Genomic DNA, 72089 nt, shown 5'->3' on the forward strand with positions numbered 1-72089 from the left:
GTTTATTTCAATTTTAACTTCCTAAATACCGAACAGCTAAACTGGTAGGAAACGGAGTCATAAGATAGTGACAGAGCCTGTTGATTAGCAAAACTTGGCTGTTTTATTACCAGTTGGACATAGACTATGGTTGGATCATAATTAAAAACAGCATCATGCATGAAAGCCCACTCATTAAAACGCTGAACATGATGCGCTCTATCTGCTTGCTGACTGGCCTGGGTTCAGGCAGGAGTCTCTGCCCTTCTGAGAGCCACCTGTCTCATCTGTTGCTGAGAGAGCCTGCGTTTGCTGAGGAGTTTCAGCAGCTCAAGCAGCAGTATAACGCATTTGATCAGCTTGCAGTTGGGCAAGAGGAGTCTCTGCAGCTAGTAATGCAGCTTTCCTTTCTGATTGGTTGCTATGGATAACCACTCCCCTGTACCTTCCCATCTAGCATTATCTTGTAAAGTGCACTACCTGCTACTGCCAGATAAATACATATTTACTATAAAAGCAAAGGTCTGTATTCGCTTTTATAGTATTGGATCGTGATCATGTGATAATGGCTGATAACCGCAAGGTTGGGACAACCTTCCTGAACACCCGATGTACCTGTGAGCCAAATTTGGGGTCAAACGGTTCAGGCATTTGGATGCCTATAGAGGACAGACAGACATTGACTTTTATCATGTAGAATAGCAGAGTTCCCCGGATTCACACTGGTCTATTTGTTCGTTTTTGTGTGTGTGATTAACCCCTTCAGAACTGAGCCTGGTTTGGCCTGGAGGACGAAGCCGATTCTTTCAAATCTGACATGTGTCAATTTATGTAGTAATAACTTGGGAATGCTTTTACCTATCCAAGTGATTCTGAAATTGTTTACTTGTGACATACTGTACTATGTTAGTGAAAAAATTTGGTCGATAAATCCAATTATTTGTGAAAAACACCAAAAGTTTTAGAAAATTTGCAAAAATTTGCATTTTTCCCAATTTAAATGTATCTGCTTATTAAACAGATAGTAATACCACACAAAATAATTACTATTTCACATATCCCATATGTCTACTTTAGGGTTGCATTGTTTTTTGAATGTCCTTTCATTTTTCTACGGCGTTAGACCTAGAACTGTTGCAGCAATTTCTCACGTTTTCAAGAAAATTTCAAAAGGCAATTTTTTCAGGGACCTGTTCAGTTCCGAGGTGGCTTTGAGGGCCTTATATATTAGAAAGTCCCCATAAATCACCCCATTTTGAAAACTGCACCCCTCAAAGTATTCAAAACAGCATTCAGAAACTTCAATATTTTTTTGCCAAAATTCATTTGTAATAAAAAAAATTCTGTAACACAGGTTTTCCTGAGAAATGCAACTCAATATTTATTGCCCAGATTCTGCAGTTTTTAGAAATATCATGTGGCCCTAGTGTGGTAATAGACTGAAACACAGGCCTCCGAAGCAAAGGAGCACCTACTGGATTTTGGGGGCCTCCTTTTTTTATATATATATATATATATATATATATATCAGGCACCATGTCAGGTTTGAAGAGATCTTGTGGTGACAAAACAGTGGAAAGCTCCCAAAAGTGACCCCATTTTGGAAACTACACCCCTCAAGGAATTTATTTATTTAGGGGTATAGTTAGCATTTTGACCCTACAGTTTATTTGCTGAATTCATTGGAATTAGTCTGTGAAGATGAAAATGTACTTTTCTTTCTGAAAAAAACATATACATTTTTAATTTTAACAAGGAATAAAGGAGAAAAAACAACCCAACATTTTAAAGCGATTTCTCCTGATTACCGCAATATCCCATATGTGGCAATAAACTACTATTTGGAACCACAGCAGGGCTCAGAAGAGAAGGAGCGTCATTTGGATTTTGTAGCGCTGATTTTGCTGGAATAGTTTTCAGTGCTATGTCACATTTGCAATGCACTGGAAGGACCAAAACAGTGGAAACCCCCCCAAAAGTGACCCCATTTTGGAAACTAAATCCCTCAAGGATGTTTTTTTAGGAATATAGTTAGCATTTTGACCCCACAGTTTTTTTGCTGAATTCATTGGAATTAGTTTGTGAAGATAAAAATCTACTTTTTTTTTCTGAAAAAGCACCCCAACATTTGTAAAGTAATTTCTCCCGATTACGGCAATATGCCATATGTGGTAATAAACTGCTGTTTGGACCCACAGCGGGGCTTACAAGGGAAGGAGCGCTATTTTGCTTTTGGACGGGTGTCATGTCGCATTTGCAAAGCCCCTGAGAGACCAAAACAGTGGAAACACCCCATAAGTCACCCCATTTCGGAAACTAAACCACTTAAGGAATCTATTTAGGGGTATAGTGAGCATTTAGAACCCACAGGTCTTTTGCAGAATTTATTAGAATAAGGCCTGATTCACACAAACTTATTAAACGTACGTGGGACGGTCGTTGAAACAGCAGCTGTCCCATGGACCTATGTAAGTTAATGTGGCCGTTCACACAGCCGTGCTTCAACAGACCGTGTGAAGGGTCCTATCTTTTTACGCATCTCACCATAGACTCAACTATAGGGGATGCGTGACATTGCGTCCCACAGCGCCGAGCATGGATGCACCTCGGACGTGAAAAATTGCGGTTTTTCACGTCCCAGATGTGCAGCACTCGTGTGAATCAGGCCTTAGGCCGAGAGAATGAATATAAACATTATTTCCACTAAAATGTTGAATTTTTTCATTTTCACAAGGGCTAAAGGAGAAAAAGCACCCCAACATTTGTTAAGGAATTTCTCCCGAGTACGGAAATACCCGACATTTGGTCATAAATGTTTTTTTATTAGAAATTAATTAGCCCTTTCCGGACTGATCCATTTTTTGCTTTTTCTTTTTTGTTTTTCCATCCCCGCTTTCCAAGAGCCATAACTTTTTTCTTTTTCCGTCACTAGAGTGGTGTGAGGGCTTATTTCTTGCAGGAGGAGTTGTAGTTTCTATTGACACCATTTAAAGTAACATTTAATGTACTGCGAAACTGAAAATAAAATTCTGAAATTGGAAAAAACTGCGATTCCTCCATTGTTTTTTGGGTTTCGTTTTTACGGCTTTCTCCATGCTTTAAAAGCAACAAGTTTTTTTTTTAAATATTTTACTCCTTTTACAAAGCAAAACTTATTTGTTGAAAAAAAATTGTTTTGTTTCACCATGCCTCCAAGAGGCATAACTTGTTTTATTTTTTGGTGGATTGAGTGGTGTTAGGGCTTATTTTTTGCGGGATGAACTGTAGTTTTTATTGGTACCATTGTTTGGTATACACAACTTTTTGAGCACTTTTTATGATTTTTTTTTCGAGAGCTAAGATGACCAAAAAAACAGCAATTTTGGCGTTCTAAATCCTTTATTTTTTTATGACGTTCACCGTGCGAGTTAAATAATGATATATTGTTATAGTTCGGACTTTTACGAAGGCAGCAATACCAATTTTGTGTATTTTTTTACATTACTTTAGAGAAAAAAAAATGGGAAAAGTTTTTTTTATATACATAATTCTGACAATATTTTTCATTTTTTTTACGGCATTCACCCTGGTCTATAAGTGACAATTTTACTTTATTCTGCCTGTCGATACGATTACGGCGATACCATACGTATATAGTTATTTTTATGTTTTGTAGCGTTTCTGCAGTAAAATCACTTTTTTCTTAAATCATTAATTTTTTTTGTGTCACCATATTCTGAAAGCCATAACTTTTATTTTTCAGTCAAAAAAAGCTGTGTAAGGGCTTGTTTTTTGCGGGACGAGTTGTAGTTTTTATTGGTACAATTTTGGGGTACATGCGACTTTTTGATCACATTTTAATCTTTATTTTGGCAGGCGAGGTGACCAAAAAAAAATTGTGATTCTGCCATTGTTTACTTATTTTTTTTTTGCGGTGTTGACCGTGCGGGAAAATTAATATTATAGTTTTATAGCTTGGGTCGTTATGAACGCGGTGATACCATATATGTGTACTTTTTTAAACGTTTTAATTTTTTCCCTATAATAAAAGACATATTATAGGAAAAAAAAAAGCAGTTCCTGTTTATGTAACTTATACGTTTTTTAAAATATTTTTATTACGTTTTTTTTGTCCCGAGGGGGGGGGGGGGGGAGAAAGACAGAGACAGAGACAGAGAGAGAGAGAGAGAGAATGCAGCACTGCGCGAAGAAATCTGAGAGGCCTCCCTAAGACTCTGCTTGGGCAAACACTCAGGTGTGAGAGCAGGGCACAATATAGCAGCAACATATTGTGTGTCAAGAACAAGAGAGAAGTCCTTGTAATAACAGTACATGGCCACACCAGTACCCATGTACCTGTACGAGGTACCAGTACAGAGACCCCTAAACCAGACTGCATCCTGGACTACAATAGGTACATGGGAGGGGTGGACTTGTCAGATCAAGTCCTGAAGCCCTACAGCGCCATGGGGTGTGGTATAAGAAGCTGGCCGTGCACATCATTATCAAGAACCTAATCTTTAGGGACCAAGAAGGGGGCACCCAGTACTTCTGGAAGCGAGGCCACACTTTCCAGAAGAAGTTCCCCAAACTGGCAAGAAGGGAAAAAGGTCAAAAGAGGTGCAAAGTCTGCTATAAGATGGGGATAAGGGAGGACACAATATATCAATGTGACACGTGTCCAAAAAAACCAGGGCTCTATATGAAAGAGTGTTTTAAAATTTATCATACATCCCTTAGATTTTTAATCTACCCTGACACACTCTGCACAGCTTATGCCCCTCATATTTCACTTCTGAGCCCTGCTGCGTGCCCAGGCAGCTGATAACAGCCACATGTAGGGTATTGCCGTACCTGGGAGAACCCACATTACAGTCTATGGGATGTAGATCTCCGGTGGCACATGCTGGGCACAATATATCGGACACTGACATGGCATATATATAGAAAAAAATTGCAAATCTCACTCTGCACCATCTGCTGCGCATTATCTTTTTTCCACAATACCTGTGGGGCCAAAATACTAACTACACCTCTAGATGAATGTCTTAAGGGGTATAGTTTTTAAAATGGGGTCACTTCTCAGGGGTTTCAACTGTACTGGTACCTCAGGGGCTTCTGCATACATGACTTAGCACCAGAAAATCCCCAGTAGGTCAAATGGCGGTCCTTTCCTTCGGAGTCCTCCCATGGGCCCAAACGGCAGTTTATCACAACAAATGGGGTATTGCCGCACTCAGGACAAATTGGGCAACAAAACGGGGTATTTTATATCTTGTGAAAATAAGATATTCTATCAAAAATTACATCTTATTGGAAAAAATGTCATTTTATAAAATTTCACAGCCCAATTCAAATATGTGCTGTGAAAAAACTGTGCAGTCAAAATGGTAACAACCACCATACATGAATTCCTTGAGGGGTGTAGTTTCCAAAATGGGGTCACTTTTGGGGGATTTCTACTGTTTTGGCACCTCAACACCTCTTCAAACCTGACATGCTGCCTAAAATATATTCTAATAAAAAAAAGAGGCCCCAAAATGCAATAGGTGCTTCTTTGCTTCTAGGGCTTGTGTTTTATTCCACGAGCGCACTAGAGCCACATGTGGGACATTTCTAAAAACTGCAGAATCTGGACAATACATAATTAGTAGTGTTTCTCTGGTAAAATCTTCTGTGTTACAGAAAAAAAAATGGAATAAAATTTTAATTCAGCAAGAAAAATTTAATTTGAAAATTTCACCTCCACTTTGCTTTAATTCCGGTGAAATGCCTAAAGTGTTAAAAAAAAACTTTCTAAATGCTGTTTTGAATACTTCAAAGCCACTTCAGAGTTGAACAGGTACCTTAAAAAAAAGGCTTTTGAAATTTTCTTAAAAATATGAGAAATTGCTGTTTATGTACTAAGCCTTGTAAGGTCCAAGAAAAGAAAAGAAAAAAAATGATGCCAATCTAAAGTAGACATACGGGAAATGTGAACTAGTAACTATTTTGGGGGGTATAACCATCTGTTTTACAAGCAGATGCATTTAAATTCAGAAAAATTTAATTTTTTCTAAATTTTGCAATTTTTAACAAATGTACACTGAATAAATCGAACAAATTTTACCACTAAAAGCCCGATATGTCACGAGAAAACAATTTCAGAGTCGCTTGGATAGATTTAAGCATTCCGACGTTATTACCACATAAAGTGAAATATGTCAGATTTCAAAAATAGGCTCTGAGCCTTAAAGAGGCTCTGTCACCACATTATAAGTGCCCTATATTGTACATGATGTGATTGGCGCTGTAATGTAGATTACAGTAGTGTTTTTTATTTAGAAAAACGATAATTTTTGACAGAGTTATGACCTATATTAGCTTTATGCTAATGAGTTTCTCAATGGACAACTGGGCGTTTTTACTATATGGCCAAGTGGGCGTTGTACAGAGGAGTGTATGACGCTGACCAATCAGCATCATACACTTCTCTCCATTCATTTACTCTGCAGATAGCGATATAGCTATATCGCTATGTGTATTGACATAAACACACTATGACGCTACTCATGTGTCATGACAATGAATATACATTACCTCGAGCCAGGACGTGATGTTTATTCAGAATCCTGACCACTTCTGTAGCGTCTCTGTCATTTACAGCACAGCAGGCGTAGTCTCGCGAGATTACGCTGTAAGCGGTCATTCACAGCGAGATCTCGCTGTGCTGTAAATCACACAGACGCTACAGAAGTGGTCAGGATTCTGAATACACATCACGTCCTGGCTGGAGGTAATGCATATTCATTGTCATGACACATGAGTAGTGTTATAGTGTGTGAATGAGGCTGCACATAGTGATATAGCTATATCGCTATCTGCAGTGTAAATGAATGGAGAGAAGTGTATGACGCTGATTGGTCAGCATCATACACTCCTCTGTACAAGCCCACTTGGTCATATAGTAAAACACGTCCAGTTGTCCATTGAGAAACTCATTAGAATAAATCTAATATAGGTCATAACTCCGTCAAAAATGATCGTTTTTCTAAATAAAAAAACACTGCTGTAATCTACATTACAGCGCCGATCACATCATGTACAATATAGGCCACGTATAATGTGGTGACAGAGACTCTTTAAGGCCAAAACAAGGCTGCATCCTTAAGGGGTTAAAGGACACAATTTGCCTTATAGAATGAATACTATCCAATGATGCTATCATACAGTGATGATGGTATAACATTACCCATCATCACTGCTGCAAGGAGTGTCAATATGAATTGCAAGGGAGTGGCAATGAATAAGCCCAGATATCACCTTGTCCTAAATACCTAAGATGGAGATTTGTTCAAAAGGAATATAAATACCTGTATTCTCATTCACATATTATGGGAAAATAATTGATGATTGCTCTGACGGCAGGCTAAGTGCTCCCTGGTATGAGAGCTATACCAGCGGCGTGGTCAGCTAGTAACCGCAAGGATGAATGGAAAAGGGTATTGCGCTTAGCTCTGTACCGCTTTATTTTGTTGCCGCATAGTAAGCACTGTGTTAGTGTTTATCGCCCACACCGCCGAGGGCAGAGGGAGCGACAGGCAAGACAGTGGAACTCCCAGGCTAACTGACTTCCGTAAGCCGCCGTCAGGACTCTGAACTGCTCGTGATGTTTGATTGAGTATCGTATGTCAGTGATGTGTAATCACCCGACAGTGTGTACTGATCTAGTTCCTCTAGAAGCCGGAAAGCAGGCGAAACGCGCGTCGGGTGCATAGCTTTTACGGTCCATCTCTCCATCTAATCTAACTGTCAATTCAGTGTTCAATCACAATACCTCCTCTAATCGTGACCTCTCGCCACTTCTTCCCCACTTTAGCGGGGTGAGCGAGAGGAACTAGATCAGTACACAACAGAGACAAACGGAAACCATTGGCACCGGATCAGTCACCATTGAAATCAATGGTGATGCAAACGGAAACCTACGTTTTCAGTTTGTGTCAGTCAGGGCTCCGTTCCGACGAAAAACTTCAACGAAAACGTTGTAATGGAGCACTGACGCAGATGTGAACAAAGCCTTAACTACATCTTATAAGCAGTGTTCCCTATAAGGTGCGCAGCTGCACGGCCATGCACCTTCCACGATCCGCCCGCTCACTAAACTTTAAAGCCCGAGCACAGGGGGCTCCGATACTAGCGACGGCCACATTCACTTGTATGTGCATCCTCAGGACGCACATACAAATGAATACTATAGGCTGCAGGTCACGTTAGGCCTGCAGCCTATAAGGCGCTAGGAGTCGCGCAGGCCGGGGTGATGACGTCACATCATTACGCCGGTCTGCGCATGCGTCCCGCCAGAGAGACAATGTAGCGCTTCGTCTGTCGCTGGAACGGGGCAAGGTGTGCACAATCTTATTTTATTTTTTTAAGGAACTCTGTGGCTGTATATGCAGGGAGAGAGGGGGCTGTGTAGCGCTACATACAATGGGAGAAGGGGGCTGTGTAGCGCTAAATACAAGAGGAGGGGTGGGGCTGTGTAGCGCTACATACAAGAGATGGGGGGGCGGTGTAGCGCTACATACAAGGGGAGGAGGGGGGGCTGTGTAGCGCTACATACAGGGGGGGATTGCTGTGCAGCGCTATATACAAGGGGAGGAGGGAGTCTGTGTGGCGCCATCTGCAGGAGGATGCGTGGGACGCCATCTACAGGGAGGGATGCGTGGGACGCCATCTACAGGGAGGGATGCGTGGGACGCCATCTACAGGGAGGGATGCGTGGGACGCCATCTAAAGGGAGGTATGCGTGTGACGCCATCTACAGGGAGGGATGCGTGTGACGCCATCTACAGGGAGGGATGCGTGTGACGCCATCTACAGGGAGGGATGCGTGTGACGCCATCTACAGGGAGGGATGCGTGTGACGCCATCTACAGGGAGGGATGCGTGTGACGCCATCTACAAGGACAGTGGTGTAATGAAGGATTCTTTCATTGAGGCCTATAATTGGTGTTAATAACTTTTACTACTGTACTTGTAAATTTGATACCATTTAAAAAAAGTTATTTAAAATAAGTTTTCTTATTCTCTTATTTAGTCACTATATTAGCGTTTACTGGGGGTATTACTTTTGGTCATCAGATCGCCCACCATTGATGGAGACTCGCCCTGCTCCCTAACTGCCCCGCTCAGGAGCTGCCAAAACTTAGAGGGAACTTGGCTTATAATATAAGATACATTTTAATATCGGGGCCCTTTAACAATCTACTGATTATATTCCGTGGCAGACAATTATTTTTCAGCAAAGAAGATGATCTATCGGGCTTAAAAATTGTCAAACAACCAGAGTTTGGGTATGTTCACACGAGGGCGTCCGTTACGGCTGAAATTACGGGGATGTTTCAGCCTGAAAACATCCCCGTAATTTCAGCCGTACCGGCATGTGCAGGCGCTTGAACGCCGCGTCCATTACGGCCGTAATTAGCGCTGCTATTCATTGGAGTCAATGAATAACGGCTCCAATTACGGCCAAAGAAGTGACAGGTCACTTCTTTGACGCAAGCGTCTATTTACGCGCCGTCATTTGACAGCGGCGCGTAAATATACGCCTCGTGTGAACAGACAAACGTCTGCCCATTGCTTTCAATGGGCAGACGTTTGTCAGCGCTATTTTCGGACGTAATTCGGGGCAAAAACGCCCGAATTACGTCCGTAAATAGGCCGTGTGAACATACCCTTTATCTCTTGACTGGGAAAGTTTTAATACAATAAGTTCACAATGTTTTGGTGGTGAAAAGCAAAATGTAATCAGTTTTTGCATTTTGCTGTGTGTCTGTCAGCAATATATTAAGAGAACAAATCTCGGAGTTTAAACTGGAACTATGTAGAAAATAAAATGTAATGCACGACAGATCTTTATGTTTGATTTACTAATGAAGGGATTTACTAAAAATAGGGAAATGTTTTAAGTTCTGTCTGAAAATCAACTTAAACGGTTATTCTCACTAAAGAGAATTATGGAATATCCACAGGCCAACTCGTCCAGGCAGATAATAAACGGACATGTGCGTGGCTCTCTCCATTCAGTTCTTGGGAGTTAAGGAAATATCCATAATTGTTTATAGTGGGAATATCCCTTTAAGTCTGGGTTCACAAGTCATGTTTCAGAAATTATATGGGAATAGACCCATGAGCAGGGAAGAGGAGAAAACAAAAACTGTATCCTTCAACCCTTCCTGGGATCAAAAAGGGAAGATAAACCGGCAACTAAAATGTGATGTGAGAACCTTCCCTAAGACGCAAAACAGGTGAATAGCCAGCAATATTGTATAGAAAACAAAGGCTTAAAGGGTTTTTCCACTCAGGAAACATTCATCGCATATCTAGATAGGTGGTAAATATTTGACCGGTGTAGGGCCAACTGCTGGGACTCCCTATGGGGACCGCTAGGCGTGTGATGTTTATCAATGGGAAAACCCCTATGTAATGCCTGTCACGCTTCTCCATTACTCTGTCACGTTTCCATCTTCGCCCCACACTTCGTTCCAGCGTGACCACACATTTTTCTGAAGTGATCTCATTGACGATCTCTTGCGTTATGATCTCGGATCTCATATTCTAGGAGAGAGTTTAAGGGTTCAGCTGTAGTACATCTTCAATTCGTTGCACTGTAAGGTAACGGCAGGCAGTTCTTGTGACTCTTCACAGGTTAAAGTGTTCTGCCCGAGGATTTTGAGGTTCACATTCTTGATCTTCCAGTTTTTGCCCACTGGACAGCGGACCAATCCAAAAATCTGTTCAAATATTCCCAGCCAGACGTTGTCTCTGTGGATGGTTCCGGCCACTGCCACCACCACGAGCCCGTGAGGAGAGGGCACACATTTTAAACCTCTGCTATCCACGTTGGGGTTAAATATGAGTCTCTCATCTCGTGTAAGTGCAAGAAGACGCAGACTTGACACCTGAGAGCCATTGTATTCCTCTGTGGCCTGCTCTGCTGCTCTGTAGGACAGCTTCAGCACTGCATTCTCCCAGAAGTGCTGAGGTCCCCAGTCATCCTTGCTTTGCCCCAGCGATGGATTCTGAGAGTTCAGCAGGGCGTAGAACCAATTGCAAAAGTGTTTTCCAAGCAACTCACAGTTCAGTGTCTCAGGTTCAGGTTCAGATTCAGGTTCTTTTTCAACCTAAAAACACAAAGAACATAAATCTATATATTTCTATAAAACTGCAGTTTGTTTCCTGATAATCACACACTTTACTTAAGGGGTAACTAAGCTTTCAGAAAACTTCTGACATGTCAGGAGTTTTGATCGGTGGGGGTCCAAGCAATGGGACCCCCACAGATCACTAAAACAAAGCGGCAGAAGTGCGCTCATGTGAGCCGCTTGGTTTCTGATCGGCTTTTCGCGGGAAGCCAAGCAGTTGGTGTACGGGCTCAATAGAAAGTCTAAGGGCCCGCACACCAACTGCTCGGTTTTCCGAGAAGAGCCCATCAGAAACCAAGCGGCTCAGCGCTCACCCGAGAACTCCTGCTGCTCCGTTTTAGCGATTGGTGGGGGTCTCAGTGCTCAGACCAGCAACACTCAAAACTCCTGACATGTCAGAGTTTTCTGAAAGTTTAGTTCCACTTTAAAGAAATTCTATTTATCTGAGAAGTTAAGGGGGATCCCATCTCATATTTACTGGTTACTGAAACTCCCGACCAGTACCTAGAATAAAGGGGCCGCGGCTCTTAGTAAAGTGCAGCAACCCCTTCAGCAGCTCTCCAAAATGGCTTGACAGCAGACTTAGAACTGAGCTTAAATTGCAACACAGCCCCTCTCATTTGAAAGGAGCAAGTAATTTCTGAGACACGGCCTGGTTAACCCCTTCCCCACATTTGACGTATCCATACGCCAAAGTCGGGTAGGGGAAGTATGGAGCGGGCTCACGCAGTGAATTCGCTCCATACGATGTGGGTGTCGGCTGTTTGTTACAGCCGACACTTCAGAGGAACTAGCGGCATCGCGCTCGAGCCCGCTAGTTTAACTCGTTAAATGCCGCGGTCAATACTGACCGCAGCATTTAAATCGTCAGAAAGAGGGGGGCGACCCCCTCTAACAGCTCATCGCGCCCCCCGCAACACAATCGCGGGGGGGGGGGCAATGGTTGCTATGGCTGCCTGGGGGCTTAATGAACACCCCCAGGTCCGCCATCTTTGTACACCTATTAAACCCTGCCTCCGGCAGGGCTTAATATTTGCCTGTCAGAATCACGATATACTGCAATACATTAGTATTGCAGTATATCGTGCAAGCGATCTAACCATCGCTGGTTGGAGTCCCCTAGGGGGACTAATAAAAGAAGTAAAAATAAGTTAAATAAAGTTTTTTGGGGTGTAAAAAATAAATAAATAAATATATTAAAAGTTTAAAAAAAAAAAAACCTTTTCCCATTTTCACCCTAGAGCATAATAAAAAAAATTAATAAACATAATTGGTATTTCCGCATCCGTAAAAGTCTGAACTATTACAATATATCATTATTTAACCCGCACGGTGAACGCCGTAAAAAAATAAAAAATAAAATTGTAAACGCCAGAATCTCTATTTTTTGGTCACCTAATCTGCCACAAAAAATGAAATAAAAAGTGATCAAACCGTCGCATTTACACCAAAATGGTATTATTAAAAACTACAGCTTATCCCGCAAAAAATAAGCCCTCATACCAATTAATCGACGGAAAAATAAAAAGTTGTGGCTCTCGGAATTTGGCAACGCAAAATAATTCTTTTTTACACTTAGGTTTTTACATGTAAAAGTAGTAAAATATAGAAAAAAATATATATATATTTGGTATCGCCGTAATCGTATTGACCCACAGAATAAAGTTAACATGTTGTTTTAATTGCAGAGTGAATTCCGTAAAAACAGCGCGCAAAAAAACATGGAGGAATTGCTGTTTTTTTCATTTTCTACCCCAATAATTTTTTTCCCGTTTCCTAGTACATTATATGGCAAAGTAAATGGTGCTACAAAAAACTACAACTCGTCCCGCAAACATCAAGCCCTCATAGTACTATATCGGCGGAAAAATAAAGACGTTATGGCTTTTGGAATGTGTGGAGGAAAAAACGAAAATGAAAATCTGAAAAAGGGGTGCGGCGGGAAGGGGTTAAAACTGACTTAGGACTGGAGAGCTGCTGCAAAGAGCGGAAGACATGAAGCGACTGTGTATAAGGCTTCCTTCACACACACAAATGTTCAAAAACTGCACCAAAAAACAAACAAACCACTCCTATAAACGCTAGCGGTTGAATGGGAAGAAAAAGTATGTTCTTCTTTTATACCTCCCATTCCTTATGAATCTATTATTGGCTTTTAGATAAAAGAAAAAAAAACTGCATCAAAAACTGCCCAAAAAAGCGCATAACTCATAACTTTTTCATTTTTTGTCCGACGTAGTTGTATGAGACTGTTTTTTGCGGGACTAGTTGTACTTTATGTAGGCACCATTTTTTGGTACATTTACATTATCGTTTAATTTATATAAATTTTACAAAACAGTCTCGTCTAAATGCACCGTAAGGGTAAGCACACACGTAGCGGAATTACTGCGTATTTTCCGCAACGTATTTAGTTGAGGAAAATCCGCAGCATAACACAGTAGCAGCAGAGTGGATGAGATTTCAACAAATACATCCACACGCTGCGCAAATGATAAGCGGAAAAAACGCTCAGAAATGAAAGTGCGGTGCGTTTTTTTTAATGTCAATTGTATTTGTCTAATCGCTGCTTTCTTTTTGCAGGTTTTCCCCATTGAATTCAATGTGGAGGTAAAACGCAACAAATAGCAGATCCGCCGCAAAAATCGCAAATCAGAAAAAAAAAAAAAAAATAGCTTATTTACTTCGAATTCTGTGCGTCTTCATCCAGGCTGGTCTCCTGGAATGACGTTTCAACCCATGTGACCACTGCAGCCAATCACGGGCTGCAGTGGTCACATGGGATGAGACATCATCCCAGGTAGTCGGGCTGCAGGATGGCAGAGGGACACATCGCCGTGGCTACGCAAGTATGAAACTTTATATATATATATATTTTTTTTTTAACATGCAGTTTCTGCAGTGGACATTCTGGTAGGAAAACTGCAGCGTATCTGTCCTGTGTAAACATACCCTAAGGCCTTGTTCACACGGCGTGTATTCTAAACATTTTACGCCCCAAAAAACGAATGATCTAAAGGAGCAGTACACTTTTTTTTTTCCATTTCCCTCTCCATTTGTACATGGTGTACGTGGTGTTTCAGCGGGGTGCTGTGTGCAGAAATACTTGCCGATCCGCAGATCTTGTCGTTTTCGGCTCCAGTGCCGGTCATGTCCCTCTGACTTGTCTTGAATCACTGCTTTTCAGAAAACCGGAAGTAGGGCTCTCAATGCATTCCTATGGAGCCTCGTTCCGGCTCCCACAGGAATGCATTGAGAGCCTGAGCTCCGGATTTCTGAAAAGCAGTGATTCAAGACAAGTCAGAGGGACATGACCGGCACTGGAGCCGAAAACGACAAGATGCAGGGATCGGCAAGTATTTCTACACAAAGCACCCCGCTGAAACACCAATGTACAAATCGAGAGGGAAATAGAAAAAGTGGAGGGTTTCTTTAAGTTTTCCATTGACATCAATAAGAAAGCACATCGTTAGGCCTCACGCACACGGCTGGGCCCATAATCATGGCCCGCGATGGATAGAACATGTTCTATCTTTTCCGTTACAGTTCAACGGCCTGGACACCTATCCGTAGCGATAAGGAAAGATGTCTGCGGCCAATAGAACTGAATGAGTCTATAATAGCGGACCGTATTACGGAGATTTTTTACGGTCGCGTGCATGGAATCAGCGCATTCGACACGTTTTTTTTATGCTCGCATTTAAGAAACACGTAGTGTAAAAAGGGAAGCATCAGGTTAATTCTTTAGCGCGTAAAACGCACCTAATGCCCATAGGCAATAGGGAGTCCTAATTACGCGCCCAAAAAATGCGCCAAAACGTGTAGAAAACGTCTGTAGTTTTAAAGTTGCTTTACAAAACCGCTAGTGTTTTTGACACATCGTTTTTTTTTTTGCGCCGTGTGAACAAGGCGTAAAGCCTCATTAGAACACCCTGTCTGGACGGATGGAGATCTTCTGTATCTTCTTCACCTTTTGACTTGGAGTTGTAGGTCGAGCACTTGGACCTCTCCAGTGATCCAGTGTACACTGGATCAGCTGACTTTTTTCACTTGACGGCATCGCGGTGACATCTTCGGAAACAAGATACTTAAAAATAGCGCTGCGGTGAACCTTTCTTCTTTTCAGGAGCTCTTCTGCACTTTTACTGTAAGTAACGATCGCATCAAAGGCCTCTAGAGAGAAGATACAAACAGTTATTGTCTGTAGATACTAGAAAAGAAACATATATACACTAACCAAGTTATAGGGCATGTACGAAATTAGACAGTCTTTTCCCCCCAGAAACAGCGCCACTCTCGTCTATGGGTTGTGTCTGGTATTGCACTTCAGCATCGCTGCCTTTATTGATCCCGGTGATCATGTGACTGGTCATATAATCGCCGGGACACTGGTAGTAGGAGACTAAGGACTCATTCACACGAACGTGAATCTCGTCCATGTGACGGCCGTTAAAACAACGGCCATTACACGGACCCATGCATTTCAATGGAGCCGTTCACAAGACCGTTGTTTCAACGGAGCGCGTGAACGTTCCGTTGAAAAATAGGACATGTCCTATTTTATTGCGTGTCACGCATTCCTCCATAGACTGTAGTCTGTGGGGGATCCATGACAACGCGTCCCGCACGGGTCCATATCGGACGTGGAAAATGGCAGTTTTTCACGTCCGAGGTGGGCTACGTTTGTGTGAATGTAGCCTTATGCTGGGTCTATCTAGAGCCAGCGCAGCCCTAAGGCCCCATGCACACGACCGTAAAAAACCTCCGTTTTTGCAGACCGCAATTGCGGTCCGCAAAAACGCAGCCATTCACTTTCATTGAACACTGACACCTTTCCGTAGCGCTACGGACGGGTGTCCGTGCTGTGGAAATGTTCCGGTAATTATGGAACATGTCCGTTCTTTCGCATTTTGCGGGCCGTGCTCCCATACTTTGTATGGGAGCACGGCCCGAAAATGCGGCTGTCAGTCGGCGGCCGGCCGTGCCCGCAAATCGCGGGCCGTGATTGCGGGCACGGTCGTGTGCATGGGGCCTAACACTGACAATAGTCACCATAACACGGCGTATTTCCTCAGTAACTCGGGTGGACGTGCAGCCATTTAAAGCGGAAAAGCATAGTGTAAAAAAAAATAATAATAATGAAGTCCCCAAAAGGTATTTTTGGACCTTTGAGGGACAGGCCGCAATAATAAAAAAATAAAAAATTAAATAAAAATGACACATAAAATACACCCTTCCCCCGCCAATCATTCTCATAACGCTAGTCCTGACCCAACTACTCTAAAGTAGACATGTAATGTACCAAAATGTACGATAGATGACGACAAATAAAAAGTCTGTTTTAGGGTAACACAATATTATTACCAGAAAAAAAAGATAAATAGTAGAAGCAGCATTTTCTTTACTCTTTTCATCCAACTATAAGCCTAAAAATTATTTAAAAAAAATTATGTATATAAAAATAGTAAAAAGCTGCATTGGTCATGAAAAAAAACATTGCACAAATCACGTCGCTAGCCCAAATAAATGATAGCCGTTTAACTAACGCGTGAAAAACGATGCCTGGTCCTGAACTGGTTAAATTGACTCCCTTTGGCTGCGGTTGTATTCTGGACATTGCAGGGCTCGTATACTGAAGGGTTAATCTGCAGGGAGCAGTCACATAATAACATCATAATAGAGGATTTCATGCAACATTACATCAGACACAGGAGACACCAGCGCTGGCTGCACACGGAGCTGTCCTGCTGGGATCAGTAGTCCTCCACCTGCAGGAGGCGCTCACCTTCTTTACTGAACACATGGATCAAGCGGTTGGTGACAGTCTCCGCTACAGAGAACAGGTCCTCGATGTCCAGATGTGTCAGCAGCCGCCTGCAACCTTCCTTCTCCCGGGGAGTCAGACCCGCCATGGCCGAAACTCAGAACCACCCGGACCACTACTGCGGGGACCAAGACTTCCGCTCTGAAAACTGACAGCTGGGAAACGAAAGTAACCGGAGAGGCAGCCCACTTCCGGCAGCGTCCGTGTCATGTGACCAGACGTCACCTGCGCGGCGGAATGTTTGCCGGACTTGTTCTGTTGGAATACACTGACCTGCATCGCGACATGTGACAATAGGGACAACTTGTGTGGCCCAACGTGACCGCGGTATTGGGAACTAAAACGGATGAACTCAAGTGTATGGGGGGAGACCATGGCGGTTTCTGGCTGTTCTCTACACCAATCATCGCTCAGCAGTGACATCATGTGACATGCTTACAGCCACGTGTTACCGTCATAGTCGTCCCCGCGATCAGGGCTTCACGTTCACAGCGTCGTCCTGCAGTCGCATTAAAAGGCTATGGACACCTTTGATCAATTTATTAAAATAAAAAAAATTCCCTCAAAGGTTTACATAGCTCTTACAAATGATTCATAAGACAATGCGCATAAAAAGTAGCACAAGTAACCCTCAAAAAGCAGGGATTTTAATTCTTTCCTTAGATCTTTTTGCCTCTTTTTTTATATATAATTTTGCCTAATTTTGTGTGGGTTACCCTCATTCCACCAAAACAGCTCTGACTGACCCCCTTCTTGGACTCCACAAAACATCTGGTGGTTCCTGTGGTATCGGGCACGTCTTGGCAGCAGATCCTTTACGTGAGGTCTCCCTGGATCAGACTTTTTTCAGCACATCCCACAGATTATCAATCGGAATTTGGAGTCCAAGTCGACACCTTGAAGGCAATGTTCACAAGCAGCCAAATTACTGCTGATTTTCTATCCAGATTTGCGGGCTGAAAAGTCGCAGCGTGTTATAGTACCAGCAAAGTGGATAACCTATAAAAAAAATTCATACACGCTGCAGAAAATTTTCGAGCAGAAATTGACCTGCGGTACAGTTTTTAAATGTTCAATGGGGGAAGCAAATCACTGTTCTCCATAGCGATATGGGTGTGGATAATATTTTTGCAAACAATATACATGGTAATGATCAATGACATGTTCACACGCAAAATCATAAACGGTTCAAAGCGACAGAGCGGTTTTCAAGGGAAAACAGCCTCTGATTTTCAGCCGTTTTTTATAGTCGAAAACATTATTTTTTGGAGCTGTTTTTCCATTGGCACAATGAAAAACAAGTCCAAAAACGGCTCAAGAACGGACATGCTCCTTTTTACGGGGCGTCTTTTTACACACCGGTTTTTAAAACATCGGCATAAAAAAACGCCCCGTCTGAACTAAACGTTGTTATTCCCATTGACATCAGTGGGCAGATGTTTGTAGGCGTTTAGCTAGCATTTTTCAAGGCGTTTACACCCCGAAATACATTTGAAAACACTGCGTGTGAACATACCCTAAATCTGAAAAAAAAAACCTGCACCAAATGAAACATCAATATTCCCTGTGGATTCTGGGTTGGATGGTTGCAGAATTTCTTGCAGCACATCCAACCCAAGAGAACATACGAAAGGTTTCTCATGTTCCTCAAACCATTCCTCAAGTTTTGCAACGTGGCAGGGTGCTTTATTCAATGCATTAGGGAATACTGTTGGCACGAAGGGGCGAATTTGGTTTGCAATACTGTTTAGGTAGGCGGTATGTATTAAAGGACCCAAAGTTTCCCAGCAGGAAAAGTAGGTGGTACGTGTATACCACATACAAAGGTAGGCGGCATGAGTCAAAGTAACATCTACATAAACGCCAGGACCCAAGGTTTCCCTGGCAGAACATTGCCCAGAACATCACACTGCCTCTGCCAGCTTGTCTCCTTCCCATAGTACATCCTGGTGCCATCTCTTCGGTAGGTAAGCCACACGCGCACACACGGCCGCCCACAAGGTGTAAAAGAAAATGTGATCCATCAGTCAGGTTTACCGAACAACCAGGCTATGACACGGCCGTGGGAGGTAATCACGCACGCAGCGCACACAGGCCGGATTCACACGAGCATGTGCGTTTTGCGTACGCAAAAAATGCGGCGTTTTGCGTGCGCAAAAGGCACTTAACAGCTCCGTGTGTCAGCCCTGTATGATGCGTGGCTGCGTGATTTTCTCACAGCCGCCATCATTATGACACTCCGTTTGGATGTTTGTAAACAGAAAAGCACGTGGTGCTTTTCTGTTTTCATGCATCCTTTTCACTGATGTTGCGCGAATCACGCGCGTCCCACGGAAGTGCTTCCGTGTGGTGCGCGTGATTTTTACGCACCCATTGACTTCAATGGGTGCGTGATGCGCGAAATACGCACAAAGAACGGACATGTCGTGAGTTTTTCGCAGCGGACTCACGCTGCGTAAAAATCATGCAACTGTCTGCACAGCCCCATAGACTAATATAGGTCCGTGCGACGCGTGTGAAAATCATGCGCGTTGCACGGACGTCTATCCCGTTCGTCTGAATAAGCCCTCAGGAACACAGTGATGGGGAAAAAGGGTTCAGCCCCATTCTTATTTGTGTTCCACCAGGGATGAAGAGAAATCTAGTGGTCAACTGATAAGTCTGACTATTAGGGAATGTTCACACGCTTAGCAAAAAACGGCTGAAAATACGGAGCTGCTTTCAAGGGAAAACAGCTCCTGATTTTCAGACGTTTTTTAAGCAACTCGCATTTTTCGCTGCGTTTTTACGGACGTTTTTGGAGCCGTTTTTCTATAGAGTTAATGGAAAAACGGCTCCAAAAACGCGTCAAAAAGTGACATGCACTTCTTTTTCACAGCCGTTTTTCAAAGCGGGCGCGTAAAAAAACGCCCCGTCAGAACAGAACGCCATTTTTCCCATTGAAATCAATGGGAAGATATTTGGAGGCATTCTGCTTTCGATTTTTCGTCCTGAAAAACTGCCGAAAATAAGCCGTGTGAACATACCCTTAGGAACCAGGGTAACACATGATGCTGAAAGTTTGTTTTCAAAACTTTTTTTTTTAACTTATTATATTTTACAGCTGCACCATGGGGTAGTACAGAGTTCTGGCAACCTTCGGCACTCCAGCTGTTGTGAAACTACTACTACTACTACTACTACTACTACTACTACTCCCAGCAGTGGCAGATTAAGTAGACTATAGGCCCTGGGCTGTTACCCAAAGTTGGGCCCCCCTTCTCTATCGCCGCCCTGTAACTATTGTTAACACTTCCTTTTTGTCCAGACATTAACAAATGGGTGTTACTACTCCCCTTGTCAAAAGGCTGACAGTATCGCACCGTGTAGGGACACATTCTCCTGACAAGGGGAATAGTAACACTTATTTGTCTATCAGTCCTGGACTGCACAAAGATTTTTTGTGAAATACAAGGATTTCCTATAATAAACATGTCAGGAGAGATGACAGATTGTCTATAAATCTAGTGACTCACAGGTGACAACGTAGTTTTTTTCCTCTTTTCTACTCAATCCGGTCCAGACTTCATGACGACTTTTCCCGGCCATGACCCATTTCTGCAGAATTTTTCACTCAGATGTCTTTGGCTCCTCACTTTTCCAACATTTCCACACCTCTAAACAAAGATAAAATGATCATGGTGCCACACACTGTGCCCCTAAATATAATAGCACCAAACACTGCGCCCCTGAATAAAATAGTACCAAACGCTGTGCCCCTAAATATTATAGCACCATAGACTGCGCCCCTGAATATAATTATGTCAAACACGGTAAAGCACCACATGCACACAGCCCCTGTAGATAGCACCACACACAACCCCCTGTAGATAGCGCTACACACTGACCCCTGTAGATAGAGCCACACACAGACCCCTGTAGATGGAGCTACACACTGACCCCTGTAAATAGCGCTACACAGCCCTCCCCCTCTGTAAACAGCGTCACATAGCCCTCCCTCTCATATATAGTGCTACACAGCAATCCCCCTTTAGATATAGTGATACACAGCGCTCCCCCCTTCTATATAGTGCTATACAGCAATCCCCCCTTGTATATAGTGCCACATAGCGCCACCCCCCTTGTATATAGCGCTACACAGCGCCTCCCCCCTTGGACCTGCAGCTCTTGTAATTGCTCAGTATAATGTCCCCCATAGCTGCCCCCACAGTGTATTGCCACCCATAGCGCCCCATACAGTATAATGACCCCATAGCTGCCTCTACACATTACACCACGTTCCAAATTATTATGCAAATGTTATTTTTCGCTGATTTTCCTAAAGAGTCGATGCAAATGACAGTCAGTATAATCTTCAAGCCATCAACCATTGGAGTATAATGCAAATTTTATTGAACAAATCTCCTAATGACAACAGATTTATTTTTAGAAGTAAAAAAACTCAAAATGCACTGTTTCAAATTATTATGCACAACAAAGATAAAAACATTTTAAAGGTTGTAAAGAGAACTAAAATGGTCATTTGCTGAATTTGCAGCATCAGGTCATATTTACAGAAATCAAAAGCTCTTTCAATCAAAAAAAACTTACATGTTACATGTTAACATAGGACCCCTTCTTTGATATCACCTTCACAATTCTTGCATCCATTGAATTTGTGAGTATTTGGACAGTTTCTGCTTGAATATCTTTGCAGGATGTCAGAATAGCCTCCCAGAGCTTCTGTTTTGATGTGAACCGCCTCCCACCCTCATAGATATTTTGCTTGAGGATGCTCCAAAGGTTCTCAATAGGGTTGAGGTTAGGGGAACATGGGGGCCACACCATGAGTTTCTCTCCTTTTATGCCCATAGCAGCCAATGACACAGAGGTATTCTTTGCAGCATGAGATGGTGCATTGTCATGCATGAAGATAATTTTGCTACGGAAGGCACGGTTCTTTTTGTACCACGGAAGAAAGTGGTCAGTCATAAACTCTACGTACTTTGCAGAGGTCATTTTCACACCATCAGGGACCCTAAAGGGGCCTACCAGCTCTCTCCCCATGATTCCAGCCCAAAACATGACTCCGCCACCTCCTTGCCGACGTCGCAGCCTTGTTGGGACATGGTGGCCATTCACCAACCATCCACTACTCCATCTGGACCATCCAGGGTTGCACGGCACTCATCAGTAAACACGGTTTGAAAATTAGTCTTCATGTATTTCTGAGCACACTGCAACCGTTTCTGCTTGTGAGCATTGTTCAGGGGTGGCCGAATAATAGCTTTATGCACACTTGTAAACCTCTGGAGGATCCTACACCTTGAGGTTCGCGGGACTCCAGAGGCACCAGCGGTTTCAAATACCTGTTTGCTGCTTTGCAATGGCATTTTAGCAGCTGCTACATAATATAATGCCCTTCATAGCTGCCTCTACACAGTATAATGCCCTCCATATCTGCTACACAGTATAAAACCCTCCATAGCTGCCTCTACACAGTATAATTTTCCCCTTAGCTCTCCTATACAGTATAATGCCCTTCATTGCTGCCTCTACACAGTATAATGCCCCCATAGCTGCCACATAGTATAATGCCCTCCATAGCTGCCCCTACACAGTATAATGCCCTCCATAGCTGCCTCTGCCCAGTATAATGTTCTCCTTAGCTGTCCTATACAGTATAATGCCACCATATCTACGTACCTAATAAAAAAATAACAATTAATTACCTATCCCCGTTCCCACGATGGGTGGGGGATGCTTCTCCTCCTCTGCACTGTCCCGAGAGTGACTCGGTGCAGACAGGCACGATGACGTCACTACATTGCGCCTGCCTGCGCCGAGCCGCTCACGGCAGAATGAATGCTGGAGCGGACGCAGGTTCAGTTGGAAGCTGGACCAGCGTGGTCCACAGCGGGCAGTTAGTAGCGCTAGAGCGCTGCATAGTTTTTTTTAAGATTATATGCGGAGGACATGTCCAGTATTACACAGCCCATTCATGTGTATGAGAATTATGTAATGCTTATTTTCCGCAGATTTATTTCACAAATCACAGCTTATTTCTAGGGTCCCAGCTTATTGTCAAGGGACCGCCTAACAAGTAGCGATTGTCCAAAGTGGAGAACCCCTTTAAATAAATGAAAAAATAAACAGAACCAAACAAGCTTGTTTTAGGTTGAATCAATCTGACAAAGACGGTTGTGATAAATATAAAATATTTTATTTGATTCAATCTTCAAGGCAGTACACACTTCAAAATTACATGGCACATTTTTTGTTGTTGTTGTTGCTAAAATGTGAAAGTGAACATTTTTCTGGACTTGAAATATACACATCTAGCACTCCACAAGAATTCTTAGTAAAAACGTGAAAGCTGGTAAAGTCCTATTGTTTAAGGCCAAATTTAGATCGAGGGGAACAAAAAGTAAAATTTTGTGTCTTCTTGTGCAAGTTTTCACCAGGCACCTATAGGAAAAATGGAACATATATATACATATTAATAATGGGTGGAACAATGAAATATCTCTTATGTAGAACATGTATCCCTCTAAAAACAACAGTCGCATACTTACCTTTCAAAGCTGCTGTGTGAACAGTTCCATGGTGTTTGCTTATTAGGCCACAGCGGGGTTGTGCCGTCCATACTATCACCACCAATGTGGCAGTCACATGTGGTACGGCACGCCATCGCTGTGGCATAGTAAACAAAGGACCAAGGAAACATCCGTGTAGAAACAGCAGGGGATTTGCAAGGTGTGCATTAACCATTTGTTATTTTTAGCCATAAGCATGATATACTGCCCCTTAAAGGAACAGTGTTACCACAATTTTTTTTTTAATATGTTAAAGATGTTAGTGCTTTATTAAAAACGTTTGGATTAATTTGTGTGTTTGTGTGTTACTTTTTCTTATTTTTACACTTTTTCTTCCCTATGGGGGCTGCCATTTTTTTTTCCATTTCTGTATGTGTCGATTAACGACACATACAGACATGGAATACGGCAGCTCCAATCCCATAGGGACTGCGAACGGGGCCCGTTCCATCCACTTCAATGTACGCCGTCTGTGTGGGAACGGCGCATGCGCCGCTCCCACACAGTCCAATTTGAAATGCGCGCCGTCCGGCGCCATTTTCCTGTGGACCGGAAGTCGCGGCCGGACAGTACGATTACTACTTCCGGTCGCGGCTTCCGGACTTGTGCACTTGGACCAGCGGCAGCAGACGGAGCGGCGGCGGCAGGAGCAGGTAAGAGATTTCTATGTATGTTCGGGTTTGTGTGTGTTTACTACTGTATGTAAACCTACTACACTGTGTGTTAGCTCAAAAAATGGCGACACACAGTGTAGGAGGTTAGACCGTTCAATCCCCTCGTTTATCCCGGCACTAGCCAGGATAAAGGAGGGGGGGGGATGCTGAGAGCTCACTAGAGCGAGGGCTTTTTACCCAATTTTGCAGCATAAAGCAATGTGGTTGCTTTACCACATGCAATGCTGCAATTTTGGGAATGGCTCCATCTAGTGACCAGCAATGGGAAATATTATAAATTAGAATCCAATTGAATCCAATTTATAATATTTCCTGACTTGTGAAAAAAAAAAATAAAAAAAAATAGAACAATGTTTAATCGCCTATACACTAATTGTTTAACTAAAAAAAAAGAAATCATGTTTTGCTGGTAACACATTCCCTTTAAGGCTTATGGAATGTTCACATTTAGACCAGAACGTTTAATCTCACCAACAAATTTTAATCAATACTTTGACATTGAAAAATCTATAGATCACCACTGCTGGCTGAAATCCGCGCGAGCGGTGTACGAGTTCATTGAGCCCGTACACCACTTGTTCGGTTTTCCGAGAAAAGCAGATCAGAAATGAAGCGGCTCAGCGCTCACGCGAGTGCTTCTGCCACTTCGTCTTAGCGATTGCTGGGGTGGATCCCCACCGATCAAAATTTCTGACATGTCACGATGACATGTCAGAAGTTTTTTGAAAGTTTATTTACCCTTTAAATTTTATTACCTCTTTTTGGGGGAGGGAATTAAAAAAAAGAAAGCTATATAAATGTATGTGTTCACTATGTGGCGTAAACAACATGTGATCTTTATTCTATGGGTCGGTACGATAATAGCAAATATGTATAGAGTATTTAAGTTTTACTATTTTTGCACAATAAAAAACACAATCCAAAATTATTTTTTTCACGGCCGCATTCCTAGAGCCGTAAGGGTATGTGCACACAGCTGATTTTCGGACCCAAGCAGAACGCCTCCAAACATCTGCCCATTGATTTCAATGGGAAATATGGCGTTCTGTTCCGACGGGCCTTATTTTTAGACGGCCGTTTTGAAAAACGGGCGCGTAAAAAAAACGCCCGCGAAAAAGTGCATATTACTTCTTGAGCTGTTTTTGATTGACTCTATAGAAAAACAGCTCCAAAAACGTCCGTAAAAAACGCAGCGAAAAATGCGAGTTGCTAAAGAAAGTCTGAAAATCAGGAGCGGTTTTCAACGTTTTTTGTTAACTGGTTCCCGACCGCTGGCTGTATTTTTACGGCCAGCGGTCAGGGACGGGTCCTTAAAACCCGAGCCATAGACTTTCTACGGCTCGGGTTTTAACTTGCTGCCCGCGCGATCGGGCAGCTGAATGTCGGGTCTCCGGCTGTCAGTGACTGCCGGGGACCTTGAGGAGAGGATAGAAGCAGCTTTCACTGCTTCTGTCTTCTATGATCACTTGTACACAGCGCTCAATGAATGCTGTGTATAGGAATAGAGACAGCAGCAGCGGCGCTGTCTCTATTCCTCCCGGTGATCATGTGACTGGTCACATGATCGCCAGGTGCCGTTAGTGGCAGACTGCTGCTGGCTCTAACTAGACCCAGCACAGCCCTATTAGTGACAATCGTCACTATGAGAGGGCTGATTTCCCCTGTAACTGGAGCCCCAGTTACAGTGGAAAACATGGTGTAAAAGAAAGAAAAAAAATATATAAAGTTCCCCAAAGGTCTTTTTTGACCTTTGAGGAACAGACCATAGTAATAAAAAAATAATAAAGTAAAGTGCAAATTTTTTTTTTATAAATACACATAAAATACCCACCCCAAGAAAAAACGTTCCCCCCGCCAATCATTGTTGTAACGCTAGCGCTGACCTAATTACCCTAATATAGACATGTAATATATTAAAATTTACGGTAGACAATGACGATCACAAATAAAAGGTCTATTTTAGGGTAAAACTATGTTATTACCCAAAAAAAATAGCTGAAACATAAAAAAGCTTATTTTTTTACTATTAGTTTCAAACTTTATGAATAAAAATTCTAAAATAGCAAAAAAGGTGTGTATAAAAACGATAAAAAAATGAAACCTGCATTGTCTACGGAAAAAACGGTCGCAAAAATCACGTCGTTAGCCCAACAAATAAAAAAAGTTATAGCCATTTAACTAACGCGTGCTAAAAAGGGCTAAACGGTGTCTGGTCCTGAAGGCGCAAAATAGCCCAGACCTTAACTGGTTAATCATGTGCACATACCCTAACTTGAATCTCCCCATCGATGTAGCCATACGTTGGCTTCGTTTTTTTTTTACCAGGTGTAGTTTTTTTAATTGGTACCATATGGAGCTGCATGAGACTTATTGATTAACAGATTTTTTTTGTGTGGGGGGGGGGGGGGGGGCTGGTGCAATTACGCAGTTTTTTTTTTTTTTTAAAATACCGCCTAAGGCCCCATGTACAGGACCGTATTTTCATCCATCCGTAAATCCTGCCTGTAAATACAGATCCGTAGTCATTCGCAACTTATCCGCATACATGGAACAATATCCGCAATTACGGTCCGTAGTGCATCTGTATATGCGGTTCCGCAAAAAGAAAACCACTAATTATGTACAACATCTGCAAACCTGTTGTCGCCTAGCAACGCTCCTGTAATTACAGACGGCTACCGGTGCACATCCGTAATTACGGAAGCGCTCAGACTGCTATGGGGAGTCCGTGCTGTAATTACGGACAAGAATAGGACATGTTCTATATTTTACAGATCATTTCTATGCAACGGACACCCATCCATAAAAATACAGAAAGGTGTCCGTAGCCCATAGAAATGAATGGGTCCGTAATTCCGGATGCAAAATACGGTCGTGTGCATGGGGCCTGAAGGTAAAACACGTTTGTAATAACGTGTTTATTTTTCGGGTAGTTATAATCGCAGCGATACAGTTTTTAATGGAAAAATTTGTTTTATTGTATTTTTACTGCACACTTAATAAAACTTTATTTACCTGTATTTTTTTTATTTTAGTCCCACTAAGGGACTTCACAATGCTGCCTGTCAGTGTTGTTCTCATGGAGTATTTTGGAAGCTGTTTTTGACGCAGAAACCATGTTGGAAACCGTGCAAAAAAACGACCCGAAATGGTCATTGATTTCAATGGGAGGTGGAGGCATTTTTTGTCCCATGAGCGGTAAAAAAGAAGCGACATGCCCTGATATCAATGCGAGGCAGAGATAGTGTCCTTCGTGGCGACTTTTGCCCGCGGCACTCCATGGCCGTGGCCAAAAAAAACGCTGCAAAAAACTCGGCAAAGGGAATGCAGGCAGGTCAAAATCTGTCTCAAAATTCCTTCTGGAATTTTGAGGCAGATTTTTCCACCTGCAAAATAACCTCTGTGTGAACAGGGCCTAAAACTGACAGGTAGTTTTGTGAGGCCAAGCCTCTGGCACGGCCTAATAGGCATACAGCCATTGTAAGGCCTCTGGCTGCCATGATAATGTATTGGCGGCATTTAAGGGGTTAAAAAGCCGGGATCAGAGATTTCTCAGATCACGGTCATTGCAGCGGGAGCCCGAAAGTCACAGCCCAGCTCCCGTGGTGATTTCAGGGGCACAGCTTCTTGATTTACCAGCAGAAAACTTCGCACTACCCTACGCATGTTGATGCTTCATGAAAAGGTCCAATACCAAACTATTTTTATCCACAAATTGGTGGAGTTTTTATATATCATTGGTTGCCGGATCAACAGCTCCACCTATAATCTGCTGACGGCACCTGCAGGGGAGTAGCAGGAATTTTAGGCCGGATTCACACGAGCGTGTTTGATCCGCGATATAGGGTCCGTATGTCGGCCGCATTTCCCAGACCAAACACACTGCAGGGAGCCGGGCTCCTAGTATCATAGTTATCTATGACGCTAGTTGTCCCTGCCTCGCTGTGGGAAAACTCTTCCCGAACTGTAATCATGTTCTCAGTACAGGACAGTAGATCCGCGGGGAGGCAGGGACATCTAGCGTGATCGATAATGATGATGTTAGGAGCCGGCTCCCTGCAGGGTGTTCGGTCGACATACGGACCTTATATCACAGACCGAACACGCTCGTGTGAATCCGGCCTTAGGCTCTGTTCACATCTGCGTTCGGGCTTTTCATTGTTCTGCTACTGCATAGGATCGGAACTAAAAACCGAAGTCACCGGATCAGTTGAATGATAAAAACCAACAGCACCTATTACTTTTTGGGGTTTCTGTTAAGGCATCTCATTTTGTCTGGCAAAAAATCTCGAATCTGCGACAGATGTGAACAGAGCCAGACATTCCGCTGCAGCAAAAACGCACCATCTCCTGCGGTTTTTACGGCAGAACACGGTGCGTATGTTGCTGCATTTTTCACAATGTTAGGAGATGGGGACATCTCCTCTGAAAAACGCAGCAATTCAGTCAACTATCCGCAGCAGGAATGGACATGCTGTGGTCCGAAAAATACGCACCGGGGGTCATTTTCTGCTCTGAATCTTTACGCAGCGTGTATGAGATTTGTTAAATCTCATCCACTATGCCGCTAATTTATTCTGCTGCGCTTTTTCAGTCCGAAATTCCGTCCAAAAAAACCACAGCAATTTCGAAGCGTGGACGAGCCCAAATACTGTACACACAGATCATGCACTGGGGTAGGGCTATTTTTCACTTTTGGAGACTGATAATAATTCAGCCGTATTATATTTAAATGATACTCCAGATTTTGAAACGGAATTCCGACATGTGGTTAAGGGGATGTGTCATCAGATAATGTGACCATGATATCGGAAATATTTAAAAATAAATTGTAACTCAGACGTCATCTTGCGAATTTCAAGGTCCCTGCTCTACTATTCACTATGTATCGCTGGACGCGAGGCAGTGACGTCATTGCGCCGGTCTGCACAGACCATAGGGATCTCCTCCACTAGTCATTGAAACAGGGTTAGGCGAGTATGTACATGATTTTTATCAGGCACTATTGGGGCAGCTTTGAGGGACATTATACTGTGTGTGGTGCAGCTATGGGGGCATTATACTATGGAGAGGCAGTTATGGCGGGGCATTATACTGTGGGAAGGGCAGTTATAGGGGGCATTATATGGTGTGGAAGACAATTATGGGGGCATTATACAGTGTGGTGGCAGCTATGGGAGCATTATACTGTGTGGAGGGCAACTATAGGGGGGCAGTGTCAGGGGGTATGTTATATAAAGTAGTATACAGCAGGCTCAGGGGAAAAATATTAATTCAATGGCGTAGCATGCAACTAGGGGGTGTGGAACGCAAAAAGAGACGTGGCCTCAATAAATAGTTCAATAATCCTAACCGAGGTAAAATTGTGATTTTGATCATAATTGCCCAACCCTACTTGGTTGTATATTATTCCTGGTGTTATGATATTATAGAGGGCTCAGCGACCACAGGTTGTATTTCTTACTTTTAGGCTATGTTCACACGCAAATTCAAAAACGGATGAAAATTACGGAGCCGTTTTCAGAGAAAACAGCCTCTGATTTTCAGCCATTTTTTTAAAACTGAAAACATTTTTTTGAGCAGTTTGACACAATGAAAAAAACTGGCTCAAGAAGTGACATGCTCCTTTTTACGGGGCATTTTTTTATGCGCTGTTTTTTTAAAACGTCGGCATAAAATAACACCCAGTCTGTACGAAATGCTGTTTTTTCTGTTGAATTCGATGGCCAGATGTTTGTAGGCGATTAGCTCCGTTTTTTTCTGGCATATTTAGGGGCTATAATGCCCTGAAATATGCCTGAAAACACAGCGTGTGAACACTCTGGGGACCTTCCTTACCCCACACCATCACATTACACGTACATCGGAGACCCTTGCCATGCATGTGATTCTGAATGTAGGCTTTATAATAAGGGACTAGTGCAGGTCATGTCAGCAGCACAACAATGTATGAAATCATTCATCAGCCATTGGAGAACTAGAACAGATTTATTTTCATATATCTGGAAGCCACCTGACGATTAAAACAGCAATTCCACAAGATAAAATAATCTTCAATATCATCAGGCTCCATTAATACTGGCAGGAGAAATCCTAGAAATGTGCCAAACTTTCTAGTGATTTTTTTCTTCTATTGATGGAAGAATAAGGCTGGATTCACACAGCACAGAATTTTTGCAGATTTTGATGCAGATTTTTGAGCCAAAGCCAGAAGTGGTTTCAAAAGGAATGGGAAATATATAAACGTCTACTTTTCCTTCCTCCTGGATCCACTTCTGGCTTTGGCTCAAATCTGCAACAGCCTTAGGGCATGACCACACGTGGCGGATTTCCTCCGCAACTTTCCGCATCAATGCCGCACAGAATCTGCGTTGCAGATTCTGCAGCGGATCTGCACAAAATGTGCAGTAAATTGATGCGGACTAGCTGCTGCGGACTGCGGGAAAAGTGCTTCCCTTCTCCCTATCAGTGCAGGATAGAGAGAAGGGACAGCACTTTCCCTAGTGAAAGTAAACGAATTTCATACTTACCGGCCGTTGTCTTGGTGACGCGTCCCTCTTTCGGCATCCAGCCCGACCTCCCTGGATGACGCGGCAGTCCATGTGACCGCTGCAGCCTGTGATTGGCCTGTGATTGGCTGCAGCCGTCACTTAGACTGAAACGTCATCCTGGGAGGCCGGACTGGAGACAGAAGCAGGGAGTTCTCGGTAAGTATGAACTTATATTTTTTTACAGGTTGCTGTATATTGTGATCGGTAGTCACTGTCCAGGGTGCAGAAACAGTTACTGCCGATCGCTTAACTCTTTCAGCACCCTGGACAGTGACTATTTACTGACGTCTCCTAGCAACGCTCCCGTCATTACGGGAGCCCCATTGACTTCCTCAGTCTGGCTGTAGACCTAGAAATACATAGGTCCAGCCAGAATGAAGAAATGTCATGGCAAAAAAGCAAGACGCATCCGCAGCACACATAACATGTGCATGACAGCTGCGGACTTCATTGCGGAACTTAGAATCTCCATTGAAATCAATGGAGAAATTCCGCCATGAGTCCGCCACTGCTCCGCAACAGACAGAGCATGCTGCGGACACCAAATTCCGCTCCGCAGCCTATGCTCCGCAGCGGAATGTTACGCATCGTCTAAACGAACACTTCTAAATAGAAGTGAAAGTCAATGCAGAAACGGCTCCGCTGCGGATTAATTTAAGTGAAATTCCGCCACGTGTGAACCCAGCCTTAGGGTATGGGCACGCGCGCACACAAAATTAAATTTGCACCCATTTTTTACGGCTGTTTTTGGAGCCGTTTTTCCAGAGTCAATGAAAAATGGCTCAAGAAGTGACATGCACTTTTTCTCGGGCATTTTTTTTTTTTTTTTTTTTACACAGCCATTTTTCAAAACGGCCGTGTAAAAAAACGGCCCGTCGGAACAGAACACTATTTATCCCATTGAAATCAATGGGCAGATGTTTGGAGGCGTTCTGCTTCCGATTTTTCGGGCGTTTACAGGCTGAAAAACAACCGAAAATAAGCCGTGTGAACATACCCTTAGGGCCAGTTCACACAGTTTTTTGGCACTGAAACCACGTCGGAATCCACACCACAAGAACGGCCCAGATTTCCTCCCGTTGATTTCAATCGGAGGCAGAGCTTTTTTCCCCACAGGCGACCTTTTTTACCCTGATGCAAGCTCTAAGATCGTCAAAACTGGAGTGTACATATTTCTTTACCCTTATACCTGCAAGTATAATTATCCTATACTACTTAAAGGGGTTGTCCAGGCATGGAGCGGTATTTCATATTGATTACCTATCCACAGGATTGGTCATCAGTTTATGATCGTGGGGGTCCGACACCCAGCACTGATTAGCTTCTCCGGCACCGGAAGTTATGCAGTGTTTGGTGCCGGAAGCAGAAGGCTCCGATTACTGTATAACAGCCGTGCTGTAGTACTGCAAGCTCGGCTCCTATTCAAGTGAATAGGAGCAGAACTGCAGCTCGGCCGCTATACAGAGTACAGGCCAAACACTGCATAACTTCCGGTGCCGAAGGCAGCTGATCGGTGCTGGATCCGGGTGTTGGACCACCTCTGATCATATACCGATGACCAATCCTGTGGATAGGTCACCAGTATAAGAAAAATTGCCCCATGCCAGGACAACCCCATTAACATCAACTAATAAGTGTCAGCGCACTGAAATCTTCGTGTCTGTTACTTCTTTATGCTGCTTTCAGACAGGGCATCATAGATACCTGGCCAATCCGCTTTAAGGCTTTGTTCTTTCGACTGATCTTAGATGTATAGCACTTTAATGTTAGGAACTGGTATAACTGGCACGGTTTGATTTATCTATGGCTTCATGCACACGACCATGCCCAGACGGCCGTGGACAGCCGGACGTTTTTACAGGCCGTGCTCCCATTATAAAAGTATGGGAGCAGTTAGCCCACAGTGCGGGATGAAACCAGAGTACCCAAAGCAAACCCACACAAGCATGGGGAGAATTTACAGACACCACGCAGGTGTAGCCGCTGGTTAGATACACACCCAGGACCCCAGTAAGTGCCAACCACCATATTACGCAGCTTTAAAATGACTTACTTTCATCATCTGAGTCAAAACCAAAATACAGCTGACACTTCTTTTGTGCTAGATGCTCTTCAAGTGCTTCAGCGCTACAGTAATTTGTTAGGCACTTCCCACATCTCAACTTCTCCACTGGAGCTTTAGGTACTATATGAGTGTCAGAAGTGTGATCCTTGTCATTTTTCCTGCGTTTTGGCATACTAATGTACTGTTCGGCTAGATAACTGGGCGGCAATAGCCTACTATAAGGCCGCGCTCCCACTGCGCCGTACGTGGACGAGGATGGTGCCGCGCTCGGTTTAGAGGGAGTCTGTGCATTTTCCGTTACAATGTTTGTTGGTGGAGTCTCTTGTGCAGTATCCGAGCTTGGCGGATCGTTTTTATTAGTTTCTGTATCATATTCAACAGATGCGGATGTTTCCACCACAACGCTTGGCTCCTGAGCGGCGTGTCCATTGAGGCTTTGTTCCTCAGCATCAGCCTCCGTGGCTTCTGGTATTGAATCCTGCCTAACACAGCAACTGTGAAGGATCTCCTCAGGTAAGTGTACTTCACCGTTAACTTTTTTCTCTGCTTGTTTATAGGTCTTTGGTTCTGCTACATCCTTTCTTGACTTCCAAACGGGAACAGGCAGGTCTACAGCCTCCACTTCCTTGGCCGGTTCTACTTTTTTGCAAGAAGGTGGAGACAAGTCTGGTTGATGACCCAAGCTCCTACCGTCCTCTTGTGGAACACGATCCATTTCTAGAGACTCCGTGTCCAGTAAAGGAGTAATACTATCTAATGGATCTTGGTCATAGTGCTGAGCTTCGTGCTCGTAGAAGGAAGAAATTTGATCAAAAATTTCTGGACAGTTCATGAAACCACACTGAACTTCTAAAGTCTCGTGGCATTGCTGATGTTCAGCCAGTTGAGTGGAAAGTTTAAATCTCTTATTGCAATTGAACTGCTGGCAAAAATAGACATTGGGATAGAAGTGCAACTTTAAATGGTCAATGAAATGTTTGCAGTTCACAAACTTCCTCTGGCAGAAGCGGCACTTGCCTTTGTTCCACGCCATGATGTGCTGCTGCACCTTCACATCACATGGGTGCGCTTTCCGCGCATGCTTATTCAAGGCTCTTACCTTATGGAAAACCCGTTGACAACCCTGAGCAGGGCACGGATAATCAACCTGACGATTTACAACTGGGTCTTCTCTACAAACGAAAGAGCCATTTAATCGAAGACCTTGGCTTAAATCTCGATCGGTATCATCATCTAGATCTTGCATTTCACTTAGTGCGGCCAGGTCATCTGAATTGCTTACATCTGTAGAGAATGAGGTCTGTGTGGCTGTGGAATAAATTAGATTTCCTCCATTATGGTCGACTGTGTGGTTTTCACCCAGAACGGTATGCTCATGGTCCACTAAGTCAGGGTTAGAATTTCCAGTCTCTGAAGACGAAGGTGATGTCTCTGAAGAGTTCACCTCATTTGTATCTGAATGTATATGGAAAGGGTCCGATGGAGCTTTAGCAGAATCTCCCGCTGGATGCCTTTGCATTTTCTTTAGGTGATGTTTTAGATGCCTGAGCATGGTCACTTTATTCCTGAACTTCCGTGCACATATAACACATGAAAAGCAGCCCCTTTTATGATGGGTCTGTGCATGTCTAAATATGTGACCACCCAAAAACTCTCTATTACACAAAGTACAACGATGCCTGGGAGTATTAGAATCTGGCTTAGCGGGGGTGAGCACAACATGGTTTTTCTTAGGATTTGGTAACCCTCTAAGCCTGGTACTGCTTTCCTTGTGCTTCAATTCACCATTGCGTAACTGCATCGCAGGGCTAGCCGAAGGCAAACTTTGCTGTTCAACAACATTAGCCGGTGCGTCAGAGTTTGATAAAACCCGTGCGACTTCATCTCCCAGCAAAGCAGCACAGTTTGTTTGGATCATCGAGAAACTCCAAAATTCTGGATCAAATAATAATCCCCTTTTTAATATAGGAAGTAGTTCAAAGCGCACTCTATTCTCGACATAGCTGGTAAACTCATTGTAATCCTCGTCAGAGTATCTATACAACCGTTCAACAACTCTATACGATTCTATGGTCCGCTCCAGGAAGAACACAGACAATGCACAGATCCTGCAAATCTCCAAGTCAGTGGGTAAAAAATAAGCTATGGTTTTATAAATTAAAGACTTCGTTTCGGGGTCGTCTTGAAGATCCAACTGTAATGCACAGCCACATATTTCAACCGACAGTTGCACAGCCCCTTCACCAACCTGTGAGAAAAAGGAACATATTAAAAGAATGAACCCAGTCCATATAAAAGAAAAAACATTGTGCTGAATCAGACTGTAATAAAAAAAAAAAAAAAAAGCACTTTTTTTTTTAAACCATTTCACTACCAAAAGATATATGCAATACATGTAACTAAACTTTAAAAAAAACATTTGACAGGTTATAGTGACATGTCAGACGTTTTGATTGGTGGGGCTCGGATCACGGAGACCACCACCGTTTACTTAAACGAAGCCACAGATCAGCTTTCCCATAGACTTTCTATTCAGCTGTGAACCTCTCGCTCAATTTCCCGGGTAAAGCGGCACAGTGCTCACCCGAGCGCTTCTGTGGCTTCATTTTAGGGATCAGTGGTGGTCTGAGTGCTCGGACACCCACCGATCAAAACGTTTGACATGCCAATATAATATGTCGAACGTTTTTTGTTTGTTTTTTAATTTTAGTTACGCTTTTAACGATTGCCACGACTAGTGCTTCGATCTCGGTATCAGTATTTCAGTGTTCAAATGAGGCGACGGTCCGCTTTAGGAGCAGTATTGGGGGTGCAGCACTCGTTCGAAGACAGAATAAGGTTTTACTTTCTGGTTCTGTCCCCCCCTTCAACTTAATCAGGCCCTTTGTTGACTGCACGACGCAAATATTTACTGGCATCTGGATCGCAGAGATTTTTGATCTTTCAGATATGTGAATGTTGACATAGGCATAAGTGGCATGTATAAAAACTCTATACATCTTTAACTTTTATTTTTAGGTGCTGTGCGTCTCAGGCTCTGTTGGGTCAGACTTTTACACACAGACCTTAATTATTATGCATTTTTTCAAAATGTTTCGCTTTGATGCAACATGAACGAGACGTTCCCATCACCGTTAAGTGCAGGGTGCCGGGTGTCTAATTTCATAAAATGTATGGGTATGAGCTACATTTTATAATTCAGGTTTCATTTGTGTATATCAAGTGTGAAAAAAGATGATCTATTGGCTCTCCGGACATTAAAGGGGTTATCCGCCGGCAGGCAAAAAAAAATAAAAATATACCCAAACACCTAGAACCTTGCCTAACCAATGTAATTGTATTGTTTTGATCTTAAAAAATAAAATTACTATGTTCGTACCATTACATCCATATTGCTCCCTAAACGCTGCACGGCTGCCTGCTTGTAGGCTGGGCTGGACTGCACGCTGTTCTTTGGGTCTTTTCCTACATGTCCCATCATGCTTTGCTGTCCTCTCTGCACAGAAATCTCCGCCCACCACATCCCTCTGCCCGTCGTCCTGAATTGCTCCGCCCCTAGTCCGCCTAGAACTTCCCACGTCAGTCACTTAGTGAAAAATACCCTTCACAGGTGCAATGCTAAACTTCTGAAGGGGGCTAGCAAAGCTAACGATCAGCGCCAGGCCCTTTTGGTCACATGTTGAATGATGCGCCGACACCAAGTGAAGTAGGAACCAGTCCGAGGTCGCGTGTAACGGTGTCGGCACGTCATCAAGAACTAGTGAACTACAGAATGAAAGGATCATATCGACTGGCGTTGTGATCCAAAAATGAAAAAGCAAGTACATTGAGAAGCAGGTTTATATGTAGTGAGGAACGGATTTAGACTAGGTTTGTATTGTCCGGATAACCCCAGTAAATACGTGCATAAAATAAAGCTGGAGAATCTTTTCTTAAAATTCATATTTTTTCTGTTCCTAATATTTTCCTTCTGGAAATGTATGAATAAATTGACAAACTGGGCATTACCATTCTTCTGGTCAATAGAGTGTCTCCCTACACAGTCTGACGCTGACCAATCGGTGCTGCCAGTGAGACCGTGTAGACACACATCCTATTGAAAAAGGGAATAGTAACACCCAGTTTTCAATCTTATATAAAATATTTTTTTCGAGGGTTTATTCACACAATGCGGTGTGCAAAACCACGTGTTTTTACCGCGAATTTGCTGTGTTTTGCGTTCTGAGCAACTGCAGCAAATTGAAAAATGCATGCCTTTTTTGGTCGTGTTACAAAAAAAAACAACGCAGCGAAAAAACACGGTATGAGTACACCCTAATAGTATTTATTTTCTGATCCCGCAACCACAGCAAAAAAAACATAAAAGTTTTTAAACTCAATTTTTGTTTTTGTGGTGTGGTATCGGTGCGCCGCTCTGCCGCTCCGTCACTGCCCCGTGTGAATATATTCTAGTGGACGATTTGTTTTTACAAGTTTTCTACAAAACAGCAAGATATTTCTGCTCAAAACACACTTACTTCCTCTCTGATGGTTTTCATGAAGGGAAATATGACCTTGACGTTTGCAGCAACCCGCAGCATATTGTAGCATTGCTCAACAAATACTTGCTTTGAAGGGTTTACTTTCAATTGAAGTTTACTCCAAATAAAAATTAAATCCCTGCAAATGAGAACAGATTAATTAAATACACATCTGGTGACGCTGTAGAGATACACACTGGAGCTGGTTTATCAGTTCCCCTAATATAGCCCTAATATCAGGATAGCTCCCTTATTACAAACCCACGTAAACATGGTGACAAGAATCAGATATAGACACACATATATATATATATATATATATATATATATATATATTTTATTAATATTATAAAAGTGTATTATTTTTTTTCATTTTGAAGGGGTCGTGTCAAAATAAACATTTATCAGCTATCCACAGGCTAGGTGATAAAAGTCTGATAGCTGGGGGCCCCATCGCGGTGACCCCCACTAATCACAAAAACGGGGGTCCCGAAGCCGTTCTTCCTCAGTGTAATTCCCAGCAGTGAAAGGAGCGGTGGTCGAACATGCGCGGTGCTGCTCCATTCAAAGTCTATGGGACGGACGTGACCACCACTTCACTCAAGCTCCTCACAGCTTGGGATGCAATGAGGAAGAACAGGGGGCTTAAGACCCCTGTTCTGGTGATCGGTGGGGGTCCCCGTGACGGGGGGCCCACAGCAGTCCGACATTTATCATCTAGCCTTTGGATAGATGGTGAATGTCTATCTTAGGATAACCCCTTTAAGCCACCAATTATCCTGAAGTATCAAGAAGGCAACCCCCATTCCCCCGGGGTTACCACCAAATCCAAAACATCTAATAAGCATGGGAGTGATGTCCCAGATTTCACCATTATATAAATTTCTAACAAGGTGCTCAGCATTACAAATGTAGATGAGTTATAAGGAACACACGGCACACAGATTCAGCGGCATGACACCAAAATAATATAGGATCTTTTTAATTGTAAGAATCTACAGGCAAAATTTAAGACCATAAGCCCCCTGTACAGGATTCATATTATACTATACTGTGTATCTATGCATCCGAACTTTAAAAAGGAGAGGTTTTAACCAACTTTCTGCAATAGATGGCATATAGGTTGCTTGGACTCCATTGCAGACAGAGTAGTGGGGTTAGGGTCCGGTTTTGACTCCTAGTCAGAAAAAGTCGCCTAGGCCCCTCCCCTTTCCCTAACTACTAATAGATATGGACCGGCACTAGAAGAAAAGGGGGGAAAGAAGGGAGATCCATTGCTGGAAAATAATCATGTTTTTCTTTAATTATATTTAACCCTTTAGACAGAAGTATTGGAAAGTCCAAGATCAGAGAAGAAGGTGATTATGGTTTGTAATAAGTACTTTCTGTTACGCCTCCCCTTAATATAACCCTTTGTAACGGTTTCTGCGTCATGTAAAAATAGGGGTTAAAGCAGAACGGTCAGGCTGATGTTAATCTACAGGACGTCAGCATGTGCTGGATGAGGAGCAGAGGAGATGTGACATATGGAGTTTATTAATACAGTGTTTATAGCAATGTATAACTCCTATGTAAATCCTTGTTTGCTTTGTTTCTCAGCATCTCCGGACTCTCCCACCTCACATTGATCAACATCTATATACCGGCTCATGAACGGGAAGTTATCAATCTCTATGACAAGTAAATACAACTGTCCACTGCGGGCCTCTATGGTAAAATATACATGTATGTTCTCCGCTGCAACTTACATGCCGATAATCAGCCTAAAATAAAAAAGTATAGGGTTATTTTCTCTCATGGCAGAAGAGTCTACGCTCTTGTCTCTGCAATATGTGCATGGAGTTTTTACATGGAATTTCTGCCATGTGTGAGCCCTTAGGCTGTGTTCACATCTCGCCGCCAACGTGCATTCTTTGCAAAATCGCCGCAAAAAGCACAAATTGACCACGCCGTGTGAACACAGCCCAAACCAGCAGAAACATTATCTGTACACACTCGCCCGTGTGAAAACGTTTACTGGGTGAGAAGTAGAGGAAGTGATTTTTCAAATGACTGGCTGCTCTTTGGACACTTACCAAACACAATACATCTTTCCAGTTTGCAGCTGTGTGATCAGAAAAGCTTCGCTCAGTTGCAAAGCCAACGCTGTTTTACCTTCTTTTTCAATATAGCAGATAATTTTAACTCCGTCACCGCAATCGATTCTTAGTACATGCTGCAAAAGTCACAAAACAGGTAAGAAATATGAAACTTAGAACAGGCATATCATCAGTTAATAAAATGATCATACATTTACCATCACCAAGTTATGGAAAAGAAGCTAAAAACAAAAAAAAAAAAAAAAAGGATTACATTTATATTACAAAAAAAATAAAAAATAGTCTGTCCCCCGGATCACTACATGATCACACATATCTGCATACAGATCAGTAAATGACATTTGCAGCTCTGTCTAATTGGACTAGTAAACTAATTCATTTTATTATTTCTTTTTTTTATCAACTTTTACTGAGATTTTCCACATAACGTAGAATTCTAACAGCATATTAACAATCCCTCAGCGTGTGAATAATATTGTGTTAAAAAGGGCGCCTGCTGTGGACAATCCACTTGTTAGAAAAGTTCCCTAAAAATAATCTGATCGCAGGGATTCCCGCATGTTAAAACCCCAGCGATTGGCTGTAATCTGCGAGTGAACCTCGATGCAAGCGTTCAATTCCCCTGCAGCGCCCCCACAGGGGAAATGAAGTGTCAACGAACTGTCTGTGTAGCCATTCTCTTCTCCAGCCAATTGGTGGAGGTCACGAGGGACTCATTATTATTAATGTACTCATCCCAATAAATGTGCAACTTAAAAGAGGGCTTTCCGGGAATTAACCATTGCTGGAATTATTCTTATTATTATTTTTTTTTAAAGAAACTGATGCACAGCGATGCAAAGAAAGAAAAAATAGTGCTGCATTCCTAGTCCCCTTCACGGTGACATAACCTAGAATTATAGGGTCTATTTTTCAAACAAAGCATAAAGAACAAACCTCAGGAAGCAGCTTCTCTGTTAGCCGGGTCATATGCAGACACATAAAGTAGGCCTGATGATAATACAGATTTTTACCGACTTCCGGGTGACTCAAGCAGGTTGTTATTAGAGCCACTGCTTCTGAAATACGTTCACAGGCAATGAGGTACCGCACTCGGAATTCAAAGAACAGCTGGTTCTCAGACCTCAAGTATTTATCCACTGCAAAGGAAAAAACATCAGATTACTGCCCAGGTCATTATTTAGGTTCTGGTCACAAAATACTTTTGAACTATATCAGACATACAAGTATCATTGGCTGCTCTTGGGGGGACATAGATCATAGGGGCGTCCTTTGAGAAGATGTTTGGCAAGTTCACATCTGGATACCTTCTTTCAGGGCACTAAAATGCACAAGTTACCCCAAAATAAACATACGGTAAAGTATACCATGTTATCAATCCCATGTGGACCATGCCAGTTTTGGCCTTAAGCAGAAGAATTTAGCATCTTTGTATTCTGGCGGTAATGTTTTTAGGTTGACTGTTACGGGGATACCAAATACGTGTATATTATGGTGTGCACATGTTTTTGTTTATTTTGTTTGTTTTTTTTAACAAACTTTATTCATGCCTTTTCTTTAATTTTACAGTTTAGGTTCTGATCATTATTTATGACTATAATGTCTCAGCATAGATCTATATACTTGTACATTAGCCTGCGTACGAATAGTATACAGAGGCAGTTGTTATGGAATACCCAAGTAGTATGGCCAGACAGCCCTGGGGGGGGGGGGGGGGGGGGAGGGGGGGGTTCCTCAAATAACCACAGGCTGGATGCCCATATGTGGCATAGGCACAGACTGCATCATAGGGATTCCCCAGGATGCAATCAAAGGTGACTCCCTCTAGGTCTCTGCCCTTTTATGTTGCAGTCAGCACCGATTTTGGCATACAACGGATTAAACAGCAGAGATGATATAAACCTTTATTCATATGTTAAACGTAATATATGAGTAAAGCCTAATTTCTGAGCCATTACAAAGTGTGTAACAGCAGATAAAACTTATTATATAGTCATACTAACCTAAGTAACTACTTGTATAAAAAAAAAAACGCTGTCTTGAATTATAGACCCCCATGGTCTTGCATGAATATATAAAAAATAAACTAACCGTCTTCTATAATAGGGGGGGCATATATTGCTTTTTTCTTGCTACGAGAGTATTTTACCCAGGTAATTGCTATATCTCCATCTACATTTCCAATTAAATTAAATGAACTTACCAATATCTTGAGGTTCAGATTTCCCCTTAAGAGTAGCTTGTAATACTGGATCTTCCCAAGGGCCTCCATCCTTAATAACACACGTAACTAGTCTTAAGTCTGTGTTGTCATATCGGATTAACAGGTCATGGCATTCCTAAAATGAAAAAAAAACGTTAAGAACAATGTAATGACCAAAACATAATCTAATCAATTCCACACAGTATTCATTTTTGTAGTACCCATCAGATAGGATTCCAGTTTTTCCCATCCTCAGCCATCTAAAATCTGAATATATATATTTTTATTCGGCAAGATTGACATACACAATGCATATTCTAACAATAACTGGCTGAAACAGTATCCTATATTTTAAGAGAAAATGGCACCAATAGGAGACCGATGTGACAGGGAGTGATACATTATATCATGTTGTGATTCAGTCCTTGGGAGAAAACGGCGGCTACAGGTGCTCTATTGTATGGAATCACGTGTATGCGTTCAACATCTATAGGTCCAGCAGAGAAGGGTCTAAAGCCACAGACCCTAAACGCTCTTCTCTGGTAGTACATTGCTACTTATCAGAGGTCACAATGACGCCTGTAAAGGCACTGGTACGCTTTTAAATCAGTTTTATGCATGAGACTTAAAGAGGCTCTGTCACCAGATTTTGCAACCCCTATCTGCTATTGCAGCAGATAGGCGCTGCAATGTAGATTACAGTAACGTTTTTATTTTTTAAAAACGAGCATTTTTGGCCAAGTTATGACCATTTTCGTATTTATGCAAATGAGGCTTGCAAAAGTAAAACTGGGCGTGTATTATGTGCGTACATCGGGGCGTGTTTACTACTTTTACTAACTGGGCGTTCTGACGAGAAGTATCATCCACTTCTCTTCAGAACGCCCAGCTTCTGGCAGTGCAGACAGCGTGTTCGAGAGATCACGCTGTGACGTCACTCACTTCCTGCCCCAGGTCCTGCATCGTGTCAGACGAGCGAGGACACCGGCACCAGAGGCTACAGATGATTCTGCAGCAGCATCGGCGTTTGCAGGTAAGTCGATGTAGCTACTTACCTGCAAACGCTGATGCTGCTGCAGAATCAACTGTAGCCTCTGGTGCCGACACGATGCAGGACCTGTGAGTGACGTCACAGATCTGCACTGCCAGAAGCTGGGCGTTCTGAAGAGAAGTGGATGATACTTCTCTTCAGAGCGCCCAGCTAGTAAAAGAAGTAAAAACGCCCCGATGTACGCACATAATACACGCCCAGTTGGACTTTTGCAAGCCTCATTTGCATAAATACGAAAATGGTCATAACTTGGCCAAAAATGCTCGTTTTTAAAAAATAAAAACGTTACTGTAATCTACATTGCAGCGCCGATCTGCTGCAATAGCAGATAGGGGTTGCAAAATCTGGTGACAGAGCCTCTTTAAAGCGGTTTTCCCACGAGACACATATATGACACATCAGCTCTGGGACCCGCACCTATCTCCAGAACGGGGCCCCCGTGTTGCGGCTGAATGAGATTTTCCGACCATGAAAAACGTTATATGGTCGTGAGTTACGTGAACAGCGTAACTCGCTGAGGGCGAACCTTCATAGCAGAGCAGCTAACAGCTCGTGCGGGCGTCGAGACCGCTGAGCTGCGACACTAGACATCACCAGCTATATAAGCCAATCAGAAGCGGAGCTGGGGACGTCTATTACTGCAGGCTAGCTGTTTCGGCACACGCGCTGGCTGTTAGCAGCTCTGCTAGGGGGAGACACTTCCTCCAACATACTGGCCTACTGTCCCGGAGCCTTATATATGGATATCCCCTTGCTGCTCACAATCAGTGGCTCTCTCTCTGGCAGACTCTGCCCCACCATGCATTGCATGATATGCCATTTAATTCTACATTTCGCTTACTGTAGCTTTCCCCGGCTGTAGTCGTACCCCAAAAATCCCAAAGGAAAAAAGAAATCCTTACCTGAACCGAGCCAAGGATGTCTTTTAGAGGTGCCTCATAAAATTCATCTTTCCCAAAAAACAGCAGCAATTCAAAGAGACTCCTGAAATAAAAGAGCAAATCCCTGAGATTTATATGAAGATCGAAATTGGCAAAAAATTACCTTAAAAAGAAAACAGACTAATTAAATGGTGCCACATATCAAATCACACTAGAATGTTACTAATCTAACCTCTTGGCCACATCCACTGCATCAGGGGGTTAGAACAATGTGCCTATATGTATGACACAGACCCAGGAGCTAAGTCCGCGCCATCAGCAGCGGGTGTCAGCTAGAACATACAGCATACACTGCTGCAACGGCCAGGAACGGAGCTAGCTGCAATCCTGGTAGTGTAACCCGCTTAGATGATCCCTCTGTCACCCCATTGGTGCCCCCACTACGCAAGTGCGAGGTGTCGTTGGATTGCTATGGCAGCCAGGGGCCTAACAAAGTATTGCAGTGTATTATATGAGAGATCAGAAGATCGCACATTCAAGTCCCCTACTGGGACTTTGGAAAATTAAAAAAAATACAAGAGAAGATAATAAACCAAAAATTGCAATTTTTCCTTTACAACGTCCCTTTTTTTAATTGGAGGGAAAAAAAAAAAAAAAAAAAAAAAAAGAAGAATACATAAAAAACAAAAACAAATACTATAGATAAGTGGTAATGGCGTATCCATAGCAACCCGTACTATAAAACTAACACATTATTTATCCCGCACAGTGAATGCTGTAAATAAAAAATAAAATAAAAACACAATGCCAGAATTGTTGATCACCTTGCCTCCAAAAAATAAATAAAAAAGTGATCAAACAGTTGTATGTATCCCAAAATGATACGAATAAAAACTACAGCTCGCCCCATACAAAATCAAGCCCTCTCACATATTTCGTGTTGACACCAAAAGAAGTGTTTTTGTATTGAGCAAAAATAGTAAAACATTAAAAAAAAAAAAAAAAACCTATGACGTTGGTATCGCTGTTAACGTACTGACCTGAAGAATAAAGTTAACATGTCACTTATGCCAGATGGTAAGTGCCTTAGCAATGCCGCAATTTTGGGGGTTTTGTTTGTTTTTTTATCCCATTCCCCAAAATGTATTAAAAAAATTCTATACGTTATGGGTTTCTCAAAACGGTGCCTTTAACAAAATATAACTTGTCCTGGATAAATCAAACCCTCGTATGGATACGTTGACGAAAAAAAAATTAAAAGCTACGGCTCTCGTAACAAAATGATGCAAAACTGTATAAAATTTGCTCTGTCCTTAAGGCTGGGTTCACACAGTTTTTTTGCAGGCGGAAATTCTGCCTCAAAATTCTGATTTTCGCGGCATAAAACTCAGCTAAATACACTTTCTCTGCCTCCCATTGATGTCAATGGGAGGTCAGAGGCGTAAACGCCCAAATATAGGGCATGTCCCTTCTTTCTCCCGCGGGACGATTTTACCGCTTGTGGGGAAAAAACGCCTCCGCCTCCCATTGAAGTCAATGGGAGGCATTTTCTGGCCGTTTTTGACAAGTTTTGCAACGCGGTTTCCACGTAAAACCCAGCCTCAAGGTTTATGGTCACTGTATCAACCAATTCAGAACTCCGTAGATAAAAATATTATGAGTACCCTGACTATAATACCACTGAGGTGGGGTCTACACATCCATTCATTTTTCGTCAGGCTTCCCTAGACCTTTGACAGCCAGAATAGTGTAGCATGCTGCGCTAATTTGTCCAGAAAAAACAAAAACCACTAAGGCCCTGTTCACACGTTTTTTACAGGAAGAAAAACTGTGCCTCAGAATTCTTTCAAGAATTTTGAGGCAGATTTTGACCTGCCGGCGCCTTTTTGCCGCGTGTTTTCGCCCGCGGCCATTGAAGTTAATGCAAGGAACGTGGGCAGAAAAGCGCTTAGAAATTAGCACCGCGGGGCTTTTTCTGCCTCGTTGATTTCAATGGGAGGTCAGAGGGGAAACTGCAGGAAGAAAGGACATGCCACTTTTCTCCCCGCAAGCGGCTAAAACTCGCCTGGCAAACAAAACGCCTCTGCCTCTCATTGAAATCAATAGGGAGCGATTTCGCTGTTTTCTTGGTGCTGATCCAGAGACTGTTTCCACATCAAAATCAGCGCCAAAAAAAGTGTGTGAACAGGGCCTAACGGACCCATTATAAGCCAACGGGATCCATCAGTATCTGCTACCAAACAACTCCACCACGACCCCAGATCCTTACAATAGACATAGAACTCCCACCACAGGTGCTTGTATTCTACCGTAGTTGGCCCTTCCCTACTAGTCTGTCTCTAAGGTCTCATGAACACTTTCGTTGGCCGTCGTACGGCCGTTTATGACAGATCCGTGAAACACGGACCGCACGCGGATGGCTTCAGTGTGTAGTCCGTTGTTTCACGGCCCAAATCAATTAAAACGCCGAGACTGTTCCGTCAAAAATAGACAGGAGTAGGACCTGTCCTATTTTTGACGGAACGGCCCCACGGCTCCATTGAAATGACGGTGTCAGGGTGCCATCAGTTAAAAAAAACGGATAGCACCCTGAAGAAAAAAAAAACTGAAGTGGGCATGAGGCCTAAGACTTGTAACTTGAACATCACGTGGCCGATTATAAAGACCTATTGTTTTTAACCTGTGAGACGACGTTACATGCGGCATTCACCTACTGGGAGGAAACATCAGACAGCGTTCCTGCAGTTACACGACAAGGTGCCCGAGGTTATACTGTATGAAGCCCCATGCATGTGTAACTTGTTCCTGCGACATCTGCAGATAAGATTTAATTTTAAACATGTGAACCTGAGCAAAATCAAAGCCAGGAACCTTTTTAAAAAAAAAAAATAAAAAAAAAATATGGAGGAACAAGAGGTAAAAAAAATAAACATGTACTTACAGCGCCAGTCTGCTCAACACGTGCTGCACCTGCTCACATTCAGTCGGGAAAGAAACGCTGGCGGACGTGAAGCAACACAGTGCGGTCTGAAGTACCTGAAGCTGCGGCAGAGGGACTTGCCATCGTGCAGTATATTCTTCAACAACCTATGGAAGACAATGAATAAAACTGCAACACCGCACACCAACCAGGCATCATTCATTTCATATACAAGTAAACCAATAATAAGATTTGTATAAAAGTAGTACATAGGGTGGATTGTTGAAGGAAAACTGCAATAAAAAGGCTTCACTTAGTAAAGTTTCAATGTGGAGTCCTGCAAAGTGCTGACCTGGGTGGAAGTGAGGGGTTCTGTCGGAGGTTTCAGTCGGGTTAACCCCTCAACAGAAAGGAAACTTTAAATTCCATTTGGATCACCATTGATCTCAATGGTGACGGAAACTTTCCTAGTCGACTGCGCTATTGAATCAGTCAAAACCAGTAGCCTCAATATAGACAGGGCTGATGACGTGGATGTTGATGCTTATAGGGGGGAAATCACCAGCAGCACTCTTATTAGATTATTAGGAGAGTCACAAGAGTGTGACATGGGCATGGCTTGTTAGATATCAATATACACGTCACGCAGCCATTCTGTCTTGCAATAGTGAAACCCGTGTACGACAGCGCCGCTCTGGTGGGCAGGTTTTGGCTGGAATAGATTTTAACATTGGGGGAATTAATCAGTTTTCTGGCAAAACTCCGTTCAATATGAAGGCTCCTGCTCGCCCACCTCCAACACAGGTGACACTTTTAGTGTATGTGTCACAAGCATGGGACAAGGTCTGTCCTCGTGCATTTAATTAAGGTTGATCACCGCTGATCTCCACAGAAAAGCGGCAGCAAATAACACAAGGCATTAGTCACGCGTGATGTATTCTCCAATAGGTGCGCACAACAATCTACAGAAACCTTCGTACATGTGCCCCATCGACTTCTGACATCATAGAAACGGGGTCTAAGTGCACAATCTTCTACCAACGTAAACGTCTGACACGCTCCTGTCATTTCACAACTTCACCGATAATATTGACACTTTTTGAACAGCACCAAAAACTTGTTCTTATACTTATAAAAGAAAACTCTGCCTCGTCTCGGGGATTTTCATTTATTCATTCTTATCAAAAGTCATGATGAAGGCACAACTCTCCCATTAGGCCTTGTAGACACGACCATAGTAGTTTTGTAGGCCAAAGACCATGGATATATTGCGGTCCATTTGTCTGCAAAAAATCTTGTGTCTTCAGGATTCATAGACCCAAAAAAAAAAGAGATTTCAACAGTTTAAGCTGCAAATCCGTACCGTAAAATGACTTGTCCTAAGTTTTTGTGGTCCGGATTCGCGGCCCCTGCACGGTTCCATGGACGTGTGCATGGGGCCATAGAAATTAATGGGTCCGCAATTTATCTGCAAAAAAATGCAGATAAATTGCGCATGCAAAAGCACGGTTGTGTGAATGAGGCCTAAACCTGTGGTATAGAATAAGGAAAGCAGGACAGCAGCACCGTATATATGAATATACAAAGAAATACTGTGGTGCATTAGTGTTCACTAAACACTGGAGACAAGTAACGTATTTTTCCGTTTATAAGACGCACTTTTTGTCCTAGACACGGTGCTGTAATGTTGTGCTGCGTCCTGCAGCTGCCAGTGTAAGAAGAAGCAGGAGACCGAGTGACCTGCAGAGCAGTGTAATGTCCTGTGCGGTGTGTAAAACATCTGTCTTATCTGCTCACTGAACAGTCACATCTTACACCCAGAGTTCTGTCATCTCACTGTTCAGACAGAAAATAAGGGCCTGTTCACATCAGCGTTGCCCTTCCGTTGAGGGGTTCTGTCGGAGGTTTCAGTCGGGTTAACCCCTCAACAGAAAGGAAACTTTAAATTCCATTTGGATCACCATTGATCTCAATGGTGACGGAAACTTTCCTAGTCGACTGCGCTATTGAATCAGTCAAAACACCGGAACCCGTTCACAACGGTGACAAATGAAAACCATTAGCAAAGCTTCCGTCACCATTCAGATCAATGGTGATGCAAACGGAAGCTAAGGTTTCCGTTTGACTGTTGAAGGGTTAACCCGACAGAACCCCTCAACGGAAGGGCAACACTGATGTGAACAGGGCCTAACACAGACAATGGTACACACAGCATAGTAAATCTGTGCAGGTACTGATCTGCGAGGACCTTCTAGCCACGCCCCCTCCTATGTACAGAACAGCAAGAACCGATTCACCTGCCTCTCCACACCTCTGATGTCTGGCGAGTTCAGGGGAGAGCACTAGAACTGCCAATCTCTTGTATTTCTGCGGCTGACATTGTATTGGAACACGGTGGCTGGCATTGTATTGGGGCACGGTGGCTGGCATTGTATTGGGGCACGGTGGCTGGCATTGTATTGGGGCACGGTGGCTGGCATTGTATTGGGGCACGGTGGTACCCTATTGTCTGATTACCCAGGAAACGTACAGTTAACAGCAAAACCATTTTTCTCTTTTTTAATGCTACAAATTATGGGTGCGTCTTATGGTCCAGGGCATCCTATAGTCTGAAAAATACGGTATATAAGGCAGGAATATTCAAAGACCGGACGGATAACATCTTGCGGCGCGTGCTAGGAACATGTTTAACAAGTAATATTCATGTTTCCGGTCACAGACAAGGGCCAGGTTGCTATAATGTGCGTAACCGAGTGTTGGGAGAAAATGTTTGCGTAATGGTTCTGAAAATAAGAGTAAATATTTGTTTAACTTTTCTACACCAGTTTTCTTGCGACTTCGCATGGTTTTTTAAATAGTGGGTGGAGCTTAGTGGAAGGGGAGGGGCCAACAAAGTACTATAACTTGCCACAGCCAGGCATAATGTGTGCATGTGCCCCTTAATAAATGTCACAGCTTACTCCAACTTTCTTGAAATTAAGAATGGCGTATCAATCCCTTAACGACCGTCTTACGTGTTTTTACGGCGGCCGTTTAGGGTAGTTCTTCTGAAGAACCGCCTTTTCACGGCGGCACTTCAGTAGTTGTTAACACCAAATCGGGCTCTCGGCTCCTGAAGCCCAGGCCGTTGCTAACAGCCTCAGGGCAACGATTGTAGACCAATAGCAGTAGTCTCCGGTCATGTGAGCCCGTTTAACCCCTCAGATGCAGCGGTCAATTGCGAACGCCGCATCTGAGTGGTTTTAGAAGGAGGGGGCTCTCCCACTCATCCCATCAGCACCCCGCGATGTGTACCGTTTTATACCTACAGCTCCAATGCATTCTAATGTATCGCCACAGTTTCAAACTACAAACAAACTGTGTAGTCTGATCCTGCAGTCATACTTCTTTCCATCTGTCTCTTAACTCTTCTTAACCTACCGAAAGCACACTGGTCTGCATAGGTGACAAAGCCGTAAGAGATTTTTTTACCAAGTATTTTTTTTTAAATTAAAGATGCATTGGAGCAATAAAAATAAAAAAAATGTATGTACATATACTATAGATATGGAAGACCGGAAGTCATGCCACTTGAATAAAATGAGAAAAAGACTACCCCCTAAAATGTATGTTCTCACTGACAATGTCTAAAACCAGTCCAGTGCAGAGAACTGTATAGAGGCAAATACTAAAAATTCCTAAGCCACTTGCATGGAAAAAAACACATTGTCCAAAAAAATGTATTCCTGTGCAGCCATGATAAGGCAGGGGCGATGATTCACAAGTATCCTGCACCATGCCAGGAAAGAGTTGTGGGATGATACCCAATCTGTCAGCGACCATGGAAAACAAGAATTGTAGAAATTGTTGAAGTGAAGAAACTATGGTCTCTATGCGCTTATTGAACAAGGGAAAAAAAAATAAACCACCACACAATTTAAAAAACAAAATCAAAAAACATTTGCATTTCCACATTGTTTCTTAAGGCCTCAAGCACACATCCATTGCTATTTGTACGGCCGTAAATCACGGATCTGTGAAACAAGGACTGCACGCGGATGGCTTCTGTCATGTCTGCAGTCCGTTGTTTTAACGGAACAAATGAATAGAAAGACCGAGACTGATCCGCGAATGGGTCAGAGTGCTAGCCGTTAAAAAAAACATATCACGCTGAAGCATCATCTCAGTGCTTGAGGCATTAGACAGCATATTTTTTTTTGTACAACGAAAAGTTATACAATTTTTCCAATATAACATATGTATTAATTCTTCTTGGTTTTCAAAATCTCTGCTTGCAGTCTTTCAACAGGACCTTTCATTGTTTACCTCTCCAGTGGATACAAATCTGTCCTGGTCATGTGATGCAGGACTGGTTACAGTACAGTTATCAGAGCTGAGTCGTGGACACACAGGAGCCTATTACAGGCCTTGATGACCAAGCAATTTTTTTTAGTTTTTTCCATCGTTGCATTCAAAGAGCTATAACTTTTTTATTTTTCTGCCAACGTAGTTGTCTAACGGCTTCTTCTTTTGCGGGACGACTTGTAGATTTTATCGGTTTTATTTTGGGGTACATATGACTTTTTTTGGAAGACAGGATGTAAAGAAAACAGCAATTCTGGCATTGTTTTTTGTTTTATTTTTTACAGGGTTTATGTTCGGCTTAAATAACAATAGTTTTATAGTTCAGGTCGTTACGGACGTGGCAATACCAATTATGTGTAGCTTTTTACATTTTTTGTAAAGTTTTTTTTAATAATAAAGCATTTTGTAGGAAGAAAGTGGGGATTATTTATTATTAACTTTATTAAACCATTTTTTACATATTTTTGGCTATATATTGATCGCTTTTAGACTACACTACAGCTCTGCAGTGTATTATGCCTGTCAGTGTAAAACTGACAGGCATTGACTTTGGCAGGGCCTAATAGGCATGCACTAAAGGCAGACCTGGGAAACCTTGTTAGGCCCCCAGCTGCCATAAAAGCCATTGATCGTGGCATCTAAGGGGTTAATCGGACAGGATCGATGCTAATTTCGATCCCGTCCACTAGAGCAGGTGCCCGGATGTCTTTAGATAGCCTGACACCAGCTCCAGACGGCACGGGACACCCCTGCCAGGCTTATGTCACAGTGTCATGAAAAGGCTGTCATTAAGTACCCTTAATGACCGCCGTGAAAACACGTATTGGCAGTCATTAAGGGTTTAAACAATAAAGTCTTCCAGCCACAAACATTCATCACCCATCCACTGCACAGGTAATAAATGTTAGCATAGTAGGGGTCCGACTGTTGATATCCCCACTGCCACCCATGACCGCAGCGTGGAAGGGTTTTATTGTCGTGTCGGTCAAGCGTGCAGATGTGATTCCATTCAATCTCTAGGACAGCGACTGAAACCGCTAAGTGACAAGAGCAAGCAGAGATCTTGGAAATGTAGGAATTGATAAAGGATTTGAAAATAAGAAAGGTAACTTCTCATTGTAGGAAAAAAAATGACACTTGCAGAAACTGGAATCCTATTTCAACCTCAATCTGCAGCATTTTTGTGGCGGTCGTTTGTTACATTGCACGAAGAGGTGAAGGCGCTGGTTCACCATTAGGCCTTATTCACACGAACGTGTTATACGTCCGTGCTACGCGCAGGATTTTCACGCGCGCCGCACAAACCTATGTTAATTAATGGGGCCGTTCAGACTGTCAGTGAATTTCACGCAGCGTATGTGCCCTGCGTAAAACTCACGACATGTCCTATACTTGCCCGTGTTTCGCGCAGCACGCACCCATTGAAGTCAATGGGTGCGTGCAAATCGCGCACGGAAGCACTTCCGGGGGCCGCGCGTGATTAGCGCAACAGTATTAACCCGTTAGTGACCGGCCCATCGTGTTTCTACGTCGGTCACTAATGGGCCTTATTCCGATGCCATAGACTTTTTTTACGTCGCGGCATCGGAATAAGTAAACAGAGCAGGGAACTGTCAGATCTCCCTGCTCTCAGCTGCTAGAGGCAGCTGAGGGCTGGGAGCGTCCCTGCTCTGCCGTGTGAGATCGATATTAGTATCGATCTCACCCGTTTAACCCCTCAGATGCGGTGCACAATAGCGAGCACCGCATCTGAGTGGTTTTGGAGAGAGGGAGGGAGCTCTCTCTCTCCCCCACCGATACGATCACCGAGTGTCTGTGTCTCTAATGGCAGCCGGGGGTCTAATAAAGGCCCCCAGGTCTGCCTGGAGTGAATGTCTGCTAGATCATGCCGCAGGCATGACCTAGCAGGTGCCTGTCCGTGTTAAACGGACAGGCAGTAATACACTGCAATACAAAAGTATTGCAGTGTATTATAAATGCGATCGCAGAATCGCATATTATAGTCCCCTAATGGGACTAGTAAAAAAGTGCAAAAAAAGTTTAATAAAGTTAATTTAAAAAAAATGTGGAAAAAAAATGAAAAACCCAGCTTTTCCCCTTACACAATGCTTTACTATTAAAAAAACAAAATAAAGTTAAAAAGCTACACATATTTGGTATCGCCGCGTCCGTAACGACCCCGACTATAAATCTATTACATTATTTAACCCGCACGGTGAACGCCGTAATTTTTTTTATCAAAATTGCTGTTTTCTGTGAATACTGACTTTAAAAAAATGTGATAAAAAGTGATCAAAAAGTCGCATCTACTCCAAAATGGCACCAATAAAAACTACAAGTCGTCCCGCCAAAAAAAAGCCCTCATACAACCGCATCGGCGAAAAAATAAAAACGTTACGGCTCTTCAAATATGGAGACACAAAAACAAATAATTTTGAAAAAAAAGCTTTTTTCCTGTGTAAAAGTAGTAAAACATACAAAAACTATACAAATTTGGTATCGGTGCAATCGTAACAACCCGCTGAATAAAGTTAGTGTGTTATTTATACCACACGGTAAACGGTGTAGATTTAGGACGCAAAAAAGAGTGGCGAAATGTCAGATTTTTTTCTATTCCCCCCCCCCCAAAAAAAGTTAATCAATAAATAATATGTACCTAAAAATGGTGCTATTAAAAAATACAACATGTCCCGCAAAAAACAAGACCTTATACAGCTATGTCGACGCAAAAATAAAAAGGTTATAGCTCTTGGAATGCGACGATTGAAAAACGTAAAAAATAGCTTGGTCATTAAGGTCCAAAATAGGCTGGTCATTAAGGGGTTAAAAAGAATGAATGAAAACAGAAAAGCACCTCATGTTTTTCTGTTTGTAAACATAAAAACAAACAGTGTCATAATGATGGCGGCTGCGCGAAAATCACGCAGCCGCGCACCATATGCTGATGCCACACAGACGTTTTGCGCGCGCAAAATAAGGCCTTATACTACAGAAATATTTTTTCTCCTTAGTGGCTGACCTCCATTCACTTGTAACGAGTAACTACGTGGTATTGCAAAAAAAAAGAGCAAAGGGAACCTGTCAGTGTGATGCCCTAATACAGCAATACGAAAACTTCCCAAAATGTTAAACAGGGGCTAAACAAAAAAAAAACACTTCCTGGTTCAGTCACATGATGTATCACATGACCCCTCAGCAACTGTGTGACAAGCACTTCACAACTTCTTAGAAACAATTAGTAAAAATGATTATTTTCAGAGGTGCTGACCGGGATCATGAGATACGTCATTTATACGTAAAATAAAATAAGCGTAACCACGGCATCAATGGAAAGTAATACAACTTTAATATACTTTGTGTTTCAATTCCTCACTATTTTCCAGATATTTGTTTGCTGTCAGCGAATGAGAAATGTTTTGTTTACGTTTACAGGCTGCAAAACCGTTTTGCTGCCTCTGACTATAAACAGTGTTCTCATTCACTGACAGCAAACTAATAACTTGAAAATATTAAAGTAATTGAAACAACAAAGTATTAGAAAGGTGCAGAATTTTCTTTTGTACAATATTTACGCTTTATTTAAATGAAATCAGAAAACCACTTTTAGCTATGTTCACACGGGGTCTTTTGCCGAGTTTATTGACGCGGAAACCGCGTCGCAAAACTCGGCAGAAACTGCCCGAGAACGCCTCCCATTGATTTCAATGGGAGGCGTCGGCGTCTTTTTCCCGCGAGCAGTAAAACTGCCTCGCGGGAAAAAGAAGCGACATGCCCTATCTTCGGGCGCTTCCGCCTCCGACCTCCCATTGACTTCAATGGGAGGCAGGAGAAAGCGTGTTTTCTGCCCGCGGCGCTCAATGGCCGCGGGCGAAAAACGGCGCGATCATTGCTATTCACACGGAGTATTTTGGGGGAGGAATATCTGCCTCAAAATTCCGTTTGGAGCTTTGAGGCAGATATTCCTCCCCCAAAATACTCCGTGTGAACATAGCCTTTTACTGCTCGCGGGAAAAAGACGCCGACGCCTCCCATTGAAATCAATGGGAGGCGTTCTCGGGCCGTTTCTGCCGAGTTTTGCGACGCGGTTTCCGCGTCAAAAAACTCGGCAAAAGACCCCGTGTGAACATAGCCTTAGGCTATGCTCACACTGAGTATTTTGCAGGAGGAATATCTGCCTCAAAATTCAGTTTGGAAGTTTGAGGCAGATTTTCCTCTCCCTGCACGCCGATTTTCGCTGCGTCCATTGAGCGCCGCGGGCATAAAACACCGCGAAATACGCTTTCTCTGCCTCCCATTGAAGTGAATGGGAGGTCAGTAGCGGAAGCGCCCGAAGATAGGGCATGTCGCTGCTCGCGGGAAAAAGACGCCGACGCCTCCCATTGAAATCAATGGGAGGCATTTTCGGGCCGTTTTTGCCGAGTTTTGCTGGGTTCACACAGAGTTTTTTGCAGGTGGAAAAACTGCCTCAAAATTCTGTTTGGAAGTTTGAGGCAGATTTTCCTCTCCCTGCACGCCGATTTTCGCGACGTTTCTTGCCCGCGGCCATTGAGCCATAAAACGCCGCAAAATACGCTTTCTCTGCCTCCCATTGATGTCAATGGGAGGTCAGACGTGTAACCGCGCGAATATAGGGCATGTCCCTTCTTTCTCCCGAGAGCCGGTTTTACCGCTCACGGGAGAAAACCGCCTCCGCCTCCCATTGAAATCAATGGGAGGCATTTTCGGCCGGTTCTTGGCGAGTTTTGCAGCGCGGTTTCCGCGTCAAAAACTCTGTGTGAACCCAGCCTAAAGAAGCTCTGTCACCACATTATAACAGAGTTTTTTATTTTGAAAAACTATCATTTTTGAGCAAGTTATGAGCAATTTTATATTTTGCTATTTAGTTTCTTAATAGACAACTGGGCGTTTTTTACCTTTTGACCAAGTGGGTATTGTGGAGAGAAGTGTATGACGCTGACTAATCAGTGACCAATCAGTGTCCTACACTTCTCTCCATTCATGTCCATTTGTACTCAGCACAGCGTGATCTCGCTGTGCTGTCACTTACTCACACAAAAACTTTACTGAAGTGTCTTGAGAGGGAATAGACATCAGCTCCAGCCGGGACGCGATGTCTACTCACACTCCCGACACTTCAGTAAAGTTTTTGTGTGACTTACTCGCGAGATTACGCAGTGCTGTAATTAAGTCCAACACAAACTTTACCGAAGTGTCGGGATTGTGAATAGACATCGCGTCCCGGCTGGAGGTGATGTCTATTCCCTCTCAAGACACTTCAGTAAAGTTAATGTGTGAGTAAGTGACAGCACAGCGAGATCACGCTGTTCTGTGTACAAATGGACATGAATGGAGAGAAGTGTATAACGCTGATTGGTCACTGATTGGTCAGCGTCATACACTCCTCTGTACAACGCCCACTTGGTCAAAAGGTAAAAAACGCTCATTAGCATAAATCTAAAATGGTTCCTAATTTGTTCAAAAATGATTGTTTTTCAAAATAAAAAACACTGTTGTAATCTACATTACAGCGCCGATCAGATTATGTAGGAGACAGGGCACTTATAATCTGGTGACAGAGTCTCTTTAGAGGCTATGTAAATCTTTGAAAGGGATTTTGTTTTAATAAAAATGTCAGTCAGTGTGTTTGGTGCAACTTTCAAATTCGTTTTTATTAAAACTTATTTGTACTTTTTGAGATATAGCTGCTTTGTATCCCGTATACAGAGCATCTGTATCTTTTGCTAAATCCTTTACCCGTCAGGCCCGCGGGACTGACAGGTTCAGTGAAAGCGGGTCCTGATCCACCTGATATCCATCACATATAAGTTCATAACTTAGATGTGAGATTACAGGTGGATCCTCCGTGACCCGCTGACAATGAACACGTCAGTTTCGTGGGACGGACGTATCCAGGACTTGGCGAAAGGTACAGATGCTCTGTATACGGGATACAAAGCAGCTGTATCTCAAAAAGTAAAAATAAGTTTTAATAAAAACGAATTTGAAAGTTGCACCAAACACACTGACTGACCCGTTTAAAAAAACCAAAAACCCTCTTTCAAAGGTTTACATAGCCTCTAACTCCACAGAACCAGGCAGTGTTTTATTTTCAGGCCCACGTTTTGGACTTTAGGGGCTGTTTGGTGGGTGTCATTGTACACAGTAGGATAAGATCATGTTCAGACATGGCAGAATTGGCACCGATTTTTAGTGCAGCACATGCTCATTGTGCCACAGATTTGAGGCTAAATAAGCCTAATTGTGGACTAACCACAATTAGCGATATCATACTGACATTCTGATGTGGTATAAACAGGCTGGGCACGATGCATTCAGGTAAGGGGCTGGCATAACCGTCAGGGCACAGGGCACTCAGGTAAGGGGCTGGCATAACCGTCAGGGCACAGGGCACTCAGGTAAGGGGCGGGCATAGTTGTCAGGGCACAGGGCACTCAGGTAAGGGGCGGGCATAGTTGTCAGGGCACAGGGCACTCAGGTAAGGGCCGGGCATAGTTGTCAGGGCACAGGGCACTCAGGTAAGGGCCGGGCATAGTTGTCAGGGCACAGGGCACTCAGGTAAGGGCCGGGCATAGTTGTCAGGGCACAGGGCACTCAGGTAAGGGCCGGGCATAGTTGTCAGGGCACAGGGCACTCAGGTAAGGGCCGGGCATAGTTGTCAGGGCACAGGGCACTCAGGTAAGGGCCGGGCATAGTTGTCAGGGCACAGGGCACTCAGGTAAGGGCCGGGCATAGTTGTCAGGGCACAGGACACTCAGGTAAGGGCCGGGCATAGTTGTCAGGGCACAGGACACTCAGGTAAGGGCCGGGCATAGTTGTCAGGGCACAGGACACTCAGGTAAGGGCCGGGCATAGTTGTCAGGGCACAGGACACTCAGGTAAGGGCCGGGCATAGTTGTCAGGGCACAGGACACTCAGGTAAGGGCCGGGCATAGTTGTCAGGGCACAGGACACTCAGGTAAGGGCCGGGCATAGTTGTCAGGGCACAGGACACTCAGGTAAGGGCCGGGCATAGTTGTCAGGGCACAGGACACTCAGGTAAGGGCCGGGCATAGTTGTCAGGGCACAGGACACTCAGGTAAGGGCCGGGCATAGTTGTCAGGGCACAGGACACTCAGGTAAGGGCCGGGCATAGTTGTCAGGGCACAGGACACTCAGGTAAGGGCCGGGCATAGTTGTCAGGGCACAGGACACTCAGGTAAGGGCCGGGCATAGTTGTCAGGGCACAGGACACTCAGGTAAGGGCCGGGCATAGTTGTCAGGGCACAGGACACTCAGGTAAGGGCCGGGCATAGTTGTCAGGGCACAGGACACTCAGGTAAGGGCCGGGCATAGTTGTCAGGGCACAGGACACTCAGGTAAGGGCCGGGCATAGTTGTCAGGGCACAGGACACTCAGGTAAGGGCCGGGCATAGTTGTCAGGGCACAGGACACTCAGGTAAGGGCCGGGCATAGTTGTCAGGGCACAGGACACTCAGGTAAGGGCCGGGCATAGTTGTCAGGGCACAGGACACTCAGGTAAGGGCCGGGCATAGTTGTCAGGGCACAGGACACTCAGGTAAGGGCCGGGCATAGTTGTCAGGGCACAGGACACTCAGGTAAGGGCCGGGCATAGTTGTCAGGGCACAGGACACTCAGGTAAGGGCCGGGCATAGTTGTCAGGGCACAGGACACTCAGGTAAGGGCCGGGCATAGTTGTCAGGGCACAGGACACTCAGGTAAGGGCCGGGCATAGTTGTCAGGGCACAGGACACTCAGGTAAGGGCCGGGCATAGTTGTCAGGGCACAGGACACTCAGGTAAGGGCCGGGCATAGTTGTCAGGGCACAGGACACTCAGGTAAGGGCCGGGCATAGTTGTCAGGGCACAGGACACTCAGGTAAGGGCCGGGCATAGTTGTCAGGGTACAGGGCACTCAGGTAAGGGCCGGGCATAGTTGTCAGGGCACAGGACACTCAGGTAAGGGCCGGGCATAGTTGTCAGGGTACAGGGCACTCAGGTAAGGGCCGGGCATAGTTGTCAGGGTACAGGGCACTCAGGTAAGGGCCGGGCATAGTTGTCAGGGTACAGGGCACTCAGGTAAGGGGCGGGCATAGTTGTCAGGGTACAGGGCACTCAGGTAAGGGGCGGGCATAGTTGTCAGGGTACAGGACACTCAGGTAAGGGGCGGGCATAGTTGTCAGGGTACAGGACACTCAGGTAAGGGGCGGGCATAGTTGTCAGGGTACAGGGCACTCAGGTAAAGGGCGGGCATAGTTGTCAGGGTACAGGGCACTCAGGTAAAGGGCGGGCATAGTTGTCAGGATACAGGGCACTCGGGTAAGGGGCGGGTATATCGCAGATTATAGTACAATACACTTGTGATCAGGACTGTACACTTCAGGGTACGTATATACTGACGGTGAGCTCAGGGAGTTAGGTGGTAGAAGAGGCAGCTAGAAACCGAAGGCCACACACTGTACAGGAGCCGTCCTCCTCTTTATCTGAGCCCGAGCCACACCTCACCTCACAAAAGCGGCGGCAGTATTCCTGGGTTGCTAACTCTCCCGCTCCTAGTCCCTTAAGTTCTTCGTCTGCTATGGCTTCCAGCTCTTCCACAAGCCTCTCCGACTCCTGATCGCTCTCGTCTTCCGCCATGCTGCTGTCCCCGACCTGCGCGTACAGCTACAGCCGGGCTACCGCCCCCTGCTCTTCTTACTCCGCCTACGCCCCATGTTATTGGTCGAAAACAAAGTCAATCAAGTCACATAGGCGGGGCCACATGCAAATGCTCGATACTAATTGGATAACATCTATATCCGTCAACATGCTATCTCCGGAAGAGATGACGTAGACTCGGCCCGCTAGTGATTGGCCGAGCTCGTTCGTTGTCAGCAATAGATTTTAGAATGGCCTGTCATAAAGTGTCAGTGGGCGGGGCGGCTGGTCGTGCTTATTAATAGTGATTGTTTACACTGCCCGCTGTTCTGTGTCACCCCCGTCTGCTCCCTGTGCTGTTATTATACACAGGTCCTTCTCAACGAATTACAATATCATCAAAAAGTTAATTTATTTCAGTAATTCGATTCAAAAACTGAAACTCATATATTATCTAGATTCATTACACACAGAGTCATCTATTTCCAGCATTGATTTATTTTAATGTTGATGATTATGATAACAGTTAATGAAAACCCCAAATTTAGTGTCTCAGAAAATTATAATATTAAATAAGCCCAATTTCAAAAATGATTTTTAATACCGAAAGTATGTCCAGTATCTGCCATCAATACTTGGTCGGGGCTCCTTTTGCATGAATTACTGCATCAATGCCGCGTGGCATGGAGGTGATCAGCCGGTGGCACTGCTGAGGTGTTATCAATGCGGCGTGGCATGGTGGTGATCAGCCTGTGGTACTGCTGAGGTGTTATCAATGCGGCGTGGCATGGAGGCGATCAGCCTGTGGCACTGCCGAGGTGTTATGGAAGCCCAGGTTTCTTTGATAGCGGCCTTCAGCTCGTCTGCATTGTTGGGTCTGGTGTCTCTCATCTTCCTCTTGACATTACCCTATAGATTCTCTATGGGGTTTAGCATACCTCCCAACCGTCCCGGATCCGGTGGGACAGTCCCTGTTTCTTACCGCCGTCCCGGGCGGTCTGCAAAATGTCCCGCTGGGCGCTGCATCAAAACAGCTGATCACTGCTGACTGCAGCAGCGATCAGAAGAAGGCAGGAGTCTTGTGGCGGTGTTCTCACTGGGATCGATGCCGGCCCGTGAGTGGACCAGTCCAGTCACCTAACCTGTCACCTGTCCTACCCGGTCAGGTGACTGGACTGGTCCACTACTGGGCCGGCATCGACACCAGCATACCTCCCAACTTTCAAGTATCACAAAGAGGGACAATTTTTTTTTCTTTTAAGCCTCTAATCCCACCCAATCCCCCGCCCATACACATCCGATTCAGCTCACACAGTATCACTCTCCCAAATAGCTGCCCCTACACAGTATAATGCCTTCTAGCTGTCACCATACAGTATAATTCCCCATAGATGAACCCATACAGTATAATGCCAACACAGATGGCCCCATACAGTATAAAGCCCACACATATTCTCCCATACAGTATAAAGCCCACACATATTCTCCCATACAATATAAAGCCCACACATATTCTCCCATGCAGTATAATGCCCATACAGATGCACCCATGCAGTATAATGCCCAAACAAATTTCCCCATACAGCATAATGCCCCCATAGCTTCCCCCATACAGCCTAATGCCCCCATAGCTGCCCCCATACAGTATAATGCCCCCTTACCTGCCCCTAGTTCCAGTGCCCTTGTAGATAGTGACAGTGCCCATGTAGGTAGTGCCACAGTATATTGCCCTCTTGCTGCCACCATACAGTATAATGCCCCCATACAGTATAAGGCCAACACAAATGCCCCCATACAGTATAATGCCCAAATAGATTCTCACATGCTGTATAATGCCCACACAGAGGCCCACATGCAGTATAATGCCCAAACAAATCCCCCCTTACAACATAATGCCCCATAGCTGCCCCATGCAGCATAATGCCCCCATAGCTGCCCCATACAGTAAAATGCCCATACAGATGCCACCATACAGTATAATGCCCCCATAGCTGCCCCATACAGTATAAGGCCCCATAAGCTGCCCCATACAGCTTAAAGCCCCCTACAGCATAATGCCTCAATAGCCTCCCCATACAGTATAATGACCCCATAGCTGCTTCATACAGTATAATGCTCCCCTAGCTGCCTTTATACAGTATAATACCCCCAAAGCTGCCCCTAGTGCCAGTGCCCATATATAAAGTGCCAGTGCCCTCTCGATAGTGCCACAGTGCCCATGTAGATAGTGCCCCTATATAGTGTTACAGTTTCCATGTTGATAGTGCCACCCCCTGTAGATAGTGCTACCCCCACCCTGTAGACAGCGCCATTGAGACTCCCTCTAGAAGCGGAATCCCCAGCCAGAGAATAGGCCGGGGATTCCGCTCCTAGAGGGAAGCCCTGATGTTACTGTCCATATATGGACAGTGACGTCAGTGGATACTCCTTGAGCTAATCCCCGTTGCTAACTCTGGCCGGGGATTCCGCTCCAGGAGGAGCCACTGACGTCAATGTCCAGATCATCGGCAACAGGGATTCCGCTCAAGGAGTAGCCACTAATTCTGAAGCAGGAAACTATCAGCTCCCTGCTTCAGAATTAGTTCAGAGCGGAGGGAGCTCCTCCGCTCGCCGAAGACTCCCCGGCATCGTTGCCAACCACCACTTCAGAAATTTCTGGACAACTGAGCTAAAAATCACGGACAGACCAAAAGTTTTACGGACACATTACAAAATCAAGAGTAAATCCTCATTCACACGACCGTAGATTTCGTCCGTTATTACGGACCCATTGATTTATATGGCCGAAGAAACCTTCCATAAAAAATAGGACATGTCCTATTTTTTTATATTATGGGCCATGGTCCTATACTTTATAATGGGAGCACGGTCTGCAAATGCGGATGACTATCCACAGACGTCCGTGGCCGGCCGTGCCCGTAATCACAGATTGTGATTACGGGCACGGTCGTGTGAATGTGGCCTCAGTGATAATAAAGAGCATAACTAACACCTTTTATAAGTGATCACACAAGTGGGATAGAAAAAAGAAGAGTACGGGCACAACTGAAGTTGAATTAAAAAACAATTAAATTAAGGGCTTGTTCACATCACCGTTCGCTTTCCGTTCCTGTCGACTGCACTATTGATTCCGTCGGAAGAACGGAAACCCGTCGGAATGGTGACGAACGGAAACCATTAGCAATGTTTCCGTCACCATTGATATCAATGGTAACTGAAACGGAAGCTGTGGTTTCAGTTTGACTTTCCGTTGCGGGGTTCACCCGACGGAAACCTCCGACAGAACCCCGAAACGGAAAGCCAACACTGATGTGAACAGGCCCTAAGGCTTCTTTCACACTAGCATTAATATACGTTTACCTCTCCTCCATCAGAGGAAGAGAGGATCGATACGTTAAACGGAAAGCAACGGTTCCATTAGAATTACCATTGCTTTCAATGGTAATTCTTTTGTATCAGTTGCTTTCCGTTCGCTAATTTTCAGTTTTTTTTAAAGAAAACAAAAGTGCAGTCTGCAGAACTTTTATTTCCTTTCAAAAGAACAAAAACCTAGCGAACGGAGACAAACGGAAAGCAACTGATACAAAAGAATTACCATTGAAAGCAATGGTAATTCTAATGGAGCCGTTGCTTTCCGTTTAACGTATCGATCCTCTCTTCCTCTGACGGAAGAGAGGTAAACGTATATTAATGCTAGTATGAACAAAGCCTAATACAACTAAGATATTAATAATATTAAAAAATAAATAAAATAAAAATCCCTGCTGGGCTTTGCACCAGCGACCTTCCATATGTAAGGCAGACAAGCTGACCACTACACTATAGAAGCCATCATATTCAATTCCTGCAAAACAGTAGTAGTTGAGGGTTTATTCAATAACGACAGGCACTATCTCAGTCTATCTTGCCGGCAACGTCTGCCTGTCTGCTGCGTGTGGGTGGTGACTGGTCAGAGGCTCACAGTCAGACTGGCAGCCGCATGCAGTGTGCACTGGGAGTGACTGTGAGACTCACCAGTCACAGCCCCGCTTGTAGCTTTCCCACGCTAATTAAGCACAGGAAAGCTACAAGCGGGGCTGTGACTGGTGAGTTGGACACTCAATCCACCCGCAAAGTAGCACTGTGCCCGGGGAGCCCTCGGGCGAGCGGAGGAGCTCCCTCTGCTCCTCCGCTATGAACCAATTCTGAAGCAGGGAGCTGATGGTTCCCTGCTTCAGAATTATTATGACAGCGGGACATACCCCCGGCCGCCCGGGACATCGGGACACCGCCCGAAATCCGCAACAGTCCCGCTGAATCCGGGACGGTTGGGAGGTATGACACCAGTGAGAACGCCGCTGCAAGACTCCTGCCTTCTTCTGACGGTGAGTGACGTCAAAGCAGAGCGGAGAGTGGCAGCAGTAGGGCCGGCTACCTCTACCGCTCTGGCAGCAATGTGGCACCTACAGGGAGACTGTGTGTGGAGCTTTCTACAGGGGACTGTGTGTGGAGCTATGTACAGGGGGGCTGTATCTGGCGCTATGTACAGGGGGGCTGTATCTGGCGCTATGTACAGGGGGGCTGTGTGTGGCGCTATCTAAAGGGGGGCTGTGTGTGGCGCTATGTACAGGGAGGCTGTATCTGGTGCTATGTACAAGGGGGCTATGTCTGGCGCTATCTACAGGGGGGCTGTGTCTGACGCTATCTACAGGGGGGCTGTGTCTGGAGCTATCTACAGGGGGGCTGTGTTTGGAGCTATCTACAGGGGGCTGTGTGTGGAGCTATCTACAGGGGGCTGTGTGTGGAGCTATCTACAGGGGGGCAGTGTCTGGCGCTATCTACAGGGGGCTGTGTCTGAAGCTATCCATAGACGGCTGTGTCTGGCGCTATCTACAGGGGGGCTATGTCTGGAGCTATGTACAGGGGGCATACCTCCAAACTTTTGAATTCGGAAAAGAGGGACATTTTAAGCCATGCCCAATATCCCGCATAAACACATCAACTCACAGCCAGATCCTTCTGCAAATAACACGCGCACATTCTCACTGCGGATCTCTAGACTGTCTGGATATCACTAATATTATGGATCTGGTTATATCGTCTTTGTGTTACTTTTCCTATCTTGAGTATAACATTTGCCCATCACGGCGGCAGCAGCTGCAGGACAAACCAAAAGGCTGAGAACAATGAAAAACAAGAGGGAGACCCTGTGGTTGATGACTTTTCAATTGACAGGTAGCAGAGTAACATGATGGGGATTTTTTTTTCCAGTTGTGTAACTCTGCTACTGGTCAATGGAAAAATCATCCACCAGAGCCCAACTGTAGATAACTCCAGATACAGCCCCCCTGTACATAGTGCCAGACACAACCCCCTTGTACATAGCGCCAGACACAGCCCCCCTGTAGATAGCTCCACACACAGCCCCCCTGTAAATAGCTCCACACACAGCCCCGCTGTGCATAGCGCCAGACTCAGCCCCCCTGTACATAGCGCCAGACACAGCCCCCCTGTACATAGCTCCACACACAGCCCCCTGTAGATAGCTCCACACACAGCCCCCCTGTAAATAGCTCCACACACAGCCCCCCTGTAGATCGCTCCACACACAGCCCCCTGTAGATAGCTCCACACACAATCCCCCTGTAAATAGCTCCACACACAGCCCCCTGTAGATAGTGCCAGACACAGCCCCCCTGTAGATAACTCCAGATACAGCCCCCCTGTAGATAGCTCCACACACAGCCCCCTGTACATAGCGCCAGACACAGCCGCCTGTAGATAGCTCCAGATGCAGCCCACCTGTACATAGCTCCACACACAGCCCCCTGTAGATAGCATCAGATATAGCCCCCTGTAGATAGCATCAGACACAGCCCCCCTGTAGATAGCGCCAGACACAGCCCCTTGTAGATAGCTCCAGACACAGCCCCCTGTACATAGCTCCACACACAGCCCCCCTGTAGATAGCGCCAGACACAGCCCCCCTGTACATAGCGCCACATACAGCCCTCCTGTACATAGCGTCAGATACAGCCCCCTGTAGATAGCGCCACACACAGCCCCCTGTAGATAGCGCCATACACAGCCCCCCAATACATAGCGCCAGATACAGCCCCCTGTACATAGCGTCAAATACAGCCCCCTGTAGATAGTGCCACACACAGCACTCTGTAGATAGCTCCACACACAGCCCCCTGTACATAGCGCCACAAACAGCCCCCCTGTACATAGCGCCAGACACAGCCCCCTGTAGATAGCTCCACACACAGCCACGCTGTAAATAGCTCCACACACAGCCTCCCTGTAGATAGCTCCACACACAGCCTCCTGTAGATAGCTCCACACACAGCCCCCCTGTAGATAGCTCCACACACAGCCCCCTGTAGATAGCTCCACACACAGCCCCCTGTAGATAGCTCCACACACAGCCCCCCTGTAGATAGCGCCACACACAGCCCCCTTTAGATAGCTCCACACACAGCCCCCCTGTAGATAGCTCCACACACAGCCCCCCAGTAGATAGCTCCACACACAGCCCCCCAGTAGATAGCTCCACACACAGCCTCCCTGTAGGTACCACATTGCTGCCAGAGCGGAGAGTGGTAGAGGTAGGCTTTATTCACACGACAGGGTCCCAGTGTCGGACGTTTTTATGGACGTTTTTCCCGGCCGTTTTGCATCCGTTCCGATTCTGTTCCGGGCCGTGTTGCCGTTTTTAACGGCCGATTTTGAACCGTTTTGCATCCGTTTTTTTTCCTGTCCGTTTTAAAATCGGATGAATTTCATTTAAATCTGTTGCCACACACAGCCCCCTGTAGGTAATGCCACCCAGCCCCCTGTAGGTAATGCCACACAGCCCCCTGTAGGTAATGCCACAAAGCAGCCTGTAGGTAATGCCACCCAGCCCCCTGCAGGTAATACCACCCAGCCCCGTGCAGGTAATGCCACACAGCCCCCTACAGGTAATGCCACCCAGCCCCCTGTATGTTGCACCCATCCCCCCCTTCCAGGAGAAGTTACTGACTTCAATGTCCATATATGGACAGTGTAGTCACTGACTTCTCCTGGAGAGGAATCCCCGGCCACAGGGTCGGGGATTCCGCTTCAGACGTGAGTGACGTCACTGTGTCCATATATGGACAGTGTGTTCACTCACTTCTTCTGTAGCGGAATCCCCGGCCGCAGGGTCGGGGATTCCACTTCAGAAGTGAGTGACGTCGCTGTGTCCATATATGGACAGTGTAGTCACTCACTTCTCCTGCAGCGGAATCCCCAATCCCCGGCCGGGTATTGGGGATTCCGACTCCTACAGGGAGCAAAAAAAGACCCTCCTCCTCCTCACATGCACTCTGCACTGTGAGGAGGAGGAGAGAGAGCGCGGGCGACGGAAGTGTATTACCCGGCCCCATAGACTTCTATGGGAGCCAGGCGGCCAGGTAAACGGCCGAAAATAGGGCATGTCCCATTTTTTGATGGCCAGGTTTCCCGGGCCATCAAAAAATCGGTTGTGTGAATAGCCCCATTAGGGGTCTATTTTTCCTACTGCAGCCGTGTGACAGACGTTTTCTGAACGGCCGTCACCCGGCCGTTAAAACACTCTCCGCTCTGCTTTGACGTCACTCACCGTCAGAAGAAGGCAGGAGTCTTGCAGCGGCGTCCTCACTGGTGTCGATGCCGGCCCGGGAGTGAACCAGTCCAGTTACCTGACCGAGGTCAAAAGACAGGTCAGGTGACTGGACTGGTCCACTCACGGGCCGGCATCGATCCCAGTGAGAACACCGCCGCAAGACTCCTGCCTTCTTCTGATCGTTGCTGCAGTCAGCAGCGATCAGCTGTTCTGATGCAGCGCCCAGCGGGACATTTACAGACCGCCCGGGACGGCGGGACAGCAGTGAGAAACCGGGAGTGTCCCGCCGGATCCGGGACGGTTGGGAGGTATGACAGGTGGGCTGTGTGTGGTGCTATCTACAGGCGGCTGTGTGTGGCGCTATCTACAGGGGGGCTGTTTGTGGTGCTATCTACAGGGGGGCTGTGTCTGGAGCTATCTACAAGGGGGCTGTGTGTGGCGCTATGTACAGGGGGGCTGTATCTGGTGCTATGTACAGGGGGGCTGTGTGTGGCGCTATCTACAGGGGGGCTGTATCTGGCGCTATGTACAGGGGGGCTGTGTCTGTAGCTATCTACAGGGGGGCTGTATCTGGAGCTATTTACAGGGGGTGCTGTATCTGGAGCAATCTACAGGGGGGCTGTGTGTGGCGCTATCTACAGGGGGATGTGTGTGGTGCCATCTACAGGGGGGGCTGTGTGTGGAGCTATGTAGAGGGGCGCTGTATCTGGCACTATGTACAGGGGGTACAGGGGGGCTGTGTTACATAGTTACATAGTTACATAGTTACATAGTTAGTACGGCTGAAAAAAGACACATGTCCATCAAGTTCAACCAAGGGACGGGAAAAGGGAAGGAAACATTTCTACACATAGGAGCTAATATTTTTTTGTTCTAGGAAATTATCTAACCCTTTTTTAAAGCCATCTACTGTCCCTGCTGTGACCAGCTCCTGCGGTAGGCTATTCCATAGATTCACAGTTCTCACGGTAAAGAAGCCTTGTCGCCTCTGCAGCTTGAACCTTTTTTTCTCCAGACGGAGGGAGTGCCCCCTTGTTTTTTGAGGGGGTTTTACAAGGAACAGGATTTCACCATATTTTTTGTATGTGCCATTAATATATTTATATAAGTTAATCATGTCCCCCCTTAGTCGTCTTTTTTCAAGGCTAAATAGGTTTAATTCTTTCAATCTTTCCTCATAACTTAAATTCTCCAAGCCCCTAATTAGTTTCGTTGCTCTTCTTTGTATTTTTTCCAACTCCAGGGCATCCTTTCTATGAACTGGAGCCCAGAACTGAACTGCATATTCTAGATGAGGCCTCACTAATGCTTTGTAAAGTGGCAATATTTCATCCCTGTCCCGTGAGTCCATGCCTCTTTTAATACACGACAATATCCTGCTGGCCTTTGAAGCAGCTGATTGACACTGCATGCTGTTATTGAGTTTATGATTTACAAGAACACCCAGATCCTTCTCAACAAGTGAATCCGCCAGTATAGCTCCCCCTAGGACATATGATGCATGCAGGTTGTTGGTACCCAGATGCATAACTTTACATTTATCTACATTAAACTTCATCTGCCAAGTGGACGCCCAAACACTTAGTTTGTTTAAATCTGCCTGCAATTCATGAACATCTTCCATAGACTGAATTATATTACATCGCTTGGTGTCATCGGCAAAAATAGAAATAGTGCTATTAATCCCATCTTCTATATCATTAATAAATAAGTTGAATAATAGTGGTCCCAGCACTGAACCCTGGGGTACACCACTTATTAACGGGGACCATTCAGAGTAGGAATCATTGACCACACTCTGGATACGGTCCTTGAGCCAATTCTCAATCCAATTACAAACTATATTTTCTAAACCTATAGTCCTTAATTTACCCATTAGACGTCTATGAGGGACAGTGTCAAATGCCTTTGCAAAGTCCAAAAACACTAAATCCACAGCGGCCCCTCTGTCTAGGCTTCTGCTCACCTCTTCATAAAAACAGATTAGGTTAGTTTGACAACTTCTGTCCTTAGTAAAACCATGCTGGCTGTCACTTATAATGCTATTTATTGTCACATAATCCTGTATATAGTCCCTCAATAGCCCCTCAAACATTTTCCCCACGATGGATGTTAAGCTTACTGGTCTATAATTACCCGGGGAAGACCTAGAGCCCTTTTTGAAAACAGGCACCACATTTGCCCTGCGCCAGTCCCTTGGCACTATACCAGTCACTAGAGATTCTCTGAATATTATGAAAAGGGGGACAGAAATAACTGAACTAAACTCTTTAAGAATTCTAGGGTGTAACCCATCTGGTCCCGGGGCCTTGTGCACATTTATTTTATTTTATTTAACTTGGACCATATCTACATTCATCCAATTCAGTATATCAACTGATATATTAACAGCACTGGCACCGGCTACATCAGCTGCTCTTTCTTCTGTTGTATATACAGAGCTAAAGAACCCATTTAGTAACTCTGCCTTCTCTTGATCCTCTGTGATCAACTCCCCATTACCATTATCTAGGGGTCCTACATGTTCAGACCTTGGCTTTTTAGCATTTATATACTTGAAGAATTTTTGGGGATTTGTTTTACTATCCTTGGCCACCTGCCTTTCATTTTGTATTTTTGCTAATTTTATTACATTTTTACAGATTTTATTAAGCTCTTTATATTTTACAAAGGCTACAGCTGTACCCTCAGATTTGTATTTTTTAAATGCCCTTTTTTTTGTCGTGTATTGCCCCTTTCACAGAAGGTGTAAGCCATGTGGGGTTTAATTTGAGTCGTTTATACTTGTTACCTATAGGAATAAATTTTGCACTATAATAACTCAAAGTAGATTTGAAAATCCCCCATTTATCATTTGTTCCATTATTTGACATTAGTTCTTCCCAGTCCATATCCTGAATTGCAGCCCTCATCCTGGGGAAATTGGGTTTCTTAAAATTAAATGTTTTTGCCCTCCCAGCCTGCGTTTGTTTTTTACAGTATAGGTAAAATGTAACTATATTATGATCACTGTTACCGAGGTTTTCACGAACATTGACATTCCCAACAAGATCTGCATTATTAGAAATTACCAGATCCAACAGAGCTTCACCTCTAGTCGGGTCTTGCACAAACTGGCCCATAAAATTTTCCTGCAACAGGTTGAGGAAATGTCTCCCCTTTGCAGTTGAAGCTGAACCATGACACCAATTAATATCCCGGAAATTAAAATCTCCCATTATCACTACAGTACCCGCCTGTGCAGCCCGCTCCATCTGTTTATATAGCTGAACTTCCATCTCCTCAGTTATATTGGGGGGTCTATAGATTACACCAAAAGTAATTTTTTCAGTGTTTACCTCCCTTTCTAGTTCCACCCACAAGGTTTCAACCTCCTCACAGTATTCACCCACTATTGTCTCTTTCACACTCGCCTTCATATCACTTCTCACATACAGACATACACCACCACCTTTCCTATTTGTTCTGTCTTTCCGAAAAAGTGTAAAACCCTGTAGATTTACAGCCCAGTCATGTGAAGAGTCCAGCCATGTTTCAGCAACACCAACTATATCTATATTTTCTTCCAGTATCAAGGCCTCCAGCTCCCCCATTTTGCTTGCTAGACTTCTGGCATTTGTGAACATACACTTTAACTTGCCTGTCAGTTTTTCACTTTTATTATCAGAAATGTGATTTGACATTAATTGGGCCTTTTTATTTACACTGATGTTTTGTAACGAAAGGATCTCCTTATCTTGTTGTCTAGTCCTCTCCCCACATTCTGTTTCTCCCCCCACCAATATAGTCTGACCCCTCTCTAACCTGGCTACCCCTTTTTTTTCTACATTGACCTCCCTCCTCAGCCCTAGTTTAAATACTCCACCACCCCAGCTAGAATTCTCTCCCCCAGCACAGCGGACCCCCTTCCATTTAGGTGCAAATCATATGCAGAATACAGTTTGTACCCCAATGAAAAGTCAGCCCAGTGCTCTAGGAACCCAAATCCTTCTCCTCTACACCAAGACTTCAGCCATGCATTTAACTCCCTGAGCTCCCGCTGTCTTTCCTGTGATGCGCATGGCACAGGCAGTATTCCTGAGAATACTACTTTGGAGGTCCTTCCCTTCAGCTTGTAGCCTAGTTCTTTAAAATTATTCTTAAGGCTCCTCCACCTACCATTTATTCTGTCGTTGGTACCGACATGGACCACGACAGCTGGATCATCACCAGCCCCTCCCAGCAATTTGTCCACCCGTTCCACCACATGCCGAACCCTGGCACCAGGGAGACAGCAAACCATTCGGTTGAGGTGGTCTTGGCGACAAATTATTCTATCCGTCTTCCTGATTATAGAATCCCCTACGACTATCAATTGTCTTGGCTTACCTGCATTACCATCCCGCCGACTACTAGCTGGGCTGTTCTCCCGGCTGTTAGGGAGATCAGTATCCACTAGGGCTGCCATTTCTGAGACCGACACCCTCGCATCATCACCCAACTTGGCAATTTTGCCTGGAATGTCAGAAACCGGATCGGCCTTCCTTTTCTTTGACCCCTTTCTACTGCCCCTAACTACATTAACCCAGCTACTTACCTGATCCTGCTCACCCATGTCTTCACCCTCCAGTTCTAACCCACTAACTGCATGCTCCGTGAGCAGCAAGCTCAGCTCAAGATTGTCTATTGCCCTCAGTGTTGCATTCTGCTCCTCCAGATCTCTAATACGAGCTTCCAGGTGACCAACATGCTCACATCTGCCACAGAGATATTCACCCTGGAACTCCGGCTCCAGTCGTGCATACATATGGCAAACTGTGCACTGAAGAAAACCTCCAATCTTGCTATCCATTATCCAAGTTACAAAAAAAAAACAGCGAACAGTTGTTAATCAAAAAGATAAAGAAGTAGAAGAGCACTTACTGGGGCTTTAACTCCTCTTTTCAAATCCGGTTTTTGGAACTCCACTTGATCTACAACCCACTTGTTTTTTCAAGCC

At 44.4% G+C, this 72089-nt stretch overlaps 2 protein-coding genes across 2 annotated transcripts; both read right to left on the bottom strand.

Annotated features, from left to right (window-relative positions):
- Positions 1–9847: 9847 nt before the first annotated feature.
- Positions 9848–17361, bottom strand: C2H3orf38 (chromosome 2 C3orf38 homolog). Its single transcript, XM_075854466.1, has 3 exons — positions 16927–17361; positions 15112–15314; positions 9848–11120 (listed from the first exon to the last, which is right to left on the bottom strand). The coding sequence occupies exons 1-3, from the start codon at positions 17051–17053 to the stop codon at positions 10575–10577; spliced, it is 876 nt and encodes a 291-aa protein (XP_075710581.1). The 5' UTR covers positions 17054–17361; the 3' UTR covers positions 9848–10574.
- Positions 17362–23145: 5784 nt separating this feature from the next.
- ZNF654 (zinc finger protein 654) lies at positions 23146–59562 on the bottom strand. Its single transcript, XM_075854467.1, has 9 exons — positions 59371–59562; positions 46526–46671; positions 43606–43687; positions 41653–41788; positions 40386–40588; positions 39426–39565; positions 37348–37489; positions 32819–35078; positions 23146–23412 (listed from the first exon to the last, which is right to left on the bottom strand). The coding sequence occupies exons 1-9, from the start codon at positions 59500–59502 to the stop codon at positions 23402–23404; spliced, it is 3252 nt and encodes a 1083-aa protein (XP_075710582.1). The 5' UTR covers positions 59503–59562; the 3' UTR covers positions 23146–23401.
- Between the last annotated feature and the right edge of the window lie 12527 nt (positions 59563–72089).

The sequence above is a fragment of the Rhinoderma darwinii genome, chromosome 2 (genome assembly GCF_050947455.1).
Source record: "Rhinoderma darwinii isolate aRhiDar2 chromosome 2, aRhiDar2.hap1, whole genome shotgun sequence".
NCBI classification, from domain to species: Eukaryota; Metazoa; Chordata; class Amphibia; order Anura; family Rhinodermatidae; genus Rhinoderma; species Rhinoderma darwinii.

What these genes read in the sequence shown, in the direction of transcription:
- C2H3orf38 (XM_075854466.1), bottom strand. Translation starts at nt 17,053, where the DNA reads ATGGCGGGTCTGACTCCCCGGGAGAAGGAAGGTTGCAGGCGGCTGCTG. An exon ending in CCATGTGTTCAGTAAAGAAG is followed by an intron (nt 15,315 to 16,926) that starts GTGAGCGCCTCC and finishes TCTTCTCTCTAG; the next exon opens with AGGCCTTTGATGCGATCGTT. An exon ending in CTACAACTCCAAGTCAAAAG is followed by an intron (nt 11,121 to 15,111) that starts GTGAAGAAGATA and finishes TTGTGTTTTTAG; the next exon opens with GTTGAAAAAGAACCTGAATC.
- ZNF654 (XM_075854467.1), bottom strand. Translation starts at nt 59,502, where the DNA reads ATGGCGGAAGACGAGAGCGATCAGGAGTCGGAGAGGCTTGTGGAAGAG. An exon ending in CAGAGAAGCTGCTTCCTGAG is followed by an intron (nt 39,566 to 40,385) that starts GTTTGTTCTTTA and finishes TGACTTTTGCAG; the next exon opens with CATGTACTAAGAATCGATTG. An exon ending in GGAAAGATGTATTGTGTTTG is followed by an intron (nt 37,490 to 39,425) that starts GTAAGTGTCCAA and finishes TCTCATTTGCAG; the next exon opens with GGATTTAATTTTTATTTGGA.